This window comes from Miniopterus schreibersii, assembly GCF_964146895.1.
Source record: "Miniopterus schreibersii genome assembly, chromosome: 2".
Taxonomy (NCBI): Eukaryota; Metazoa; Chordata; class Mammalia; order Chiroptera; family Miniopteridae; genus Miniopterus; species Miniopterus schreibersii.
Window position 1 is genome coordinate 138,581,239 of NC_138102.1, and position 72,089 is coordinate 138,653,327.

At 35.2% G+C, this 72,089-nt stretch overlaps 4 protein-coding genes and 1 pseudogene across 5 annotated transcripts in view; all 5 read right to left on the minus strand.

Annotated features, from left to right (window-relative positions):
* Positions 1–355: 355 nt before the first annotated feature.
* On the minus strand, positions 356–1,291 carry LOC308552875 (olfactory receptor 6C2-like; the record flags this gene model as incomplete). The annotated part of the gene is made up of 1 exon (XM_081128262.1): positions 356–1,291. The coding sequence occupies one exon, from the start codon at positions 1,289–1,291 to the stop codon at positions 356–358; it is 936 nt and encodes a 311-aa protein (XP_080984388.1).
* Positions 1,292–16,864: 15,573 nt separating this feature from the next.
* On the minus strand, positions 16,865–28,784 carry LOC308552538 (uncharacterized protein; the record flags this gene model as incomplete). Its single annotated transcript, XM_081127772.1, has 2 exons — positions 16,865–17,825; positions 27,865–28,784. 2 exons carry the CDS (start codon positions 28,782–28,784, stop codon positions 16,865–16,867), a joined length of 1,881 nt encoding a protein of 626 aa, XP_080983898.1.
* Positions 28,785–50,485: 21,701 nt separating this feature from the next.
* Positions 50,486–51,421, minus strand: LOC308552874 (olfactory receptor 6C2-like; the record flags this gene model as incomplete). The annotated part of the gene is made up of 1 exon (XM_081128261.1): positions 50,486–51,421. One exon carries the CDS (start codon positions 51,419–51,421, stop codon positions 50,486–50,488), a length of 936 nt encoding a protein of 311 aa, XP_080984387.1.
* Positions 51,422–63,375: 11,954 nt separating this feature from the next.
* Positions 63,376–64,304, minus strand: LOC308552539 (olfactory receptor 6C2-like; annotated as a pseudogene). Its single transcript has one exon. The product of its transcript is annotated as an olfactory receptor 6C2-like (transcript).
* A 7,036-nt stretch (positions 64,305–71,340) lies between these two features.
* LOC308552540 (olfactory receptor 6C2-like) overlaps positions 71,341–72,089 on the minus strand; it is a gene marked incomplete at both ends in the record, with an annotated part of 970 nt that continues 221 nt past the window's right edge. Inside the window, 1 exon segment of the mRNA XM_081127773.1 lies at positions 71,341–72,089. This exon segment is cut by the window's right edge and continues 173 nt beyond it. Within this exon segment, the coding sequence (XP_080983899.1) occupies positions 71,341–72,089 (749 nt within the window).

Genomic DNA, 72,089 nt, shown 5'->3' on the forward strand with positions numbered 1-72,089 from the left:
GAATACTTTAAATCAATTATTTTCTTTCAAGCCCAAGAAAATATAAAAAAAACCTGTTTATTTCCTTGTTTGATTTGCATTTGTTTTATTTATTTAAACTTTATAGATTAGAAGTAAAATCAGGCTTCCATTTACTAGAAAATTATTATCATCTCTTCTGATTGGAATCTTACTCTGAAAGAGGTTTGCTTGCAGGGGGATTAAAGGAGTGAACTCACTTGGTACAGTGTTTATTCTGGGTACAATTAATGTTGGAGAAAGTTAATGTGAATAGAGATCAGATAAAAATGAGACAGTTTTTAGCTTAATGGTTTATGCTTAGCTTGATATTTTATTTCTTCACTTGAACATTCTCTTACTTGTTTGAGGCCAATGCAATTTTTTTGAATGAATCACTGAAGGCTTGTCTCACTTGTTTGTTTCTCAGAGTATAAATGAATGGGTTCAACATTGGAGCGATGGATGCCATTAGCAATGTCACACCCTTATTAATAGTCACTGATTCCTTTGCTGAAGGTTTGAGATAGATAAAAATACAGCTTCCATAAGTGATTGAAACCACAATCATGTGAGAAGAACAAGTGGAAAAGGCCCTTTTCCTTTGTTGGGCAGAGGGGAATCGTAGAATGGTCTTGATGATGTAAATGTAGGACAGAACAACACACACAAGGGTCAGAATGAAGGTCAGCACAGCACAGACAATAACCAACTGCTCGATGAGCCATGTGTCTGAGCATGAAATCTTCAAGATAGGAGATACATCACAGACAAAATAATCAATGACATTTGAGTCACAGAATTTCAAATTTAGGAGCAAAGTAAGTGGTGGGAGTATGATCAACAAGCCAGCCATCCAACAACAGAAGACAAGGCTCTTGCAGACTCTGTTGCTCATGATGGTCACATATTGCAGGGGTTTGCAGATGGCCACATAGCGGTCATAGGACATCACAGCCAAGAGAAAAAATTCTGTTACTCCAAAGACATCAGTAAAAAACACTTGAATAATACAAATATTATATGTAATTGACCTGTCACCTGTTGCTATGTTGTACAAATATCTAGGGATACAAGCAGATGTAAATGAAATTTCTAACAAGGCGAAATTCTGTAGGAAAAAGTACATGGGTGTTTTAAGGTGGGAGTCCACTAAAGTGAGGGATATGATGGTCAGATTCCCAGTTATACTCAACATGTAAGTGAGAAATAGAAACATAAAAATTGGAATCTGAAGTTGAGGGTCATCTGTCAATCCCAAGAGAATGAAAGTTGTTATTGTGTGGTTTTTCATCACTGAATTTTATTCAATTTTATGTAAAGTTTAGGGATATTCTATTTGAATAAAGTGGTATCAAAGCCAGATAAAGATAAACAGTGACCACTAGAGACAATAAACTAATTCACATGCAGTTTCTTCTATAAATTAGTAATTGATATTGCCAACACTCTGGTGGGCTTTGCTACTTAATTATTTTATTTTGTTTTATTGTTTTGGCAGTTTTGTGAGAGATTTTAAAACATATTTTAAGAAATTGTGAGAGATTTTAAAACATATTTTAAAAAATTGTTTTACCACTGCAGTTTCCTTTTGTATTTCAGTTTTAATCTGTGCCAAAGACTGAATTGTCTGATGTGGATAGATTTGCCCTATATAATGTTTTGTGATTCAACAAAATTTTGATTTCTTCTTATGTCTAAGATTTCTTATCTCAAAGGTGAATATTTAAATTTAATATTTTTTTCATGTCTTTCCATGAAGATTTTGTCATGGTAAAATGTAAATATGTAACAGCTAATATGGGCTCCATGCAAAGGCATTGTTGGTCCATCTGTAACTTGCATTTTACATTTTGCCAAATGTGTTTATGTTGTTTTATGTTTTAACATGTAGCTTAAACATTGTTGGATGACTGCTCTGACTCTCCTTATGTTTCTTTGCTAGTGTGTAATTTACACTCAGTGTCCACTGGATATACAATACAGAGAGTATTTTAATGTATGATTTATTTGCTACATGTGAAGAAATATTTGGCCCAATGATGGAGAGCTGGAGAAAAAATACATTTCTTTTATGCTTTCATTCTGTTTAGTTAAGCATGGAAAACATTCTAATACCTTTTAGTCACTATTACTAAGTCCAAAATAAAATTTAAATTACTAAGTATACTCTCCATGCACATGTTTTTATTGTCTCCCTCAGTCTTAGCCTTAGTGGCAGCACCGTCATGATTAAGAACAGATCTTCTGCAGGGAGATCTCCATCGTTCAATACCCGCTTTTCCGCCTATGTCTGTATGACCGTCAGCAAGTTTTCCAACTTCTCGGGCCTTCAGTTTTTTAATCTATAGGATGGAAATAATAATAGTATCTATCATATGCAACTAAAATGATTAGAAGAGGTAATACATTTATAGTAAAATCTGATGCATAGTATATACTTCATAGTTGGCAGCTGTTATTTGCTGGCCTCTTACAGATAATTCATGTGCTGTGAACTCAAAATCCCAGGTGGGACTTATGCTTTGTGTTACCCATATAGTCTTTTTTCTACTTCATGTTCCTTATAATAAAAAGAATGAATTCTATTTACTGAGAATTTATTATGTGGTAGTTCTCGTAAGCACTTCACATTGATTATCTGTCTGAAAAAAAAAAAATCCTCTCCTATCTCTCTCCTTTCACATTCCATCTTTACTTCCCAGACTCCCAAACTACCCAGATGCAACTATAGAAATGTGATTTTCACTTTGAGCATCATTTCTACTGGAAAGTCCTTTGAAACTCTATTGTCTGTTTTAAGTGGTCCTCATTTGTGCTTCCATACAATAATTGTTACTTCCATTTTAGCGCTTCCTCTGAGAAAGTGAGTTTGTTGAAATCAGGGCCTGTTGTCTTTTTTTACTGGGATAGCTACCAAAACTAACAACCCTAGATCTACAGTCAATGGTAAAACATACTGTTGTGTAAATACTTATACACACATATGTATGTGTATATATAATTTATTTGCCTACACATTCAAACTTATATTCTGCCCTATTGAGTTTCATCTTGAAACTCCTTTGCCACACTGATTTTACTTATAAATTTTATATCTACTTGTGTTTAACACTGAGGATATTTTTTTGCATTTGAGATAATAGTTTTGCTAGTGAATAAAGTCATACATATAATGAAATATCACCTTCTTTGCTTATGTTATTACTTTCCCTGCTGACCAAACTGTTAACTGGCATCTCTTCCTTGCTTTAGTTTTCAAGCAGATAAATATCTGTATCTTTCTTGGTGGCCATTTTTTTGTTTTTTAGAGGAAATCTGTAAGATATTTAAACTGAAGGTCAAGGAGTTTGCATATATGAATATGTAATTTTTTCACAGGCTAGTCATCTTAAAATATAAAATTTTTACATTTGTGTAAGATAAATGCAATTAATTTCATTTTATTTAATTCTATTTAATTTCAACCCAGGATATTTGTGTGACTCTAGTTTTTAAATCCCTCTTTATTTTTGTATTATTTTTATTTTTTAAATATATCTTTATTGATTTCAGAAAGAGGAAGAGGGAGAGAGAGAGATAGAAACATCAATGATGAGAGAGTCATTGGTCGAGCCCGCAACCCGGGCATGTGCCCTGACCGGGAATCGAACCCCGATCTCCTGGATCCTAGGTCAACACTCAACCGCTGAGCCACGCCCGGCTGGGCTTTTGTATTTTTGTTCTTATTATTTTATTTTATTTTTTTAAAAAATATATCTGTATTGATTTCAGAGAGAGGAAAGGAGATGGAGAGACAGAGATAGAAACATCAATGATGAGTCATTGATCGAGCCCACAACCCGGGCATGTGCCCTGACCGGGAATCGAACCCGATCTCCTGGATCCTAGGTCGACGCTTAACTGCTGAGCCACGCCCGGTTGGGCGTAGGTGAAATTTTAAAATAATAAGAACAGCCCGGCTGGGTATGGCTCAGTGGTTGAGCCTCGACCTAGGATCCAGGAGATCGGGGTTCGATTCCCGGTCAGAGCACATGCCCGGGTTGTGGGCTTGATCCCCAGTCGGGGGCGTGCAGGAGGCAGCTGATCAATGACTCTCTCATCATTGATGTTTCTATCTCTCTCTTTCTCTTCCTTCCTCTTTCTGAAATCAATAAAGATATATATTTAAAAAAATTTTTTTCACTTACATTGAAATAGATTTATGAATGTACCACAACTTTTAAATCAATTTCTGACACACTTTTATGTATCTCTTTGTTTTCTATAATTGTTACAATGTCTGCAAAAGTATCTTTTTATAAACATTATTGCATAATTTCATAATAATTCCTGGAAATAAAATATTAAGAAAAAAGGAGATAATTTAGAACTTTTGTAATCATTTATCAAGTTATGATTAATAAATTTTGTATCACCTTTTCCTTCAACTCACTGTGTGACTGTGTATTTGTATCTACACTGAAATTACTGCGATGTATCATGTGCCTTTTCCCAAGATTGTTGACACTTTTATTTGATACAGATTTTGGTGCCATTGAGCCTTAACAATATGGACTGTCAGATGGAATATTCATCTGATCAGTCTACATTTAAGGATTTCATCTTTTCTGCAGATTAAGACTTTTAGCTCCTTAGTTTTACATTTATGTCTCTTTAGTGCATATTTTAACAATACTTTAAAACCAGAATCCAAGAACTTTCTAATTCTTGCTTTGGCTTAATAGTTCTTCTATAGTTTTTCTTCAGCTATCACACTTAGTTTTACTAACATACTCAAATACATTTTTAGTTTTGAACTAGTATCTCCAGAATTCGAATGTCCTATAAAAATAAATAAAAAACAAGTTGCTTTTCAATTTCTTAGCTAAACTCTATTAAGTTGTTGTATGATTGGCTGCCATTTGTTCCTTTAAAATATTCAATTTCTCCAGAGATTAGAGCAAGGCCATCTCTCACTGTATGACTAGGTACTACAGTGAAACCCCAGCGTTTACTGTCACATCATTTGAAAGAAGAGATGGCAATGATTTTTTTGAAGAACTTTAACATTCCTAGGAATTGTGAGGACACAACATAATAGCTAGATAATTTTAACTAAACGAAAGGATATCTTTCAGTCTTCCTAGCCTCCTTAATCAATTACTTCATAACCCAGGAGTTTCTAGAGCTTTACCTGGTAACATTCCCTTTTCTCCACCCTCTGGGTGGTAGCCCTTGTTCCAAAATATTCCTTATTTATTCCACTCATCAGTGTTAGTTTTCAAGAAGCAAATTTTAAAAAGAATAGTTTGCCTCTTTTAAAGATATTTATATTTTTAAAAAGTACAAAGATAACTAATTTTGTGAATATTATGATATGAGTTGTCATATCAGGTGATTTTAATGTAAATATATATATATTTCTCTTTAAAGAGAAAAGTGAGGGTGTGGCAGAGATAAATTCTCACTGCATATAAATTCACGTTATCTTAAATTATAAAAAGCAGTGTTCAAAGATACAACTCAGAAAAACCTGTGGATCTTTATATGATAATTCAAATATTAATTACATCTGATTTTGGTAAATCAGTGTCAAATCTACTCAAAGAAAATCAACACATAGGTTTACCAAAAATGAAAGTAAATGAAATGGCCACTGTACTTGCTCTTCTGAAAGTTAATAATAGCTTTAGCTGATCTTGTAACAACCAGAACTCTAAGGGCTAATTTGAGGAAGAGAATCTATTAGAAAAGGTTTGTGTGAAATTTACTTTGCAAGTTTAAGACTCCACTTACCCTGACTGGTGCTCTGGGAGGAGCTAGAAGTCTTTGAATTTTTCATCTCCAACACATGAGAAGATTTTCAAACTAAGAACTTTATGCCTAGGAAATACTTTCTAGCTCTCTCTTGGTTGAAAGTAAAATATTGTTTAAATATTTCCCCCTCTTACTTTGAAATCATTGATATTACTTACGACTTTTCTGGATAGGATAAGAGGCTTTCACACTAGTAAGGTTTATATTTATTTCCTGAACCTCAAACTAAATATTAAACAACTAGGTCCTTGGTGATCCAGGTTGAAACATCGCTAATGAGTTTTCCTTTGTAATGAACTTGGGTAAACATCCTGAAAGACGCAGCAGTGGGGGCAGTGTCCCTAGAGACACAAAGATGTAACAATAGCAACAGGCACAGGTCAAGATAAAATAATAAAAAAACAGATGATCAAGAAGTAGTCTGCCTTTCCTGTACTTCTTCCCTACCATCTATGGAAGCTGAAAGATCACACAGCTCTATCTATCCCACCTGCTATTTTTTTTCTCAATCATTAAAAAAGATAACAAAATAAAAAAGAAAACTCAAAGCAAGTGATAACTCTTTTTTATATTTTAAAGAACTATATGAAAATATTTATGAATATTTAAAAAATAAAAATACTATTTCCATCTCCCCTTTCCAGCACTTCAAAGATATGGTCATATATGAATTCATGTAAAGATAGTATTTTTAAAAATCCTCACCCAGGGATATATTTTTATTGATTTTAGAGAGAGAAGAAAGCAGAGAGAGAGAGAAACATCAATGTTAGAGAGAAACATTGATCGGTTTCCTCCTGTAATGCCATGACTGGGACTATAACCCTCAGTCTGGATTGTACTGAATGCTTCTTTTGCATCTGTTGATATGATCATGAGATTTTTATTTTTCATTTTGTTTATGTGATGTGTCACATGTGTCACATTTATTGATTTGAGAATATTGTACCAACCTTGCATTTCCAGAAGAAATCCTACTTGATCATGGTGTATGATATTTTAATGTATTGCTGTATCCGGTTTGCTAATATATATATATATTTTAATATATCTTTATTGATTTCAGAGAGAGGAAAGGAGAGGGAGAGAAAGACAGAAACATCAATGATGAGAGAGTCATTGATCGAGCCCACAACCTGGGCATGTGCCCTGACCAGGAATCGAACCCCGATCGCCTGGATCCCAGGTCGACGCTCAACCGCTGAGCCACGCCCGGCCGGGCAGGTTTGCTAATATTTTATTAAGGACATTAGCGTCTATGTTCATCAGGGACATTGGTCTGTAATTTTCTTTTTTTATCATGTCTTTATCTGGTTTTGGAATTATGATAATGCTGGCCTTGTAAAAAAAAAGCTTGGAAGCCTTCCCTCTTCTTGAATTTTTTTGAATAGTTGAGAAGGATAGGTGCTACTTCTTTTTTGGATGTTTGGTAAAATTTATCTGTGAAGCCATGGGGTCCAGGAATTTTGTTTGTTGGGATTTTTTGGATTACTGCTTCAATTTCACTAGTTCTATCTGGTCTATTCAGGTTTCCTGATTATTTCTGATTCAGTTTTGGAAGACTTAAGTTTCCTAGAAATTTATCCATTTCATTCAGGCTGTCTTACTTGTTGGCATATAGTTGTTCATAGTATTTTCTTACAATCATTTGTATTTCTGGTTGTTACTTCTCCTCTTTTATTTTTGATTTTTATTTATTTGCATTCTCCCTCTTTTCTTCTTGATGAGTCTGGTCAAAGGTTTGTCAATCTTCTTTATCTTTTCAAAAACCAGCTCTTGGTTTCATTGATGTTTTGTATTTTTTTTGTAGTCTTTATGCCATTTATTTCCACTCTGGGCTTTGTTTGTTGTTATTATTCTAGCTATTTTAATTGTAGCAATAGATCATTTATTTGAGATTTTTCTTACTTCTTGAAGTAGGCTTGTAATACTGTGAACTTTTCTCTCAGGACTGCTTTCTTGGTGTCCCATAGATTTAGGATTGTTGGGTGTTCATTTTCATTTGTTTCCAGGTAATTTCTGATTTCTTCCTTGATCTCACTGTTAATCCATTTATTGTTTAATAACCTGCTATTTAACCTCCATGTGTTTGAATGTTTTTGAGTGTTTTTTTTTTTTTTTATTACAGTTGATTTCTAATATCATGCCATTTTGACCTGAGAATACGCTTGATATGATTTCAGTCTTCTTGAATTTGTTAAGACTGATTTTGCGTCCTAATCTGTGGTCTGTCTTTGAGAATGTTCTATGTGCACTTGAGAAGAATGTATATTCTGCTACTTTGGGATGATATGTTCTGTAAATACCAATTAAATCCATTTGATCTAATGTATCATTTAAGGTCCCCTTTGCCTCGTTGATTATTTTGTCTGGAAGATTTATTCATTGATAATAGTAGGGTGCTAAAATCTCCTACTATGACTGTAGTACTGTCAATCTCTCCCTTTAAGTCCACCAAGATTTTCTTTTTATATTTAGGTGCTCCTATATTGGGTGCATATATGTTTACAAGGGTTGTATCCTCTTGTTGGACCAATCCCTTTAATATTATGTAGTGGCTTTCTTTTTCTCCTGTTATAGCCTTTGTTTTGAAGTCTATTTTGTCAAATATAAGTATTGCTATGCCAGCTTTTTTCTTCTGTTTGTTTCCATTAGCATGGTATATTTTTTCCATCCCTTCACTTTCAACCTGTGTGAATCTTTTGTTCTGAGGCAGGTCTCTTGTAGACAGCATATATATGAGTCATGATTTCTTATTCATTCCACTACCCTATGTCTTTTTATTGGAGCATTTAATTTATTTACATTTAAGTTTATTGATAGGTACTTATTGCCATTTTTCTTTATACTTATGTTTCTTTCTTTCTCTATTTCTTCTTCTTAAAGCAGTTCCTTTAACATTTTTGGCAATACCTTTTGGTGGTAATGAACTCCTTTAGCTATTTTTTTTTTCTCCTGGGAAACTCTTAATTTTCCCTTCAATTTTTTAAAATCTTCACCTGAGGATATGTTTTTATTGATTTTAAAGAGGGAGAGGGAGAGAGAGAGAGAGTAAGAAACATTGATGTGAGAGGGAAACTGATTGGTTGCCTCCTTTAAACACCCCTACCAGGGTTTGAACCCGCAACCTATGTATGTGCCCTAACCAAGAATTGAACCCATAGTGTATGGGATGACATTCCAACTAACTGAGCCACCCAGCCAGGGCTCACCTTCAATTTTTAACAGTAGCTTTGCTGGCTAAAGTAGTTTTGGTGGCAGGTCCTTGCTTTTCATTACTTTGAATACTTCATGCCTTTCCCTTCTTGCCTGGAGTGGTTCTGTTAAGAAATCAGCTGACAGCCTTATGAGAACTTCCTTGGAGGTAATTAATTGTCTCTCTCTTGCTATCTTTAACATTCTCTCTTTGTCTTTAGCCTTTGCTATTTTAATTATGATGTGTCTTGGTGTGGGTCTTTTTGGGTTCATCATTATTGGGACTCTCTGTGCTTCCTGAAGTTATGTGACTTTTTCTTTCACCAGGTCAGGGAAGTTTTCAGCCATTAATTCTTCAAACAGGTTCTCTATCCCTTTCTTACTCTCTTCGCCTCTGGTACTCCTATGATATAGATGTAGTTATGTTTGATTTCCCTGGGGTCCCTTTGACTTTCCTCATTTTAAAAAATTCTTTTCTCTTTTTTATGCTCTGCTTGGGTGCTTACTGTTATCTTGTCCTCTAGTTCACTGACTTGGTCCTCTGCTTCATCTAACCTGCTGTTCATTCCTTCTAGTGGATTCTTCATTTCAGATATTGTATTTCTTATTTTTACTTTTTTTTTTTTTTTAAATTATGGTTTCTATGTTCTTTTTAATGCCTACTTTAATGTTACTATGTCCTTTTAATGCCAATTTTGGTTTCTGTGTCCTTTTAATGCCAATTTTAAAAAATTGAAGGGGAAATTAAGAGCTTCCCAGGAGAAAAGGTCCTTGAGCATCCTTATAACCATTATTTTAAACTCTGCATCTCATATTTTGGCTGCTTTCATTTCATCCATTTTATTTCATTTTTTTTTTTTCTGGGGATTTCTCTTGTTCTTTTGTTTGGGGAACTTTTCTTTGTCTCTCCATTCTGTCCCTGTGTATTAGATAGATCTTCTATGACTCCAAAGCTGGTTATGATGGTTTTATGATGAAGGTGTCTTGTTGGGCTCAGTGACACAATCTTCCAGATCACCTGAGCTTGGTGCTTCAGGAATGTTTGTTATGGGTTATTTGCACCCCCTGTTGAAGTTGAGTCTTGAATGCTGTTGGCCTTTTCATGAATGGAGTTAACCCTTCAGGCTGGGTGACTATAAGTGTAAACCTTGATCACCATGTATGAGACAGTGCACAGGCTTCCCCTAAGACTGAGTTGTTCTCAGCAGGGTCTGGTGCTTGCCAGAATCCCTCTTTGGGTGTGCTGCTTGTATGGTTAATTGGGTAGAGTTCTGGTGTGGTCTGAAGCCACCCACTGGTTGTGTTGGTTCTGGTTCCACTTGGGTGGGGTTCAGGTATAGGTCACTGCCAGACATTGTGTGTAAACCAGCTTTAGGCTGCCAATCTGGAGCCACCACGCTGTTCACTGTTTGTATCTGCATCTACTGGATCTGAGTGAGTGTGGGAGGGGCCAATCTGTGTAAAAGATTCTGCTTCCTCTGGTCTAGAGCTAGGGGCAGATCTTTAAAAGGACCTAGGCTCCATGAGGTCTGCATCCACCTGTCAGCTACTCTGCCTCCCCTGAGGTTGCCTGGTCTTCCAGAGTCTTCTGAAGAAAAACTGTAGAATGAGCCTTGACTAGCCACAATCTACAGCCCCTTTCACAGATTGTGGGCTCAGTAGGGTGAGACACTGGGCCAAGAGAACAGGGCTAGTGGGACCCCTAATTCAAGACTACACAGTCAGGCACTCACTGAGGGGAAAATGGCCCCTGCTTCAAAGCCAAACCCCTCAGTATTTGCTAGAGTCTCCATCTCTAGTTCCCCTTCAGGTTCAGATTGGGTGCAGCCAGTTATCCCCTCTGCAGGAGCAAGCTCAGCCAACCTGGAGTTAAGGGGATAGATCAAAAATGTCTTTGGTTGGGGATGATGCTGGCCCAGACTGCAGGAGGGAGCTAAGCACTTTGTCCTGGACCTAGACAATAGCTTCCAAGGGTCTCACTCTTTAATGTCCTCGCTCTTAGCTGCTCCCCTCCCCTCCCCCCAGAACTATATCCAGCAGGTATATACAGGACTTGTAAGACTGACCCAAACATTCTCCACTGGGGGTGGTGCCCACAAGCCTGTAGGATGGAGGTGGCATTTATTCCTTTTCCCAGGGTTGTGTGGGCTGAAGTCACTTGGAAGATTATATTTGCCTCCCCACAATGTAGCCACACAGTCCAGCACTCACCAATCTGGCTCCTGGACAGAAGCCTCCAGAAGGGACACAGTCTGAAAGTCCTAGCTCCACATGTCTCCCCCTTGCCATGGAACCCAGCAGTACTGGGCATGCTGAGTGGCTCAAAGGGTGCAGGGAGGGGTGCCAGATGTGCATTTGAGGTGGAGGAGACTGGCCCTCTTTCCCAAACCACAAAGTTTAGTCACTCTCCTGGGATCTGCCAAAAGCCTCCCCAGAAAATAGAAGACCCCTTAAAGTCACTGCTGGATGTAGCCCGCAAACCTCTCCATAGGACCTGAGCACAGCAACATAGCCTCACCTGCAGTTGGAGTACCGACTGTGAACTCCCTAGGCTGGTGCTGTAACAACAGGAGTGCTCTTCCCTGAAAGGGTGTGGCCTGAGTCTTTCAGCTGGACTGAAACCCCACTGATTTTCACTGACAGACGCTATTCTTCCTGTCTGTTACTCTGGGTTGGGGATCCCTCTGAGGGGTTGAGACCCTACACTTCTAGGGTGACAGAGTTTTGCGGCCCTCCAGCTTCTCAACTGCTGCTGCACCTGTGTGCTGGGGTAACGCTTTCCTCAGTTTCTGCCCTTCTTACCAGTCTCTGTGTGGCTTCTTCTGTATTTCTTGATTATAATATTTTAGATCAACCAGCCTTCAGTTGGTTGTTCAAGTTGAATGCTCTGTAATTTAACCTTAAATCGGTTTGGGGCCAGAAACAAGTGGCTGTATGTGCATGACGTAGTGATTTTACATTTGTATACCTTATTAATTTGTCAGCCTGATAAGTCTAGCAACCACTTGTCACTATACAAAGTTATAACAATATTATTGACTATATTCCCTATGCTGTACATTACCTTCCCATGACTTACATTTTTAATTAAATTTTTAAATTTATTAGGGTGACATTGGTTAAAAAGAAAATACAGGTTTCAAGTGTACAATTCTATGATATGCCATCTGTATTGAATGTCTGCCCACCAATCAAAGTCAAACCTTCTGTCACCATATATTTGACCCCCTTTACCTTTTACTACCTTTCCACCCCTCTTTCCCTCTGTTCACCACAATACTGTTGTCTGTGTCTATGAGTTTTTGTTTGTTCATTTGTCTTGTTTGTTCATTTATTGCTTTTAGTTTCATATCACACATATGAGTGAAATCATATGGTTCTTAACTTTTTCTGTCTGACTTATTTTGCTTAGCATGATGTCTCAAGATTCATCCATGTTGTCACAAATGGCAGTATTTCATCTTTCCTTATGGCTGAGTAGTATTATATTGTATATATGTACCACATCTTCTTTATCCAATCACCTTTCCAAGGAAACTTCAGTTTTTTTAAATTCTCACCCTAGGATATTTTTTCCATCGCTTTTCAGACAGAGTGGAAGGGAGGGGGGAGGGAGAGAGAGAAAGAAGCATCAGTGTGAGAGAGACACATTGATTGGTTGCCTCCTGCATGTGGAATTGAGCCTGCAACCTATCCCTTGTTTGGAATCAAACCCAGGACCCTTCAGTCCGAAGGCTGACCCTCTAACTCCTGAACCATATTGGCTAGGGCTCTTCAGCAATTTTTATAAAAGTTTTGGCCACTTTGAATAATGCTGCAGTGATCATAAGGGTGCATATATTTTTGCAAATAAATGTTTTCAAATTTTTTGGGTAAATACCCAGAAGTGGGGTTGCTGGGTCATATGGTTACTCTATTCTTAATTTTTTGAGGAAGTTTCATACTGTTTTCCATAGTGGCTGTACCAGTTTACATTGCCACCAGCAGTGAATGAGGGCTCTTTTTCTCTACAACCTCTCTGACACTTGTTATTACCTGTCTTGTTGATAACAGCCATTCTAACAGGTGAGAAGTGGTATCTCATTGTAGCTTTGATTTGAATTTCCCTAACACCTACTGAAGCTTAGCATAGTACCATTCATTTATTTTGCCTTTGCTTCTCTTGTCTTTGGGTTTTCATTCACAAAATCCTCTCTAAGACCAAGGTACATTAGTTTAGTACCTGTTTTTTTATGTAATTTATTGTTTCAGGTCTTATATTTAGTTCTTTGATCATTTTGAATTAATTTTTGTATATAGTGACTTTCACCATTGTTATTTAACATAGTACTGGAAGTCTTAGCTAGAGCAATCAGACAGGAGAAAGGAATTAAAAGCATCCAAATTGTGAAGAAGTAAAATTGTTACTCTTTGCAGATGACATAATTCTATATATAAAAACCCTAAAGACTCCACCAAAAAATCTATTAGAAATAAATATTTAGAGTAAAGTTGCAGGATACAAAATCAATGTATAGAAACCCACTGCTTTCCTTTATACTAATAATGAAATTTCAGAAAAAGAAAAGAACAACAGTTTGTTTTGCAGTTGCAACAAAAAGAATAAAATACCTAGGAATAAACTTAATGAAGGATGTGAAGGGCATATACAGGAAAACTATAAGACATTATTAAAGAGATCAAAAAAAGACAAAAATAAATGGAAAGATATTCTGTATTCATAGATTGGAAGAATCAATATAGTTAAAAATGTCCATATTAACCAAAGCAATATATAGATTTGATGAAATTCCTATTAAATCCCAATGGCATTTTAAAAAGAAAGTGAACAAAAGAATCATCACATTTTTATGGAACCACAAAAGACACCAGCTATCCAATGAAATTCTGAGAAAAAAGAATGAAGCCAGAGGTATCACACTCCCTGACTTCAAATTATATTATGAAGCATCAATAATCAAAACAGTATGGTATTGACAGAAAAATACACAGTCCAATGGAGCAGAATTGAGTGCCCAGAAAGAAATCCACATGTTTATGGGCAAATAATTTTTGACAAAGGAGCCAAAAACATGCAATAGAGAAAAAACACCTCTTCAATAAAAGGTGCTGGGAAAATTGGATAGCAACATACAAAAAAATAAAACTAGACTGCTGTTTGCCACCATATATTAATGACTTATTTTATAACTAGAAGTTTGTCAAATGCTTCATTTTCTGTTATAGTGATTCCACTAGTTTTGATGTTTTACAGTTAGGAAAGGCATCCTTTGAACATATTTGAAAGACCAAGCACTATTCAAACCCAAGGGAACAATACTAACCAAGTATCTGACTTCAATATTGACAATCTACTAAAGGATATGGACAGAAAAAAGGAAAATGTTGGGGAAACATATTTTGAATGGGGAAACGTAGGTTGTTGTTACTGCATGGTGATTCTTTTGTGTTTTGGGGGCATGTGAGATTTGGCAGGAAAAAATCCCAGTAGTAGTGACATTTCCCCCAAACCGATAGATATTTATTATTCATGAGAATAGTATTAATGCTGTAATTATGAGTAACATGCTGTCTGAGCTTATTCAGTTTTATACAAATATACACTAGATATTCTAATGATCTTTTCATTAATTTTCAAGTGTGAAACATAGACATGGACCACGTATGCTATAAGAATGGGAAACCTCACAGGAAGGGTTCTTTTTAGTAACAATAACCATTGGTAAATGATGAGTTGTAATCTAATGCAGGGATATTAACTAGCATCAAGCTAGATTTTGTATTCCCTTAAAATTGTATTTATATGGGCTTGTTTCTTTATTATTTTAAAAATGTGTGTGTGGTTTTGAAAAACAGTTATTGTGATAAGAACACTTAACATATGTTTCCTCTTAAAAAATTTACACTGAACATGACATCTCTCCTCTTAAAAATTATACAATTATACATTATTGTTGACCTAAGGTACAGTGTTATAAAGTAGACCTTTAGTGCTCATTCATCTTAACTGAAATGTATGCCTGTTTATTGATAATTCCCCATCCTTCAGTTCCTGGTAACCACCATCTTAGTCTTTAATTTTATAAATTTGGATACCTCATGTAAGTGGAATCATAAAACACTTGTCTTTTTTGTCTGGCTTATTTTACTGAGCATAACATCTTCAAGGTCTATCTATGTTTCTGCATGTTGCAAAATTTCCTTCTTTTTATTTTTATTCATTTATTAATTTATTTTTTAAATCTTCACCTGAGGATATTTATATTGATTTTTAGAGAGAGAGGGAGAAAACATCCTTGTGAGAGAGAATCATCAGTGCCTCCTGTATGTGCCCTAACCAGGGATAGAACCCACAACCTAGGTATGTGCCTTGACTGGGAATCAAACATGCCATCTTTTTGATATATGGGACTATGCTCCAACCAACTGAGCTGCCCAGCCAGAGCAAAATTTCCTTCTTTTTAAAGGATGCATAGTATTCTACTCTATGGCTTTACCACTTTTTTTTTTTTTTTTCTTAATCCATTAACCAGTCCATAGATATTCAGGTTGCTGCTATATCTTAGTTATTGTCAATAGTGCTGCAATGAACATGGTAGTGCGGATGTCTCTTTAATATCTTGACTTTAATTCTTTTGGATAAATACCCAAATGTGGGGTTGCTGGATCATATGGTAGTTTTATGTTTAATATTTGAATAACCTGAGGGACTTCTAAATTTAAAAAATTAAGGAAAAAACTGTGAGTCAACAAAGAATGAGGAAAATATTTTTGACAGAGAAATAGTGTATGGAAAAGACTAGACATGAAAGCAGAGAGAAAATTAGGTTCAAATCACTGGAGCCTCCAGTGTAGTGGGATGGGGGAGATAGTTAGAGATGATGAACTATGAACTTCTGTTTTTTTGGAGGAAATGTGGTGAAGAGTTTGTGTTCTTTCAAAGTATACCTTTTCATATCATAAAATATGTAATACCTTTATTATAGCTTTTCATATTCCTTTCAAAAACTGTTCTGTTTTAGTGACATTCTGTGTTGGCATTTCAGTATATGTGTCTATGACTGGTAGGGTTTTTGTAATAGTAAAATACTTAAATTCCTCAAAATAGTTATTATCTATTGTCACCATCTTTCCTTTAACTTTATGTATTTTTTGAGAAAAGCTTATAACATTTAAAAGTTTTGGTTGTTAGCAATTTGATATATGTAACACACATCTTATAATTTTTAAGTTTTAGCATTTTAGGTGTTTTTCCATCATTATGAGGTTTGTAATTCCCCTTCATGAAAAAAAAATTTATTTGAGTGCAAGTTAACCATTTTGCTTTATTTAACATAGAATAGATTTTGTTTATCCCTGAGGGTATATGGGGAATAAGTTTTTGCTGGTTTGTTGATCCTTCTCTATTTTTGGTACTTAAAACAGTACCTGTCTCAAAGAAAGTACCCAATACATATATGTTAAGTGAATCACTGAATAAATCATTTGAAAGTTTTCAATTAGACCAAACAATGGCCACGGATACTAATTCTTTTCCTGGGAAATGCAAAGATTTACTAACCTATTTATTTTTCTTTTGATAGTTCTAATTTGGAGATATACTTCTGTATTTTATTTTATTATTATTTATTTTATTTTATTATTTTATATTTTATTATTATATTTTATATTATTTTGGTGTTCCTAATTTGGAGGTGAAGCCAGGATTTAAATTTAAAAAGCTATTAATATGCCTGTATACAGAAGGATCTTAAAAGAGGTTTGTGAGGAGGTGTCATTAAATCAGGATGAATGAAAGTGTTCCGGAAAAGTTAACCTGACTATGGAATTTGGTAACTCCATTATATATATGTTTATTTGGCTTCACATTCTCTTATTTCTTGGAAAATATCACAATTCTTTTGACTGAGTTTCTGAAGGCTTGTTTTACTTGCTTGTTTCTCAAGGTGTAAATGAAAGGGTTCAGCACTGGAGCAATGGAAGTCGTGAGCACTGTCACACCCTTGTTAATAGCCACTGATTCCTTCGCCGAAGGTTTGATATAGATGAAGATGCAGCTGCCATAGGTGATGGAAACCACAATCATGTGGGAAGAGCAGGTGGAAAAAGCTTTTGTCCTTTGCTGAACAGAAGGGAATCTAAAAATTGTCTTGATGATATAAGTGTAGGATAGTACTACACACATAAGTGTCATAAGGAGGGTCAGCACAGCACAAATTATAACAGTCTGTTCCATGAACCAAGTATTTGAGCAAGAAATTTTCAGGAGGGGAGCTGCATCACAGATAAAATGATCAATGACATTAGAATCACAGAATTCCAGATTCAGGCCTAGACCAAGTGGGGGGATTATAATGAACAGACCAGCTACCCAACAACAAAAGACAAGTCTTCTGCAGACTGTGCTGCTCATGATGGTCACATAATGCAGGGGTTTGCAGATGGCCACATAGCGGTCATAGGACATGGCCGCTAGGAGAAAAAATTCAGTTACGCCAAAGAGGTCGGTAAAAAAGACTTGGCTGGCACAGGCATTGTAAGTAATGGTCTTGTCACCTGTTGCTATGTTATACAAGTACCTGGGAATGCAGGCAGATGTGAATGAGATCTCCAAGAAGGAGAAATTCTGTAGGAAATAGTACATGGCTGTTTTAAGGTGAGAATCCAGTAAGACGAGGGAGATGATGATTAGGTTCCCAGTAATGCTCAGCATATAGGCAAGAAAGAAAAAGACGAAAATCACGAACTGCAGCTGAAGGTCATCTGTCAGGCCCAGCAGAATGAATGTTGTTACAGTGCCGTTTCTCATTGCTGACTCTTGACTTCTGTTAAGTCTGCGTGTAACATTGAGACATTTTATTATAGATTATTTAAAAGTATGAAATCTATCATAGTCAGGTTGTAAAAATTCATTATTTAAAAATATCTACAATTTAAATGCATACTTTGTAAAGGACAACTTTTCACTCCTATGGGTCTGTCGTTTAAGAGGAGCAAAATATCTTGATTTTTCAAGAATTCTGTTTGATGTATTTGCTTGACACTTTGCTCCTTAAAGTGTTAACGTATGTCAGATAACTTGGGTTCTCACCCGGCCGGGAATGGCTCAGCGGTTGAGCGTCGACCTAGGATCCAGGTGATCGGGGTTCGATTCCCAGTTAGGGCACATGCCTGGGTTGTGGGCTCGATTATTGATGTTTCTATCTCTCTCTCTCCCCCTCTCCTTTCCTCTCTCTGAAATCAATAAAGATATATTTAAAACAAAACAAAACAAAAAAAACCACTTGGGTTCTCTGTGTACATTCTGTAGTCACTTAAAGTCACTGTTCCAGCTCTATGCTTAAATAATTTTGTTTATTTTATACTTGTGTGTGTCTCTCCTGAATACCTCTAAGCCCTATCGTGCCTGCACGTGCGTGCGCACACACAGACACTGACACACCGACACACGCTTTTTCAGCTCTCCTCCTGACACTGCCTCCTTCTACGGTTTCTCTGTCCCTAAGCAATCACTTAGAACTCACGGTGGTGCAGAATATAAACTATCTTAACGCACAATATACTTATGCTTAAGCACAGTGTACATTTACACTCTTAGGAAGTGCTCTGATAAACTTCAGAGACACTAACTACAGATATGTTTCCCTAACCCTTTTATCTGTCTGTTAGTGTTTTCTTCGTCTATTTTTACCTGTCACCATACTGATATTTCTTCTGTATTTTCATCCATTCCTATGTTTTGAAATATCATCTTTCAGGTGATTATTACTAAACCAATATCTTTACTTTGTAAGAGTCCTTCCTGATTTTTCAGATGCAACCTGACATATCTATTTGAATATTGCACGTGGCCTTCAAATCCATTATGTCACAAATAAAACTGATAATCTCTAACCCTCTTCCTCCTCCTCCTCTTAATATGTTCCTTTCAATAAAAATAATAGAATATATTTATTGAGTGCATTTTACGTGACAGATATTTTAGCAAGCATTTCTCACAGAGCATTTGTTCCATCTTCAACTCACCTGGATAACTTCTATTTTTTCATTGTTTTTTGACTTCATCCTTAAACCCTCTGGGAAGTTTCTTGCAAGTCTGATAACTGTGCTATCTTTAATCTTTGTCACTGTGTTCACATGGAAACTAATGCTTGCTACTTTTTTAACACATAAGAAGGAATACTAATTTGTGGGGATCATGAAATATGTGTCTTTTTCACTGTACACCTAACATAGCCCCAGGTATGTTGTCAACTGTCCAACAAATGTTTCTAAATTAATTTATCTATGTATGTTTTCCAGACATCTATAAAGCTATTTTTCTTTCTGTTTGGACTTATAGTTCAAAGCCCTTTGATATTAACTTTGGGACACACAATGCAATATACAGATGATGTGTCATAGACTTGTACACTTGAAACCTATATATAAAACTTTATTAACCAATGTCACTCTAATAAATGTGATTTTAAAAAGAGCTCATTTTGTCCTGAACTGGCTAAGGAACTTGAGAGTAGCTATGTAACCAGAATGTTCACTTTTTAAATTTTAAAAATGTGGAATTTGGATTAAATGATTATTGAACTTTTTAAAAAATTTCTAGGTTAGAATCTGTTGTTGAATTTTTTTCTTTTGCTTTCAAAGAAGATTAACTTTTCTGCTTTTCTTTATCACCTTCACAGCAGATAAAGAGAAGCTGCCTTCTCTGCTCTGTCTTCCAGTAAAATTCTGTTGATGCAGTTTTTGCGTTGAGAGCATCTATGTGGAAGACATTAAATCCAGAGGACACAGACTTTTTTGATTGTGAGTTTGTGTTACTAGCTTTTTCACAGATTGTTTTAAGTCATTGACAATTACATTAGTAGGGACTCAAATATTTTTATTTTAAAATTAGTGTCTCTAGGTTAGAATTTCCCTACAACAGTGAATTATGAAAAATTTCCCCTGGAGACCCCAATTTATATGTATGTGGACTCCCTTTATTGTGTAAACTAATATGTTGCTTTACTGATGTGAGACAGGCTCAGCTCTGATTATCCAGTAGAAAAGGCAGGGAAGGCCTCAGGGTTACAGCACCCAACATAAGGAAGAAGAATGAAAAAGGCTCCTGGTTTGCCGACAGCACAGACTGAGGGACTGGAGATACATTCAACTACTGCATTAGATGGAACTGAGATGGAGGAGAAAGATTTCTGCTGCCCATCTTCTATCTTTCTTCACCCTTCCTAATCTCTCAGGCAACACTGCATTACCTCACTGAGTAAGCTTACTCAGCCCTGTCACCATGGGCTATTATTCCATGCTTTAAAAATATTGGTTTGTTTTTCCTTCTAAGGCATCGCAAAATATAATAAAACAAAATTTAAAAGATAACTCACAGTGAAGGACATGTTTGAAATGAGGACAGGGATCTCTAACGAAGCGATGCAGTTCAGTCAGTGTGCCATTCTTTCAGGAGTCTAAGAAGCATGCCTACACAATCAGACAACTATAGATCGCATTTTTAAAGGTGAGGTTGATCATATAGGTAATACATTTCTGGATAGGTGTCCAATTTTAATACTTTAAAATGTCAATATATTTTTATGCATAAAAATCTCCAAGTAAATGACATTTATATATCCAAAGAAACTGCATTCTAAAAAAGTAAAAACATGTATGCTTCACCAATATAGAAGTTATTTACATTTCCAATTTTAAAACAACAGGTAAATTATGTTTTCCCAAGCATAATGAAACTCACAATAAAAACCACACAAAACTAAATATAATTAAAATGGTAAATTTTATCTCACTTACTATTGTGACTGTCAATCATAGTTTCCGTTGGTTGCTGAAACACGTAAAATCTTAAAACTCCTAAATTGAAAATGGTAGTTGGGGTGAAAATTTTCATATGAACTTCTGGTCACTTTTACATATGAATTTACAGTTATATTCACAGCAACTCTAAGATGCACAGACCTCTCGGAAGTATCCATCTTTAGCCAATTACATGGAAATCTTTGTATTATTTTAACCGTCCTAAAATATAAAAATATCAAATAATAATAATCTAATATGAGGGTTGTGGAATTTCAGGAATCTTCTCCAGTTTTAAGAAAGTTGTTATGATGGGCTCAGGGCTGTGAGCACATTTACTATATCTAGTGTGGCATTTGCTTTATTTGATAAAAACTCAACGAAATGAATAAACAAAGAGTCCCTGGTCACCCTAGAACAAAGCCACTAATGAATCTTCTGAGTAATAAAATGAGGGTTGAAAAGTATGCTAACCATGGCTTCTTCAGAGACAGCGTCCTTGGAGACTGCAGGAGGCAGCAGCAGATAGAGGCCAGCAGGGCAACTGAAGAATCTGCTTTAAAACCCAACTTCAGCTCCTTTTTACTATTACACAACATAAGCTGAGACACACCGCATGGAAGGATCATAAAGAATCCCACTTATCATTTACTGGTTTGTTATGTGAATAACATTTCATTTGGAAAATTTTACTTAGACAAGAAAAAGGAAAAATATGTAAAACATAACCCATACTGCTTAATTATCATATCAAACTTTCAGACTTTTCTCTTCAGATATATCAATATATTTATAGGTACTGTTTAAAAATAACAGCATAATTTATAAAACTGGATATATACATCAATATTTTTAAACTTTCAAACATGTCACCAAAATTATGTTCAATATCTTAATGTTCCAGCAGACCTAAAATTTAATGTACTATATATATTCATGTCGTTTAATAATTTCCATGTTCTTGTGGTGAATTAATTTGTGACAAAGGATCCAAAATATACAATAGGGAAAGGATAGTCTCTTCAATAAATGGTGTTGGTAAAACTGGATTGCCACAAGCAAAAAATGCAACTGGATCTCTATCTTACACCATACACAAAAACTTGAAATGGGTTAAAAATTTGAGTGTAACACCTGAAACCTTAAAACTCCCAGAATACATAGGGGGGTTTCCTTAATATAGGTCTTGGCAATGATATTTTGAATTTGACAACAAAGGGAAGGCAATAAAGCAAAAATAAAAAAGTGGGGCTACATTAAACTAAAAAGGTTCTGCCAGTAAAGTAAACCATTGACAAGATGAAAAGGCAACCTACCAAATGGGAAAAATATTTCCAATTAGATGTCTGATAAGGAGTTAATATCCAAAATACATAAAGAACTCAAACAACTCAATAGCAAAAAACTAAACAAATCCAATTAAAAAGTGGGCAGACAGCCTGAATAGATATTTTCCAAAAATGACGTACAAATGACCAGCAGGCATGTGAAAAAGTGTTCAACATCATTAATCACCAGGGAAATGCAAACCAAAACCGCAGTGAGACATCACCTCATATCTGGTAAACTGGTTATCATAAAAAAGACAAGAATAACTAGTGTTGGTGAGAATGTGGGGAAAAGTTAACCCTTGTGCACTGTTGGGAATGTAAATTGGTGCAGGTACTATAGAAAACAGTGTGGAGGTTCCTCAAGAATATAAAAATAGCACTACTGCATGACTCAGCAATCCTACTTTGAGGTATATATCCAAAGGAAATGAAAACAGGATATCAAAGAGTTATCTGTATTCCCATGTTCACTGTAGCATTATTCACAGCAGCCAAGGTATGGAAATAACCTAAATGGCCATCAACATGTGAATAAATAAAAAATGTGTTATATATATAATGAAATATTCAGCCACCAGAAAGAAATCCTGCCATTTGTGACAACATCGATGGAACTTGAGGGCATTATGCTAAGTAAAGTAAGTCAGGAAGAGAAAGAGAAATACCATATATCACTTATATGTGGAATATAAATAAAAAGTAAAAGTTAAAAACAATAGAAAACTGGTTTCCAGGAATGAGGGAGTGGGGGAAATAAGGAGAGGTTGGTGAAAGAGTACACACCTTCAGCTATAAGATGAATAATTTCTGAGAATCTAATGCATAACATGGTGACTATAGTTAATACTGTATAGTAAAATTAAAATTTGCTAAGACAGTAGAACTTTAATGTTCATATATATAGGGATGGGTGTATTAAGATGGAAGGAGTCATTTCACAATGTATACACATATCAAATCATCATGATGCACACTTTAAATATCTTACAATTTTTTTCAGTTATACCTCAATAAAGCTGAAAAGAATAATTTAAAATAAAAAATGTGTTACCATTGACTACCTAATGACTAAAACAAAGTTCTATTTATGTCCAGTTTTTTGGAGAAGGTCATTGAGAGGATGTGACTATCAGTTGATGACACCCTGGACCTGGGCAATTGGAGGCTCTTCATCTGTTCCCCTGTCCTTAGAATGTACATTTTTACCACCATCTTAAGGACACATATTTGAGAGAGCAATGTGTTGTTGAGACCATCTGGATGGTACATGTGACTGAGTCCCTCTATATAAACTTTTAAGATTCTGGTGGGCAAGTGTGAAGATCTCCTCTTGTGACCTCCCAAAATGAGCCTTGTATGTAAAGTCCCTTGCTTATTAAACCTGCAACCTATCAATCTAAGTGGTCTGCCTCTTTCTTAGGTCTCTCCTCTCCCTCCATGTATGGGGACATGTTTCAGATTTCACCCTGAAAGTTCCCAAGGTTGCAAACCAATAATTTTTTACAATTAAAAAATTCTTATATTTTGAATATTAATGCCTTGTCAGAGCTGTTGTTTGCAAACATCTTCTTGCATTTGGTCGGTTGCCCATTCGTTTTGTTGGTGGTTTCTTTTGTTGTGCAGAAGCTTTTTAGTTTGATATAGTTCCATTCATTTATTTTTACCCCTACTTGCCTTGCCTTAGGGGTCAAATTCATAAAATTCTAAGACCAAGGCCTATACGTTTAGTACCTATGTTTTCTTCTATGTAGGTTTTTGTTACAGGTCTTATGTTTAGGTCTTTGATCCATTTTGAGTTAATTTTTGTATATTGGGACAAATAGTAGTCTAGTTTTATTCATTTGTATGTCACTTTCCAATGTTCCCAGCACCAATTCTTGAAGAGGCTTTCTTTTCTCCATTCTATGTTTTTGGCTCCGATGTCGAAAATTATATGCCCATATACATGTGGGTTTACTTATGGTCTCTCAAGTCTGTTCCGTTGGTCTGAGTGTGTGTTTTTGTGCCAAACCATGTTGTTTTGATTATTGTCACTTTGTAGTATAATTTGAAGTCAGGGGGTGTGATACTTCCATCTTTGTTCTTTTTTTATCAGGATTTCTTTGACTATTCAAAGTCTTTTGTGGTTCCTTACAAATCTGGTGATTTTTGTGTGTGTAATACAATCCAATTAAAAAATGGGCAGAGGTCCTGAACAGACACTTTGCTCAAGAAGACGTATAAATGGCCAGCAGATATATGAAAAGATGTTCAACTTCACTAGCTATAAGGAAAACACAAATCAAAACTACAATGAAATACCACCTCTCACCTGTTAGAATGGCTATTGTCAACAAGATAAGTAATACGTTTTGAAAGGTTGTGGAGAAAAAGGAACCCTCATTCACTGCTGGTGGGAACGTAAACTCGTACAGCCACTATGGAAAACAATATTGGGGTTCCACAAAAAATTAAGAATAGAGCTACCATATGACCTAGCAACCTCTCTTCTGGGTATCTACTCCCCAAATTTGAAAACATTTACTCACAAAGATCTATGCACCCCTATATTCATTATAACGTTATTCATGGTGGCCAAGACATGGAAACAACTGAAGTGTCCTTCCATAGATGATTGGATAAAGAAGATGTGGTACATATATACTATGGAAACCTACTCAGCCATAAGAAAAGGGCAAATACTGCCATTTGGGACAACATGGATGGACCTTGAGAATATCATGCTAAACAAAACTGAGTCAGACAGACCATAAGATTTCACTCATCTGTGGGACATAAAACTGAAAGCAACAAATGAACCAACAAGACAAACAAACAAAAAATTATAGACAAAGACAACAAAGTATGGTGTCTACCAGAGGGAAGGAGGGGCTAGTGAAGGGAAAGGGGGTCAAATATATGGTGATGGAAGAAGGTTTGAATTTGGGTGGTAAGCACACAGTGCAATATACAGATGATGTATCATAGAATTGTATACTTGAAACTTATATAATTTTATTAACCAATGTTGCCCTAATAAATTTAATTAAATATAGCCAAAGTCAATCTGGATGTGTTTACGTAACTGCTTTGGAAGAAACTTAGTGGCTTAAAACAACACAAATGTGTTCTCTCTGGCAGTCAGAAGTCTAAAACCAAGTAATGGGCAGGGGTGCATTTATTCTGGAGGCTTTAGGAGAGAAACCATTTCTTTGCTTTTTTCAGCTTCTAGAGGCTGCGTGCATTCTTTGGCTCCTGGTCCCTTCCTTGTATTATTCCAACCTCTTGTTTTCATTGTCACATCTACTACGTCTGCTTCCTTGTGATTACATTGGGCATTCTTGGAAAATCCAGGATAAAATCACTTTAAGATCCATGACTTTATCACACCTATCAAGCCCCTTTTGCTATGTAAGGTAATATTCACAGGCTCAGGGAATTAGGCCATCCATCTTTGGGGTGGTGGCTATTCAGAAAGCTGCACCTGAGTAGAATTATTCAGGAGAGAAAGAGTCAAGTTCTACAGCTACTGGTCGGTAGAGCTTATTCTAGTCCAGGTTTTGGCTGGGCAGGTGGGAACAATTCACAGAGTATAGGACAGTTAACATTTGATCTCTAAATATTTTGCCTGATCAAATTTTTATTTTCAATAGAGACTAAATGGAATTCCTCAATTGGCCAATATATTTTTTTAGAGCTACCAGAAAGAGGTAATTTATTCAATGTAATGATATACATATTATAGTAATTGTTTCAAATAAACATGTTTTGAGGAATCATATCAGTACTTACTCAGTGTCTTGTCAGGTGGATTTAATGAGCTACTTATGGGAGGGAGAAGAACAGGACATGGCAGTAGCCTGGCACCAAGGTTATCCTTAGAAAAAGGCCTACATTTTTTCCAACTTTGAGTGGCTGAGTTCCCTACCCCATGGCATTACTTTCTCCTTTATTCGTAGTGTGTTAGTATTGCTTCTTTTATTCACTGCAGATTTGGGAAACTTTCAGGTATTTCATTGCTCAAGTCAGAGTGATCAGTGTAAATGCAGTCATCTGATAATTTAATTTCTAAATAATTAATCCCACTGAAATAGAACAGCTACTGCAATTGTGGGATGAATTGCAGTTACAAAGGTTATAATGTACGAATTTCTGCAAAGAGTTATGTGAGAAGCTGGAAAAATAATTTACAAAGAAACCCTAGGTGTATGAAAATCAAAATTAATTATCTTTTTAAAAAAATATATATCTTTATTGATTTCAGAGAGAGGAAAGGAGAGGGAGAGAGACAGAAACATCAATGATGAGAGAGCCATTGATTGAGCCCACAACCCGGGCATGTGCCCTGACCAGGAATTGAACCCCGATCGCCTGGATCCCAGGTAGACGCTCAACCTCTGAGCCACGCCCGGCTGGGCAAAATTAATGATCTTGATGAAAGGAAAGCTCATGTAATTTGGTAGAGAAGTTAGAATGAACCCAAAACCCAGAACCTATATCATATTGATCAAAGGAAACTAATTCATAGAATGACCTTGAGGAGCTATTAAAGTAGAACATATAAATAAGAATTGATTGAAGAAACATCTGTGGCTAGAGGTGGCCAAATATTTAATATGAGTTCCTGCATCTGTTACAGTAATTGGTCATGACTAGTGGCATTTTTAAGCTCATTGATCCAATTTCACTGGAACTTCCTGGGACATTCATAATTACTATATTTATGTATTCAGTTTTATATACCAATTTATAGACAATTTAACTTTCAGCTACCTTCTTAGAATGTACATATGCTACTGACTTCACTTTTTTGTTCAAATCTTTCTTCTCCTTATTGCTTTATGTTAAAGTATAAGTTTCTTTATAAATATTATATTAAATAGAAACTATTTTCAAATATAATAAATATTTTCAATTCCTTATACATTTTGGGTGCTTATATTCAAATGGCATGCTATATTTTAAATAAAATTTTCTCTTAAAATTATATAAAAAACTTCCACCTTTCATAAATTAATACATTAATTACATATTTGGTTATATGTAATTTCCCTAAGGCATCCCTCAAGGACATCCTAACATTAAAATATGCATCACTGGAGCATCACACTATAACAAACAGAGGTTTGGAGTCACATACAAATGGATTTACACCATGAAATTATCTCTTACTAGCAATAATTTTGCTGACCTTTGATTTACCAATCTTTGAAGTAAAGACAAGATAAAATAACTTTTAGTTTATCATTACATATAATAAAATTTAATAGGTCTCTAGTGATATTCTGTGTTTGCTGCTGCAATCATTGTCATCATGAAATAAAGATGAACATCTTTATCAGTATTATTATTTTAAGATTTAAATCTCATTTAAAATATTGAACCCATTTTCCCAAATCATTCTCTCTGGTTTATTATTTAAAGTAAGAAATAGAGTAACTCAGAATGGAGCCTGGAAAAAAAGTCACTCAAAAATTGGAGTTGGCACAGTTACTTGGTCCAAAATATTAAGATGAATTCCTTGTTTCTGTTTACTTTGTATTTTTTGTTGTTGTTTTATTAAGGCTTGGTTAAATGTGAAGTCATTCTTTTGTTTCTTGGAAATGTATTATGTTTTCTTATTGAGAAATGTAATACCAATAAAGCTTCCTTCCCAGGAAAGAAAGGATTAAAAGCATAAAGATACAGCTTAAGGATGTCTGATCTTTTTATAAAAACTTGATTCTTCCATATCAGCAAGTTCCTTTATTTTTTAAAGAACAATGTAATTCTTTTGACAGAGTCATTGACAGCTTGTATTACTTGCTTGTTTCTCAAGGTGTAGATGAAGGGGTTTAGCATAGGAGCGATGGAAGTCGTGAGAACTGCCACACCTTTATTAATAGTCACTGATTCCTTTGATGAAGGTTTAACATAGATGAAAATACAGCTTCCATAGCTGATGGAAATGACAATCATGTGGGAAGAACAGGTAGAAAATGCCTTTTTTCTTTGCTGGGCAGAAGGGAATTGTAAAATGGTCTTGATGATGTACATATAGGATAGAACTATACATACCAGAGTCATGATAAAGATCAACACAGCACAGATTATGACCATCTGCTCTATGAGCCATGTTTCTGAGCATGAGATCTTTAGGAGGGGGAATGCATCACATAAAAAATGATCAATAACATTAGACTCACAGAATTCCAGATTTAGGCCCAGGCTAAGCGGTGGAATTAGGATCAACAAGGCAGCTGTCCAGCACCAAAGGATGAATCTTCTACAGACCCTGTTGTTCATGATGGTCACGTAATGCAGGGGTTTGCAGATGGCCACATAGCGGTCATAGGACATGCTGGCAAGAAGGAAAAATTCTGTAGTGCCGAAGAGGTCTGTCAAAAACAGCTGAATGATACAATTGACATATGTGATTGTCTTGTTACCTGTTGCTATGTTGTACAAATATTTGGGAATACAAGCAGATGTAAATGAGATTTCTAAGAAGGAAAAATTTTGTAGAAAAAAGTACATGGCCGTTTTAAGGTGAGGATCTATGAAGGTGAGGGAGATGATTGTCAGATTCCCAGTTACACTCAGCACGTAGGTGAGAAATAGAAAGATGAAAACCACAGTCTTCAGGTGTGGGTTGTCAGTCAGTCCCAGCAGAATGAAAGTTGTTACTGTGTGGTTTCTCATCACAGAATCCTGACTTCTGTCAATCTGCATTTATAATTCAGAGATATTTGGAATGAGGAGAGTGATGTTAACATCACATAGCAAGAATGAGTTGCTCAACAACCTATTCAAAACCATCTGACATGCAATTTTTAAAATTTTGGTTATAAATATTATTTTTATTATCATTAGGTTCCACAGTACTATGTTTTGGTAATCTGAAGGCATATTTTAAAAAATCAGATTATATTATCTATACCACACTCCAAAATATTATGAATTATGAGCCCTTTTTTCATCGCTTTTTATTCCCAATTTATGTTTTCCTTTTGTCTGTACATTAGATGGGAATTGCTGATATAGTTAGTTATATTTTACTGCTAACTAAAGCTAAATCCTAAAGCCAAATCTTAAAACGTCAATGTTTTTCTTTGTAGTTGAGTACTGATAAGGTGCGGATGTGACACAAACAGTTTGGGGCTTACCGTACAGGCTTTCTAACCCATTGCTTAAATTTTGAGTTCTTGCATTATTTTAATTTTTTAAACTCATGTTTTATTCTCTAAGCAAGTTTTTCCTTGTTCATTTAGTCTTATCTCTCCCCTTTTCTTAGACTTTCTTTCTAAAATTTATAGTCATCTATCTGTAGGACATAGTATTCTGGTGAGAAATATGTTGTTTAGAATGTTAGGACATGTTGGGTGTGACATTCACAGGATTACGTGACATCATCACAACTGTTTTTTATCTTTCACCTGTCCAGCTAAGATTTATACATCCCAACATCTTGGTACCAATGTCATGAAGTACAAAAAAAATCAGATACCAGTACCTGTCACATTCCCCACTTTAAATGCTCTTTTAAAAAATTTAAATTTATATGTATCCAAAATCTAGAAAGGTGCCTAGCTCGTAATAACTAATAAATATATGCTCACTATTTCATTGCCCTGGCTCGCAGTGTTTTCCTTTTGTGACTCACTGACCATTCAGTTTTCACTGTATTGCAATCGCATTTTTGCTGCTATCTTTCTAATGAAATGATTTTTGCCAAAGTTAATCAGAGGTCTCTCTTTCTCTTTTTTTGGTATAAAATAGTTATAGGCTTCTATGTGGAATGAGTAATTTTGACCACACACTATTTGTAACATTCTCTCATAATTTATCTTTTTTTCCAGATTGTCAGAATGTTGACTTTTAAAAGTTTATTGTAGACACTATTACAGATGTCCTCCACCCCCCCCCATTTACCCACCTCCATCCAGACCCCAGACCCCTCCCTCAGGCCATCACCACACTGTTGTCTGTGAGCATGGGTTATGAATATGTGCTTTTTGGCTATAATTTATCTTAACATGCATTTTTTTTCTCCTACCTTTTTATTTCTAATTTCTGGGTGTTTCTCTTCTTTCTTGTCTCTGTTATGTTTATATTTTCAGTCCCCTCTTTTAGTTCCTTGAGCTTAACAGGTACATTCAGTGGATATTTTCTTGAATGCCTAATTGCTTAATAGCCAAAAACATTTGCTCTTCAGAATCTCAGGAATGTAGTCAAATACACATAAAAACATGAAAATGTCCATACTTCCCTTCTGTTTCTTTCCTTGTGTTTCTTATAATTAATAGATTTGGCTGCATATTGAATCAAACACTTTGCATGGATTGCCTGTCTGGAGTAATTTTTCCTTTGATACCTGTTTCTTCACTTATCTCTGTTCCCCAAACCCCAGTTCCATTTGGGATGCAAACACTTGGTCATTGGTTTTTAGTTTAAGTATCCATTCTTTCTGGAGTTTAATGCAACTCTGAAATAGAGGTTCAATGTCATCCAGAGCAATCAATTCCTACTCTACTTTAGTATTGCCCTGAGGATGTAATTGTTTTGATAATTAAGTGGTGCTTTTTAACTAGAACAGCACCTATAAGTAACACAGTTCCACATACATTCAAAGCCTAAAAAAATTACTGGCAAAAAATATAAGTAAAATTTTCCACCTGAAGCTATATTATTATTATTTGGGATGTATCTAGAAACTGCTGCAACATTGAATTACTTATGTAATTTGCTATATTCTGAGTCTAACATTTTGACTTTCTTGCAAGTTTTTTCCTGACTAGTACAGTAATTCTTATCATGAAGAACCATACTCAGATTACACTCATTACCTTTATTCCTGAAAAAAAGTGGTAATTGTCTTCTCCTTGCCTTTTCTGCCAATCACAGGAATAGTTGTATGTTCGTTGATACTGCTTTTGCTTTCCTGATGCATCTCTCAGTCGGGTGTTAAAACCAGAAGCCAAGGACTTTGACATTCTAAATTTGTGGCACTATGTTGCCTACAGACTTTTTTCTTGACTAGCACAAACTAAGTACCATACAGATTCTCAAACATTTAAAAAATTGAATCAAAAAGAAAAATTTCCTACAATCTGTGATGGAGCATCTGATTGGTTTATTATGTGAAAAGATTTGCTATATTACTTGATAACATTTCCTCTATATGGAGAAGGGGCAGTGTCAGCTCTGATTACGGGCATAAATTCCAGAGTTAAATCTCAGGAATGAAAGTCACTATCACAGAGAAGGGGCATGGACTTGCTCATGGTTTGCTTCAGCCCTGGGATGCTCCCATGGAACGTCGCTCCACACCTGAAATTTCCAACAGATCATCTTGAGAGGCACTGAGGGATCCTCCCTCCCTTTGCCTCTCTGTGGCAACTAAGGCAGCCCAACTGACTTTGAGTAATATTTGGTTATAAAATCATTTTTCTTCTAGTCATTAAAGCTGTTTTTCCATGAGAACTCTGATATTATAATGCAGGTGTTAAGCAATGTATTTATCTGGATTATTCACTGACTACTGTTTATATTATATTTAAAAGACTTAAAAATTTTGATTTCTAAATTTTTAAATGAGAAGATGCAATGTGAACCAATTTGTCAATTGTTTTTTTGCGGGGAGTATTGCTTCCCTCAAGTTATACTACCTTTAGATGACATCCTACTTATTGTTGTGTTAAAATGGTCACACCTTATGTGGAATCTAATGAACAAAATAGAAACAGAGGCATGGATGCTTGGAACAGACTGACAGCTGTCAGAGGAGATGGGGCAGTGGGACTGAATGAAGGTGAAGGGATTAGCCAAAGAACATATATGCGTAACCCATAGTGTGGGGATGGCGAGAGCGAAGGGACCCAGTGGGGACTGGGTGGAGGTGGGCAAAGGGGGAGAAAATGGGGACATCTGTAATAGTGGCAACAATAAAAATAAAGTTAAAAAGTGGTCACACCAATAAATACAAATTATCCAAGAATAATACTTCCTAAAAATAACATTTTGTTAATAGCCATATTAAAGCTCACATCTCTCAGTTTTATACAGTAAGAAAAAATCCATTTCTCAGAGACAAATATGACCCAATCTCATCCAGAGAGAATATAACTGAAAAGATTAAAAAAAACACATTTATACTTCTAGCAGTTAGTTATATATAGCCTCTTTTGATGAGGCAGTTAACTACCATTATTATTCTTACAGCTACAAATTTGAAAATGAATGCAATGTTGAAAACTTGCATGAGAGTTTCTGCTCACTCCTGATTGAATCCATGCCCACAGCTGCAGGAGCCTGGAATGACTTGAGTTCCTGTCTTCAATCAATTGCATAAATTTCTTCAAGACAGATGTGCTGCCATAAGCCCTGAAAATATTTTCTTTTAGTTTTGATCAATAAAAGGAAATGCTAGTACAGAGAAACCTCTGGGAGCTTTGGAGAGATGTTCTGAACTATCTTCTCTTAGAGGTTTTTCCAATTTCAAGCTGGATACTTGCTTCTTTGCCAAATCTGCAACCAAGTTGTTTATTAACAAAAGGGCCCTTGGTGACCAGATTCAGAAATTACTAATGAATCATTTGTGTAATAAACTTTTGGGGGAAAAAAATCAAACAACAGAGCAACAGTGCGGACACAGTCTTTGGAGACAGGGGAAAGAATCAGAATCATTTAAAAGAGACTGGTAGGAAAATAGTAAGAATCCAATTTAAAAAATTAGTTCTGTTTCTTTTAATTAATCTCTGTCATGTAAAGTAATGAAAAGGTCATAGATATTCCTTTTCTCCTTTACTAATATTTATGAAATGAGTATTCCTAAGACATTTGATAAAATAAGGAAATATAGGAAAATACTGGGCAAAAGAATAAGGAAAATAACAAAAAAAGATAACAAATGCTAATATTTTGGAGCATAACTTTCCATAAATTTTCTCCTCCAAATATGCCCATATTTATGACATGTCATATTGCAAATGTATGAACATTAATTAAAAACATAAAATTGAGATATATAACTTGCCATATGCTATTTTATTTGTTTTTAATTAAATTTATTGGTGTGACACTGGTTAATAAGATTATATAGGTTTTGAGTGTACAATTCTTTGATACACTGTATATTGCATTATACTTAGATATATATGAATCTGTTTTTAACCTAATAATTATTGACATGCATAATTTTAATTCCATTTAATTTCAGTGAGCTGTATTAGTGTAGCATCAGAATTTAAGCCAAACTATGTTGTTGTAAATGTTTTCCATTAAAAAAAATGTAGTTCTATGGTTATCCACTACTTAGTCCCTTCTAAACCATTTTAAATTCTTTTCCACTTTTCAAGATTATAAAAAGATCTAGAAGAAGGATACTTATACAAATTATTTTTTTGGAAAAAAAGTAGTCCCTTCTAAACCATTTTAAATTCTTTTCCACTTTTCAAGATTATAAAAAGATCTAGAAGAAGGATACTTATACAAATTACTTTTTTGGAACATTGTCAGAATAATCATTAGAAGCAAAATTTCTTCAATGAATTGGATGACTAATAAAGTAACTAAAATATTCTTTCAAATTAAGAATATCAGAGTGCGTTTGGAGATACAGTCATGCTATTAATTGGCATTTTTTTCCTTTATAGAATATGAGGATTATTACTTCAATTTAACCAAGGACTGATATAGATCAAGGTTCTGTTTCAGAATTTTTGAGGTATAATTTACATAGAATAAAATGTACCCATTTTAATTGTACAGTTTGATTAATTTTCACAAATGTATATACCTCTATAACCAGAACCACGTTAGGACAAATAATTCCATCTCCCCCCATCAATTTTTTTATGTCCTTTCTTATCATTCACCCCGTCTTCAGTCCCAGGCAACCAGCCACCTACTTTCTGTAATTACAGATTCAGTAATAAAAAATCTATTGTGTTTTCTAGAGTTTTATGTAAGTTGAATTATACTATATTTATATTTTTGAACCTGGTGTCTTTCATTTAGCATGAACTTTTTTTGAAATTCATCCTTGTTATTGCATGTATCAGTAACTCATTTTTAAAGTTAAAGCTTTATTTAAAAGGGTGACTTTCATAAGATGTAGCCTTTTAAAGTATACAATTAGGTGGGGTTTAGTATATTCATAGCATTTTGCTATTATCACCATTATTTAATTTTAGCATATTTTTATCTCCCCTAAAGAAAAGCATTAGCAGTCACATTTCTCCCTGTTTCCAGTTGCTGGTGAGCAATAATCTATGTTCTTTCTCTGTGGAATTGTCAATTCTGGATTTTTTCATATAAATGGAATAATAAGATATGTGATGTTTTGTAATTGGCTTTTTAAAAAAAATTTATCTTTATTGTTGAAAGTATTACAGATATTCCTCCTTTTCCCCCCATTGATCCCTTCCACCCTGCATCTGTCCCCACCCCAGGCCGTCACCACACTATGGTCTGTGTCCATGGGTTATGCATATATGCATATAAGTTCTTTGATTAATCTCTCCCCATCCACTCCCCCACCCCCACGTTCCCTCTGAGATTCTTTAGTCTGTTCCATGCTTCTGGATCTATTTTGTTCATCAGTCTATTTTGTTTATTAGATTCCACACGAGTGAGATCATGCAAAACTGAATCAGGAAGAATCAGAAAACCTGAATAGGCCAATAACAACTGATGAAATGGAAGCAGTAATAAAAAAGTTCCAGCAAACAAAAGCCCTGGCCTACATGGCTTCAGGGGGAGCTTTCTAATTGTCTAAGTTGTAGGGTTAGATAATTTACTAAATTTTTTTCTTGCTATTTTGCAGTAGGCTTGCAGTGCTATAAACTTCCCTCTTAGGACTGCTTTTCTGTGTCCCATAGATTTTGGGTTGTTGTGTGTTCATTTTCATTTGTTTCCAGCAAGTTTTTAGTTTCTTTCTTGATCTTATTGGTAACCCATTGGTTGTTTAATAACTTGTTATTTAGCCTCCATGTGTTTGAATGTTTTTGAGTGTTTTTACTGTAGTTGATTTCTAATTTCATGCCACTGTGATCTGAGATGCTTGATATGATTTCAGTCTTCTTTAACTTGTAGAGACTGGTTCTGTGTCCTAACATGTGGTCTGTCTTTGAGAATGACCCATATGCACTTGAGAGGAATGTACATTCTGCAGCTTTGGGGTGGAATATTCTGTAAATATCAGTTAAATCCATCTGATCTATTGTGCCATTCAGTCGCTGTTTCTGTGTTGACTTTTTGTCTGGAAGATCTATCCAGTGAAGTCAGTGGGGTGTTAAAGTCCATGACTATGATTGTATTATTGTTGATCTCTCCCTTAAAGTTTTTAAGGTTATTATTGATAGGTCCTTATTTATTTATTTTAATTCTTTATGCCTATGTTTCTCTCTCTATTTCTTCTTCTTATTACAGCAGTCCCTTTAACATTTCCTGCAATGTTGGTTTGGTGGTGATAAACTCCTTTAGCCTTTTTTTTTTTTTAATCTGGGAAGCTCTTTATTTCATCATCTATTTTGAATGATAGCCTTGCTGGATAGAATAGTCTTGGTCCTGGGAGAGTGTCAGTGTAGCTTCCACTCAGTCCATCGCTATCTTTAATCTCTGACTGGCTTCTTTTACTTTGCATAATGTTTTCAAGTTCATTCATGTTGTAGCATGTGTCAGTTCTTCATTCATTTTTTGCCAAATAATATTCCATTGTATTGATATATAACACTTTATTCATTTGTTAATGGACATTTGAGCTGTTTCCACTTTTGGCTATTTTGAACAATGCTATTATAAAATTCAGGTTCAAGTTTTTGTGTGTATATATATCTTTAGTTCTCTTTAGCATACACCAAAGAGTAGAATTGCTGGGTCATTTGGTACTGTGTTTAATTTTTGAGTAAATACAAAATTGTCCCAAAGTTACTGTACTATGTTATCAATATTCACCATAGAAATATTGTTCCAATATCTTCACATGTTTGTCAACATTTGCTTTGGCTTTTTTTATGTTAGCCATCCTGGTAGATACGAAATGTCATCTCATTGTGATTTTTGTTTTAGTTTTAGAATATTTCCATAACTTTTTTCTCTTTATTAAATCTAGTAGGGTGACATTGGTTAATCAAATAATATAGGTTTCAAGTGTACATTTATATGAAACATGATCTGTATATTGCATTGTGTGCCCACCACCCAAAATAAAAAAATCTTCTGTCACCATTTATTTGACCCCCTTTACCCTTTACTACCCACACCCCCTTCCCTTTGGTAACCACCATACTCTTTTCTGTGCCTATGAGTTTTGTTTGTTTTTCTTTTGTTGCTTTCAGTTTTATGTGGATATAAACATGAGTGAAATCATATAGCTCTTGACATTTTCTGTCTGACATTTTGCTTAGCATAATATTCTCAAGATTCAATGGCAGTATTTCATCCTTTCTTATGATTTAGTAGTATTACATTGTATATATGTACCACATCATTTTTTACTTTATTTATATTGTTTGCACTATTACAAATGTCCCCATGTCTCCCCACCTGTTTGCTCACCTTCCCCTTGCCCTAGCCCCCCCTTCCCTCCGGCCATCACCACACTGTTGTCTGTGTCTAAAGGTGATGTATATATGTTCTTTGGCTAATCTCTTCACCTCTTTCATCCAGTTCCCCCTCCTGCTTCTCCTCTGACAGCTCAGTCTGTTCCATGTGTCCATTCTTCTGGTCCTATTTTGTTCATCAGTTTTTTTCATTAAATTCCACATATAAATGAGGTCAGATGGTATTTGTTTTTCATCCTTTGCTTATTTCACTTAGCATAATAATCTCAAGGTCCATCCATTTTGTTGCAAAAAGTAAGAGTTCCTTCTTTTTTACTGCCTATAGTGTTCTATTGTGTAAATGTACCACAGCTTTTCTATCCATTCATTCACTGATGGGCACTTGGGCTATTTCCAGATCTTGGCTATTGTGAATAACCCTGCTATGAACACAGGGGTGCATATATTCTTTCTGATTGATGTTTCGGGGATGGTTAGGATATATTCTTTTGTTTCAGGATTGTTAGGATATATTCCCAGAAGTTGGATCGCTGGGTCAAATGAAAGTTCCATTTTAAATTTTTTGATGAAACCACAGTGGCAGCACCAGTTTACATTCCTATTATCAGTGCGTGAGGGCTCCCTTTTCTCCACATCCTCACTGGCGCTTGTTTGTTGAGCTATTGATGGTAGCCATTCTGGCAGGTATGAGGAGATATCTCATTGAGGTTTTAATTTTCATCTCTCTGATGATTAGTGATGAGAATTTTTTCATATGACTATTGGCCATCTGTATGTCCTCTTTGCCCCTTTTTCAATCAGATTGCTTGTCTTCCTGGTGTAGAGTTGTGTAAATTCCTTATATATTCTGGATATCAACCCCTTATCAGATGTATCATTGGCAAATATGGTCTCCCATACAGTGGGTTCCCTTTTCACTTTGTTGATAGTTCCTTTGCTGTGCAGAAGCTTTTTAAGTTGATGTAGTCCCACTTGTTTATTTTTTTCTTTCTTTCCTTTACCCTAGGAGATATATCAGCAAAACTATTGCTACGAATGATGTCTGAGATTTTATTGCCTGTTTTCTTCTAGAATTTTTATGGTTTCATGACCCTAAAAATTTAAGTCTTTTATTTATTTTGAGTTTATTCTTTTAAGCCTTGTATTTATTTTGAATTTGTTCTTGTGTATGGTGTAACTTGGTGGTCTAGTTTCATTTTTTTGCATGTACCTGTCCAATTTTCCCATCACCATTCATTGAAGAGACTGTCTTTACTTCACTGTGTGCTCTTGCCTCCTTTGTCAAATATTAATTGACCTTAAAGGCATGGGTTTATTTCTGGGGTCTCTGTTCTGTTCCATTGATCTATATGCCTGTTATTATGCCAGTAGCAGGCTGTTTTGATTACAGTGGCCTTGTAGTATAGTTTGATATCCAGTATTGTGATCCTTCCAACCTTGTTTTTCTTTCTCAAGGTTGCTGAGGGCTATTCAGGGTCATTTTTTGTTTCATATAAATTTTTAGAATATTTGTTCTACATCTGTGAAATATGCCATTGGTATTTTAATAGTAATTGCATTGAATCTATAGATTGCTTTGGGTAATCTGGATATTTTAATGATATTAATTCTTCTAATCCATGAACATGATGCTTCCACCTAATTTTATCTTCCTCAATTTCTTTCTTCAATATTTTATAATTATCCAAGTACAGGTCTTTTAACCCCTTGATTAAATTTATTCCTAGGTACCTTATTTTTTCTTGTTGCAATAGTAAATGGAATCATTTTCTTCATTTCTCTCTTTGTTTTAAAAAATATATCTTTATTGACTTCAGAGAGAGGAAAGGAGAGGGAGAGAGAGAGATAGAAACATCAATGATGAGAGTCATTGATCGGCTGCAGCCCACAACCCGGGCATGTGCCCTGACCGGGAATTGAACCGCCTGGATCCTAGGTCGACTCTCAACCGCTGAGCCACTCCCAACCGGGCTTCATTTCTCTTTCTTATAGTTCACTAATTGTGTATAAAAATGCCACTGATTTGTGCATATTAATTTTGTATCTTACTACTTTGCCAAATTCATTCAGGAGATCTAGTAGTTTTTTGGTGGAGTCTTTAAGATTTTCTATGTAAAATATCATGCCATCTGAAATAATAACAGTTTGACTTTCACCTTTCCAATTTGGATGCCTTTTATTTTTTCTTCTTGTCTGTTTGCTGTGGCTAGGACTTCCAGTACTATGTTAAATAAGTGATGAAACCAGCTCTTGGTTTCATTGATTATTTGTATTCCTTTTAGTCTCTATGTCATTTATTTATGCTCTGATCTTTATTATTTCCTTCTTTCTACTTACTTTGGGCTTTGTTTGTTGTTATTTTTTTCTAGTTCTTTTAGGTGTAGGGTAAGATTGTTTATTTGTGATTTTTTTTTTGCTTCTAGGCCTTAATGCTATGAACCTCCCTCTCAGGACTGCTTTCACCGTGTCCCATAAATTTGGAGTTGTATGTTTATTATTATTATTATTATTTTGAAATTTATCTTTATTGTTGAGAGTATTACAGGTGTCCCATTTTCCCCCCCAATTGACTCCCTCCACTTCACTCCCACCCCCTCCCCAAGCCTTCACCCTGTCATTGTCTGTGTCCATGGGTTATGCATATATGCATATAACTTCTTTGGTTAATTTCTTCCCTCCCTCCACCCCCCTTCCCTCTTCCCTCTGAAATATGATGGTCTGTTACATGCGTCAATGTCTCTGGATCTATTTAGTTCATCAGATTCTCTTGTTCATTAGCTTCTTGTTAAAGAAGACCCTTTAACATTTCCTGTAGCCCGGCTGGGCGTGGCTCAGTGGTTGAGAGTCGACCTAGGATCCAGGCGATCAGGGTTCGATTCCCGGTCAGGGCACATGCCCGTGTTGCGGGCTGCAGCCGATCAATGACTCTCTCATCATTGATGTTTCTATCTCTCTCTCTCCCTCTCCCTTCCTCTCTCTAAAGTCAATAAAGATATATTGAAAAAAAACACAAAACACATTTCCTGTGGTGATGAGCTCCTTTAGATTTTCCTTGTCTGAGAAGCTCTTTATCTGCCCTTCAATTATAAATGAGAGCCTTGCTGAGTAGAGCAATCTTGGTTGTAGTTCCATGTTTTTCATCACTTTGAATATTTCTTGCCACTCCCTTCTGGCTGCAAAGTTTCTGTTGAGAAATCAGCTGACAGTCATATGGGTGCTCCCTTGTAGGTAACTAAGTGCTTTTCTCTTGCTGCTTTTAAGATTCTCTCTTTGTCTTTAACCTTTGGCAATTTAATGATGATGTGTCTTGCTGTGAGCCTCTTTGGGTTCCTCTTGTTTGGGACTCTCAGTGCTTCCTGGACTTCTAAGTCTATTTCTTTCCCCAGGTAGGGGAAGTTTTCTGTAATTATTTTTTCAAATAGGTTTTCAATTCCTTGCTCTCTTTCCTCTCATGGCACCCCAATAATATGAATGTTGGGTCTCTTGAAGTTGTCCCAGAGGCTCCTTATAGTATCTTTATATTTCTGGATTCTTTTTTTCTTTTTTCTTTTGGTCTTCTGGTTGGGTGTTTTTTGTTTCCTCATGTTCCAAATTCCTGATTTGATTCTCAGCGTCCTCTGCTCTACTGTTGATTCCCTGTAAATTATTCTTCATTTCAGTTCGTGTAGCCTTCATTTCAAATTGGTACTTTATTATGTCATCGATTTTCTCGGTTATTTCCCTAATAGTATGCTTAAACATTCTTATAAACAAAATTCAGAACTCTGTATCTGTTAGCTTGCTTGGATCTATTTCATTTAGTTCCTCTTCTAGAGATTTCTTCTGCTCTTTTCTTTGTGACATGTTTCTTTGCCTCTGCATTTTGACTGCTTCCAGGTGTTTGTTTCTATGTATTAAGTAGAGCTGTTATGTCTTCTGGAATTTGTGGAGTGGCTTTGTGTAGTAGGTGTCCTGTAGGGTCCAGTGGCTCAGCCTCCCCAGTCACCTGAGCTGGGCCTTCTAGGTGCTCCCCTGTGTGGGCTGTGTGCACTGTCCTGTTGTAGCTGAGCCTTGGTTGCTGTTGGTGTCACTGGGAGGAATTGACCCCCAGGCCAATCAGCTGTGAGGCCCAGCTGCAACTATGGCCAAAGAGCTGCTGTGCTGGAGACACCTCTATGGAGCAGGATTTACTTCAGTGGAGCTTTGGTGTTCACCAAGTGTGCCCCTTGAGTGTGTCACTCGTGAATGTGGCAGGGTTTTAATCCAGCGTGGTTGAGTCTGACTGCCAGGTGCACTGTCTCTGGGGTCTCCTGGGAGGTGCAAAGTTAGCCTGTGCCAGTGCCTTGCCCAGTGCCACCCAGCATGAGCTGCATAGCAAATTGCAGATGGATGCTACTTGTGCTGGACTTGGAGGTGTCCAGGAGAGGCCAAGCTATGAACCGATGCAGGCTGCTGCTAGTGCCAGGCCTGGGGCCACATATCAAGTTGTATGGGGCCTGCTGCTGCTTGTTTGAGAGATTTTAGGAAAGTCCTAAGCATGAGGCTCCAGAGGCCACTTGCACAGAAAAGCCACTGGAAATGGCTTGGATGAGCTTCCAGGTGGGGAGGGGCGGGGCCTCTGGGAATCACCGAGGTGGGGCCAAAGGTGTGAGTCAGGTGCTGGCGATTCAAATATTCTGCCTGCCTGCCAGCCATTTGCAGGGAGGGCTCACCAAAGGAGCAATGGCCTCTGCCAGATCTTCTGCTTGGGAGAAAGCTGCCCCTCCACCCCTTGCCCTGACTTCAGGCAGGTTAGTTCCTCCCCAAGTGTCCCAGGTTCCTTTCAAGCTGCTGCCCGGCACTGGGGCTCAAAGGGAGCGGGTCTGAGTGAGTCCGTGCGTAGGCCCTTTAAGAGGAGCTGTCTGGATCTCCTGCAGCCTCTGTGACCCTAAGCAACAGTGCCTGCTGGTTTCACAGCCTGAAGTTGGGGGTCCTCTCTACCCATCCCTGGAGCCCTGGGCTGGGGACTTGCTGGGGGACTGGGACCTTTCCCTCCTCTGGGAAACCTCCACCACTGGGATGTCCTCCTGGGTTAAACTGTTGCACTGTGTGTGGGCCCGAGGCCACGTCTCCATGATCCAGTCCTGATCCACCCGCGCCTCCGCCCCTCCTACAGATCTCAATGCTTCTTCAGTTCCCTGGTTGTAGGACTTCCGTTCAGCTAGATTTCAGGAGGTTCTGAGTGATGGTTGTTCTGTATTTTAGTTGTAATTTTGATGTGGTTGTGGGAGGCGGCGGGTACAGTTGTTAGCTACGCTGCCATCTTGTTCCCCTCAACTTCAGTTTTAAATGGTAGCCTTGCTAGGTAGAGTAGTCTTGATTGCATATCCTTGTTTTTCATTTCTTTGAATACTTCGTGCCAATCCCTTCTGGCCTGAAGTGTTTCCATTGAGCGATCTGCTGACAGCCTTATGGGATATCCCTTGTGGATAACTGACTGTCTCTGTCTTGCTGCCTTTAAAATTCTCTCTTTGTCTTTAATCTTTACCATTTTAATTTTGATTTGTCTTGGTGGGGGCCTCTGGGTTCATCTTGATTGGAACTCTCTGTCTGCCTGAACTTGTGTGACTTTTTTCTTTCACCAAAGGAAAATTTTCTGCCATTATTTCTTCAAACAGGTTCTCTATCCCTTGCTCACTTTCTTCTCCTTTTGGTACCAGTATGATGCAGATGTTATTACACTTGATATTAACCCAGAGATTCCTTATATTTTTATCATTTCTCATAATTCACTTTTCTTTTTTATGCTTTGCTTGGGCGCTTACTCTTGTCTTGTCCTCTAATTCACTGATTTGATTCTCTGCTTCATTAACCTGCTGTTGATTCCTTCTAGTGTATTCTTCATTTCAGATATTGTATTCTTTACTTCTGACTCATTCTTTTTTATGGTTTCTATGTCTCTTTAATGCTTACTATCTCTTTGCTTAAGTTCTCACTGAGATCATCAGTTCTTCCCCTAATGTCCTTCAGTATCCTTAAAATCATTATTTTAAACTCTGCATCTGGTATTTTGGTTTCTTTCATTTCATTTAATTTTTTTATGGAGATTTCTCTTTTTCTTTTTGGGTGGCGTTTTTCTTTCTTTGTCTCCCAATTTTGTTTCTGTGAATTAGGTAGATCTGCTATGACTCACCAATTTGTTGTGATGGTTTTATGATGAAAGTGTCTGATTGGGCTCAGTGGCTCAATCATTTATGTCACCTGAGCTCAGTGCTCTAGGAATGTTTCTTGTGGGTTATTTGCATCCCCTTGTGTAGATGAGGTTTGAATACTCTATATTTTTATGGGTGGAGTTAACCCTTCAGGTTGGGTGACTATAAGGATATACCTCAATAACTGTGTATGAGACACTCTGCAGGGTTTTCCCCCTGAGTCAGGGTTGATTCCAGCAGGTTCTGGTTCTTACCAGAATCCCCCTTTGAGTATGCCACTTGTGTGACTAGGTGGGTCGAGCTCTGGTGTGGTCTGAAGCCCACTAATGGTTGTGTTGGTTCTGGGTCCACTTGAGTGGGATTCAGGTACAGGTTGCTGTTAGATGTTGTGTATAACTGCTTTTGGGTTTCTTGTCTGTAGCTCTTATGCTGTTCACTGTTTGTGTCTGCATCTACTCAAACTGAGTGTGCATGCAAAGTGCCAATCTATATAAAAGGGTTGGCTTTTTCCAGCTTAGAGCTGGGGGCAGATTTGTAAAAGAACTGAGACTCACTGAAGGTCACCTCCACCTGTAAGCTATGCTGCCTTCCTCTCAGGTTGCCTGGTCTTCCTCCAGAGCCTTCTGAAGAAGGAATATAGGATGAGCCCAAGCTAGCTGAGATAAAGCTAGTTGAGTTGGTTCCCTACTTGGGCATCATGCAGTCAGGTACTCAATGAGGGGAAAGTAGCCCCTGCTTCAAAGTCAAATCCCTCAATCTCTGCCAGAATCTCCAATTCTGGTTTCCCCTAGGGGTCTCGAGGAAGCTTCAGATTGTGTACAGCCAACTGTCCCCTCTGAAGGAGCAGGCTCAGAAGCCTGGGGCTCAGGGGGCTAGATCAAAAGAGTGTCCCATTAGTGAGTATGCCAGCCCAGCCCCCAGGAAGGAGATAAACACTTAATCACAATCCCAGACAATAGCCTTTGAGGATCTCACACTTTGAATGTTCTGCTCTGAGCCACTCTCTCTTCCCCTCATGGAACTGCACCCAGCAGAGGTTTCCAGGACTTGAGTGGAATGATCCAAACAGTTAGTCATTGGAGGTGATGCCCTCAAGTCTGTAGGAGGGGCAGGCACTCCTACTTCCTGAGTTAGTGCATGCTGAACTCACAGAAGAGCTTGGATCTACCTCCCCACAATGTAGTCACACAGCCTAGCACTCACTTGTCTGGCTCCCAGACAGAAGCCTCCTTGGGAGACACAATCCAAAAATCTCAGCTCTGTCTCCCCTGCACCTTCCCCTGCATCACATTTCTAACCTAAGCTGGCTGAGCACTTGAGATGAGGGAGACCAGTCCTCTTTCCCAAGTGACACAATTTAATCCCTGTCTGGGTCTTTGCCAAAAGCCACCCCAGAAAATAGAGGACCCCTTTAAGTCACTGCTGCGTGTAGTCAGCAAACCCCTCTGAAGGACCTGAGTATGGCAGCATGGCCTTGCCAGCAGTCAGAGTCCAGAGTGAACTCCCCAGGCTGGTGCTGTAATTTCAGGAGTGTTCTTTTCCCTGGAAGGGTGTGGTCCGAGTCTCCTAGGCAGTCTGAATCCCCACTGATTCCCACCACCAGATGCTACACAGGCTCTTCTCCCCATTTTTGTTGCTCTTGGTTGAGGATCCCTGTGAGGGGTTGAGACCCCATACTCCTTGAGGGAGGGAGTTCTGTAGTTATCATATCTCTCTGGCTTCTCAGCCACCACCTTACCTGTGTGAGGGAGCTATGTTTTTCCTTGTCTCTGTCCTTTTTACCAGTTTCTATGTGGCTCCTTCTGTACTCCTTAGTTATCATATTTCAGATTATCTAGCTTTCAATTGTTTTTTTCTGGTTGATTGCTCTGTAAGTTATCTATAAATCCGGTTTGGTACTGGGAGCAAGAGAGTGCAGCTTCCAGCTACTCTGTAGTCATCTTAAAATCTCCTATGTACCAAATCTTCTTTATCCAGTCATCCATCAAAAAACACTGGTTGTTTCTACATCTTGGCCACCATGAATAATGCTGCAATGAACATAGGGGTGCATATATCTTTGCAAATTATGGTTTCAATGTTTTTGAGTAGATACCCAGAAGAGTGGTTGCTTGTTCATATGGTCACTCTATTATTAATTTTCTGAGGAATTGCCATACTGTTTTCCATAATGGTTGTACCAGTTTACATTCCCACCATTAGTGAATGAAGGTTCCCTTTTCTCCACAATTTCTCCAACACTTGTTATTACTGTCCTGTTGACATAATATTTTCAAGGTCCACCCGTGTTGTCACAAATGGTAGCATTTCATATTTTCTTATAGTTGAGTATTATTCCATTGTATATATGTACCACATCTTATTATCCAATCATCTATCCAAGGACACTTTGATTGTGATTTTTCATTTCCTTACTGGCTATTGATGCTGACTATTTTTTCATGTATTAGCCATTTATATATTTTTATTGTAGAAATATCTATTCAAATTCTTTGCCTATTTATTTTATTTGTTTAATCTTTATTGTTGAAAGTATTACATATGTCCTCTTTTTTTCCCATTGACTCCCTTTACCCTGCTCCCGCTCCCTCACCAGGCCTTCCCTGCACTATTGTTTGTTAATGGGCTATGCATATATGCATATAAATTCTTTAGTTAATCTCTACTCGCCCCCTCCCCTTCCCTCTAAAATATGCTAGTCTGTTGCATGTTTCAGTGTCACTGGATCTGTTTTGTTCATCAGGTTATTTTGTTCATTAGATTCCACATATAAGTGAGGTCATGTGATATTTCAAAGGTATTTTTTTGACTGGCTTTTTTAGCTTAGCATAATTTTGCCTATTTAAAAGTGGGTTGTCTTTTTATATCTAGTCATTAAGGTTATATATATGTATGTAACGTTATATATAGTTGTTTATATAAGTAGCATCTTTTATATATACAAGTTCTTTATCAGATAGATGATTTGTAAGCATTTCTCCCATTCTATGCATTTTTTGTGTGTGTGTATGTCTTTTTAGTGGTGTCCTTTGAAGCATAACAATTGTAATTTTGATAAAGCCAATTAATGCATTTGTTTCTTTTGTCATTTGTACTTTTGGTATCATATCTAAGAAACTAATGCTTAATTTATGGCCACAAATATTTAACATATTTTTCTAAGAGTTTTAAAATTTTAGCACTTACATTTAGGCCATTGATCCAATATTAGTTAATTTTTAGATATGTTGTGAGTAGGGGTCGATATTCATAATTTGTATGTGGATATATAGTTGTCTCGGCACAATTTTTTTTTTTTTAAATATATCTTTATTGATTTCAGAGAGAGGAAAGGAGAGGGAGAGAGAGAGATAGAAACATCAATGACGAGAGAGTCATTGATCGAGCCCGCAACCGGGTATGTGCCCTGACCGGGAAGCAAACCCCAATCGCCTGGATCCTAGGTCGACGCTCAACCACTGAGCCATGCCCGGCCGGGCATCAGCACAATTTTTTGAAAGCTATTCTTTCCTCATTGGCTTATCTTGGCATTCTTGTTGAAAATCAATTGACCATAATATAAGGTTTTATTTCAGGATCCTCTACTCTAATTTATTGGTCTACATGTCTATCCTTATTAAGGATACTGTTTTGATTATTATGGCTTCATTGTAAGGTTTGAAATCAAGAAGTAGGAGTATTTTTTATTTTCCAAGATTGTTTGGCTTATTTTATTTTGGTTCCCTTGCATTTCCATATGAATTGTGTCAGTTTATCACTTTCTGCAAAGTAGGCAGCTGATATTTTGATAGGGATTGCAGTAAATCTGTAAATTCATTGTTATCTTAACAATATTAAGTCCTCCAGTCCACAAATATAGGTATCTTTCCATTTATTAAGGTCTTTAATTTCTTTCAATAATGCATTGTAACTAGTTTTTAGTGTATAAATCTTATACTTATTTTGTTAAATTTATTTCTGAATACATTTATTTATTTATTTATTTATTTATTTATTTATTTATTTATTTATTTATTTATTTTACTTTTTGTTTATCCTCACCTGAGAATATTTTTTCCACTGATTTTCAGAGAAAGTGGAAGGGAGGGAAGGAGGAGGAGAGAAAGAGAGAGAGAGAGAGAGATGTGAGAGAGACACATTGATTGGTTGCTTCCCACATGTGCCCTGACCAGAGCTGGGGATCAAACTCCGAACCCAAGTACATGCCCTTGACCCGGAATTGAACTAGATATCTTTTGGTGCATGAGCCGACATTCTTATCACTGAGCCACACTGGCCAGGGCTGAATATTTATTTTTTTAATGCTGCTGTGTATAGAATTTCATTTCTTTCTTTCCTTCCTTCCTTTCTTTCTTTCTTTCTTTCTTTCTTTCTTTCTTTCTTTCTTTCTTTCTTTCTTTCTTTCTTTCTTTCTTTCTTTCTTTCTTTCTTTCTTTCTTTCTTTCTTTCTTTCTTTCTTTCTTTCTTTCTTTCTTTCTTTCTTTCTTTCTTTCTTTCTTTTTCTTTCTCTCTTTCTCTCTTTCTCTCTTTCTCTCTTTCTCTCCTTCTCTCCTTCTCTCCTTCTCTCCTTCTCTCCTTCTCTCCTTCTCTCCTTCTCTCTCTCTCTCTCTCTCTCTCTCTCTCTCCCCTCCCTCCCTCCCTCCCTCCCTCCCTCCCTCCCTCCCTCCCTCCTTCCTTCCTTCCTTCCTTCCTTCCTTCCTTCCTTTCTCTTTCCTTTCTTTTTTAAAATTAAATGTATTGGGATGACATAGGTTAATAAGATTACAAGTATATAATTCTATGATACATCATTTGTATATTGCATTGTGTGCCCACCACCCAAAGTCAAATTTTCTTTCAGTTTTAGATCCCACATATGAATGAAATCATGTGATTTGTAACTTTTTCTGTATACTGTGTAACATTTACATATTCAAAGGTATTTTTTTTTGCACTTTAAATTTATTAATACTGAATTAGTGTTAACAAAATAAATTGTAACCTATCTTTTTTACTTGGTAACAGATGTTTGATATTATGTCATTTTGTAGATAGAAACCTATTTTTTAAAAAGTGTATACATGTATATTTATACATATATGTATATCCAAACCTTTACATATAAGTGGGATTGTATGATCAATGTTTCTTTTTGCATTTATTTTCTAAAAATTAAATTTATTGGGGCGGCATTGGTTAATAAGGTTATAGAGGTTTCAAGTGTACATTTATTTCTATGATACATCATCTGTATATTGCATTGTGTCCACCACCCAAAGTTAAATCATGTTCCATCACCATATATTTGTTCCCTTTACACTTAATTGCCCCCGTCTCCCTTCCCTTTGGTAACTACCAAACTGCTGTTTCTGTCTATGAGTTTATGTCTTATATCTCACATATGAGGGAAATCGTATGGTTCTCAGCTTTTCCTGATTGACTTATTTCGCTTAGCATAATATTCTCAAAGTCCATCCATGTTATTGCAAATGGAAGTATTTCTTTTTCTCTAATGACTGAGTAGTATTCCATTGTATAGATGTACCACAGCATCTTTATCCAATCATCTATTGAAGGACACTGGTTATTTCCATGTCTTGGTCACCATGAATAATGCTTGACTTTTTTCCTTTGTTTTATTCTATTAATCCTTTTCTGATTGTATCTCTTAGTTTCTGTTTCAGATAACCTGCATTAAAATTTGTCTTCCATTAATATTCTACATGCTTAGTGACTACATACAAATAAATAAATATTTCTACCATACATAAACAATATGTACATACACACATAAACATGCTCATATTAAAATTTCCAGCCAAGAATATTGATTGCCTTTTTTTGTTTTAATCCTATTTTATTTTAATAGATATTATACTTTGTTTATGTGTACACTGTACTTTTATGTTAAATTTAGTCTCTGGGTAATTAAATTTTTATGATTCTTGTGACTAAAATAATATTTTCTTATTGACTTCTTGTTTATTGTTATTGCAGACTACTGATTTTTAAGTATTTTTCATTTTTTTTTCAATTAGAACATCAAATTGCCTTATTAATTCTTCTAGTTTCCTATTAGAGTTTCTTGAGTTTTCTGGATACGTCCTCAGGATAAAAAAAAAGATATTCCAAATTTCATCAATTTTAAGATATCATCAATTGTAAGACATACAATTAAACTGTGTATCACTATTAGAAAGACAATGTTGTCAATTGAACTATACCAATAGTAGATGCCATCCATTGTATGACAAATCTCCATTTCAGAAATGCAAAATACGAATAAAACAAGACTTTAAAATCAATAAAATACAATAGTTTTAGTCATTCTTTTCTATATGTATCCTGCTTTTTCTTATTATTGTATATTCAAGATTTTTCAATAAAATATCAAGCATTTTTGTTTTTTAATTATATTCATTTGGGTGAGGCTTATTTATGCTATTGGACTTTTCAAAAAACTGGCTTTTAAACTTCTTCAACTTACATGATTGATTTCATTTTCTACCCATAGTAAGTTACATTTTCCATTTATATGTTCATTTTTTATCTTTTAAAATTTATTAGGATAAATATAAGTTCCTGTCTTTTATCTTGTCTACATTTTTGTAATTAATGGATAGATTTAGAATTCCTTTTGACTATGGCTTTTCAGTGCCTCAAATAATTTGCGACGATGTCTGCATTTAATTGCTTTCCAGATAGTGATTAGTTAATTTTATGTATCTTAATCTCCAAAGAATTATATTTGTGTAAAATTTTCAGTTCTTTAAATCTAATATTTTAGATTATTTTAACAGAATTTGTACTATAAAAGCTTAATTTGTGTTAGAAGCAGGCACAAATTATTAAATACACTGGGGAATGTTTTCCCTTGACTCAAAGCTCTATCAACAGCAGACAATACTTTTCAGAAAAAAATGTGATCTTCTGTGCAAATGAGCATGGTTTTCTAATTCAAACTTTCATTGAATGTGCAGCTATTGTGTCATTTTAAGTGCTCTACTAATCCTGAGACTTTAAACCTAAACCTATGTGATCCATAATGCAATCTCCTATTTCTACCCCCAGCCTATAATCTCCTGAGCATCCACAAGTCATTTTATAGATTGTTGCTCTACTAACAGTTGAATAATTCTGACATCTTTTATTTACAACTTTGTAATGACTTCAGCTATAGATTCAAATGCAAATTTACTAAATTTTGTAAAGTATTTCTGTGTGTTCATAGTGGTAATATTTTCCTGTTTTCTCAATATTAGAAGTGTTATAATTCTCTCACATGTATTTTCACTTGTGATTATTCATCTGTTTTAGACAGTATACACAAAATTACTCTTGTTAAATGTGTTTAGGTATCACTATTGTGTGCATTTTGAGTAGAGCTGCAAAGCATTTTACCCTATATTTTCCTGAGGAATGACTTTTCTATATATTAAAATAGTATTCTGAGGTTAATTTTTCCCCCCAAAATAGTTTTTAAATAAACTAACATTCAAAATAATCAGATATTAGTTTGCAAAATGCAGATACAAAAATAGCTTGAGTAGGGCTCAATGGAAGATAGGTTGAAGAAATGTCCAGAGAATTAATGTAACTCAAGTATATATTGTAAAAAACAAATGAGATTATAAACTTCAAAACTAAAATGTATCCTTGTTTTTGGGATGTTTGAAAATATTATTTTCTTTTACTTAGCTGAGAGCAAAGCAATTCTTTTGAATGAGTCCTTGAAGGCTTTCTTAACTTGATTGTTTCTCAAGGTATAAATAAATGGGTTCAATGTAGGTGAAATAGAAGAAATGAGCAGTGAAACCACTTTATTAATGGCTACTTGTTCCTTTGCTGTAGGATTCATATAGATAAAAATGCATGTACCATAGGTGATGGAAACCACAATCATGTGGGAAGAACAGGTAGAAAAGGCCTTTTTCCTTTGCTCAACAGAAGGGAATCTCAAAATTGTCTTGATAATGTAAGCATATGACAAAACTACACAAGTAAGAGTCATATTCAGGGTCAGCACAGCACAGATTATTACTGTCTGTTCTATGAGCCATGTGTCTGAGCATGATATTTTCACTAAGGGAAATGCATCACAGGTAAAATGATCAATTATGTTAGAGTCACAAAATTTTAGAGTTAAACCCAGGCTAAGTGGTGAGATTAATATACATAAACCAGCTATCCAACAACAGAGGATAAGAATCCGGCAGACCCTGCTGCTCATGATGGTCACATAATGCAGGGGTTTGCAGATGGCCACATAGCGGTCATAGGACATGGCAGCCAGAAGAAAAAATTCTGTTACTGCACAGAGATCAGTAAAAAACACTTGGATGAAACAAGCATTATAGGTAATGACCTTGTCACCTGTTGCAATACTATACATGTATCTGGGAATACAAGCAGATGTAAATGAGATCTCCAAAAAGGAGAAATTTTTTAAGAAAAAGTACATGGGTGTTTTAAGGTGAGAATCCACAAAGATGAGTGTGATGATGGTTAGGTTTCCAGTTACACTCAGTGTGTAGGTGAGAAATAGAAAGATAAAAATCAGAACCTGCAGCTGAGGGTCATCTGTCAGTCCCAGCAGAATGAATGTTGTCGCTGTACAGTTTCTCATCACTGACTTCCGACGTCTTTCCAATCTGCGTGTGATATTCAGAGAAATTTTCTTATAGAGTAGAGATTATTTCAACTGTTCTAAAATTTAATGTACTCAAGTTTTATGTGTGTGTGTGTGTGTGTGTGTGTGTGTGTGTGTATAGAGAGAGACCTTTTATGTCTATTTTATATCCTGTGCTGCTTAGGATTTTCCCATGTGACAGTAGATTGCTGAGTAGGTGTAATTTTATGGATAATAATAATGTGTTTTGGCTTTCAAGAATTTTTTTCTATTCAGGCACAAAATAAAAAAATTTTATCTTTGATTTCATGTCTTTCCTTGACACTTTGGTTTTTTTAAAAATGTGCTAATATACCTTAGGTACTATGCAGACTTTAGAGCAAAACCGGAGATCTTTGTTCAAAATAAAATTTTTGTTGGTGTATTTTGAGGTTAAGTGTGCTTAATTCCTACGACCAACCTTAAGCACTGTGGCTTGTCCCACCCCCTGTTACACACTCATTGTTCCCCCTGAATATGTGCATTGCCTTTACTGACTATGTGTGTTACCTTTACTGCCTGCACAAGTCATGACTGTCTTCTCTTTCCTTCCTCATCTTCCAGTCAATGAATTATCTTAATTGATGCTAAACTTAGCAGGGACTCAAATGTTTCTAATATACAATCAGTATGTCAAATATCGATATTTTCTGACACCAATTAATAAAAATATGTATCCCTTGTGTATCTAGTTTATTTGCTTTATGAGAACATCTACTTTATTGTTGAACTTATTGTGTTCTGTTCTTATGGAGGTTGGGGCAGAATTATAGCGAAAACCCCACTTGCAAATCTTCCAACAGAGAGAAAAATCACTCACTGAGGATCCTGGCTTACTCAAAAGTCAGAATCCTTTTGGGAAATTTAGTCACTCATTCAACAACTGTCAAGTATTTATATCAAATTGAGACACAGACAAGATATATATATATATATTTAATTTTACAGCCCATCTACACTCTCAGATAGATATATATATCACTGTGAAATCTTACTCAGTCCTTCAGTTTTGAACATTATTCACTGCTAAAATTGTATCTATTTTCTGCATGATATTGCAACTTATTTTATTATAGAAGCCAATAAACAGACTGACCAGAACATGTAACTGATTTCTATTTATTCTATCTTTCAAACAAATGTTCAAAATGAACACAGGAATCTGTAATGAGATGCTGTCACTTCAGTCACTTAGTCATTCTTTTGGGGGATGGGAAGAGGAATGCAAGGGCATGCTTGTATAGGTCTATATATACAAAGATACTTATTTTTAATTTGAGGTTGAATAGTCTATACAAAGTTACTCTAAATATTTCTCACATTAAGTAAGATACAGATTTGTTTATGTATCTTATGCATAAAACCTCCCAGACAATGGCATTTATCTACATGAGGGAAATTCATTCTCAAAAATGAATTTCATAAATATATCTTACACACATTAAAAATATATAAACTATGACAGAAATCCATTTTCTTTACAGAGGAAAATATAATCTAGGTCCTACACAGGGAATTCCAATTAAAGAGACAAACTTTATCATACTTACTCTTCTGTTAGTAAATCAGAACTTCAGCTGGTTGTTTAAACATAGCAATATTAAGACAACAATGTTAAAAATAATATTTTTGTAAAGATATTTATGTCTTCACATTCACTGGGATGTCTGGGAATGCATCAAGTTCCTTTTGCACATACTTAAAATTTTTCCACTTTGGACATACTTAGACTTGCTTATGATCAGCTTAGTGCTACTATAAACCTCTAAATATTTTCCTACTATCTCCATCATTGAAAAAAAATTACTCTAAAGGCTGAGAACTTTCTCCACTGGTGGGAGAGATAGTATTTTAAATCATCAGGACAGAGAGGAATGCTTTTATGATGTTAAGTGCGATTTTTCTTTTTAATTTGCAGAGAATGCCACTAAGTGAAAACAGCAAATGGTCCTTGGTGACCTGCAATCGAGAATTGTTAGTTCATTTTCTGAGTAATGAAGTTTGGTAAATACACAAGGAAAACAGGCTTCAGTGAGGACTGTCTCCTTGGAGATATGAGGACGTTGCAGCAGCATTTGACACGGGTCAGGAAGACAACTGTGTCATTTAAATGACATAGGTCAATTTTTTTAAACTTTGATACCTAGTAAGGCATTTGTAAGATTGTAATCCTTTATTACATGAATAAAATCTTGTATTACATTAATTTTTAATTATTGTTGAAAAGTTTTAATCACAGAAGCCAAATGAAAAGTTATGTGATTACAAAGGTGGGGCAAAAGTATGTTTACATTTGTAAATACGTGAAAGAATTTATTCTTGTATCATTATTTATTAATTATTGTATTATTTTCCATAAGAACTGTAGAAATACTCTTGCCCCACCCTGTATAAAGTTAATGCTTACATATAGATCTTATCCTTCCAGATTTTTCTTTCTCCAAATACATTCACAAATGCATAAACATTTTTAACCATGTTTTAATTGGAGACAAAACATGTACTTTTATAGTTGCACAACATAAATGTACTAAATGCCACTGAATTTTGCTTAAAAAAAAGTCAAAATAATAAATTCTGTGTTTTACATATTTCATTACAATAAAAAACATACACTTTTATGTATTTAACCATATCTTAATTTATCACATAATGTAAATTTTATCTAAGTTGTCAACTTATGATATACACTTTTAATAATATTCCCTTATATCTTTTTAAACATCTATAAAATATGTAGTTACATCACCTCTCCCACTCCTTATGTAGTTTACCCTTGAATAATGGGAAGGTTAGGGGGTCCTGACATCCCACCCCTCACAGTTAAAATTCCACCTGTAATTTTAGACTCTCCCAAAATTTAACAACGGTCATTCTTCAGTATCCCCGAGGGATTGGTTTTAGGACCCCATGGGTTCTAAAATTGCTCAAGTCCCCTACATAAAGTGGTGTAGATCAATGCATAGAGTTGGCCTTCCCAAATTCAAGGACTCCCAAACACAGACTAAGAGCAGTAAAGGCATTTTTTGAAAACCAAAACCAAAACCAAATAAAACAAAACAAAAACAATACCCCCTGTGCAACATGTATAAGTGGACTTATACGGTTCAAACCCATGTTGTTTAAGGCTTAAATCTTTTTGTATTCTGTGGCTTCTCCTTTCTTTTCTGATTTTCTCTAAGAAATAACTTTTATCTATTGTGTTCCTCTTCCATTTCAATTAATTTCTATAATAATTATTACCTTTTTTTGTTTACTTAGGTTTGATTGATTTTTCTTTTTTTCCCTTGTGAGGGAAAACATGAGAAAATATATGAGATATTTTTCTTTTTTACATAATCATTTTAGTGCTATAAAATTTCCTCTAAATACTGTTTTAGCTGCTTCCAACGTATTTTGATATGCTGTGCTTTAATTATCACTTATTTAAACATACTTTAAATACCTATTTTGATTTCATGCTTTATTTAGATTTGTGTTAGTGTCCATATATTTGGAGATTTTCCTCATGTCTTCCTGTTATTTTAATTCTATTGTGGCTAGAGTTCATGCTTTGTATGAATTATTTGAATTATTTTATGTCCCAGAATATGGTCTATTTTATTATACATATTTTACGTAGTGTTTCATCTCAGACTTTTAAGCTTTCATTTCTAGAAGTGCAATTAAAAAAAAAAAATCTTTATTGATTTCAGAGAGAGGAAAGGAGAGGGAGAGAGAGAGAGAAACATCAATGATGAGAGAGTCATTGATCGAGCCCTCAACCCGGGCATGTGCCCTGACCGGGAATCAAACCCCAATCGCCTGGATCCTAGGTCGACGCTCAACCGCTGAGCCATGTCTGGCCGGGCTAGAAGTGCAATTTGAGGCTTTATAATTATTTCATGCATAGTGGGCAGAATCTAAGAAGGTCCCTCTAGAAGTCAGGGTTCTCCAGAGGGACAGAACCAATAAGATACATATTATAAAGAATTGGCAATTGACTCATGTGATTATGGAAGCTGGCAAGTCCAAAATCAGCAGACTGGAGACCCAGAGACAACAGTAGTTTGAAGGTAAGGAAAGTTTGCTGAAGAAGTAGGAAGAGCCAGTTTTGCAGATGAAGGTCAAAGGCTGTCTGCTGTGGAATCAGAAAAAGCGGATGTTGCAGATGAAGGCTGAAGGTATCTGCCGTAGAATTCTGTTTCTAGTGGTGGTTGAATGAAGCCCACCCACACTATGGAGGATAATCTACTTTATTCATGTCCACCAATTTAAATATTAATCTCATCCAAAATACCCTTACAGAACCACCCAGAATAATGTTTGACCAACTTTTGGGGCATCCTTGACAAGTTGATCATCTCAGGCCCCAAGACACCTATGATACAACACTTTCTGCCAGTTATTCAATTCATACAAGAAAGAGTATATGTGTTACTGTAAAGGGACTTTACATACATAATAAGGTCCTAAATAGTTGACTTTAAGATAAATAAATTATCCTTGGTGGGTCTTACCTAATCAAATGAGCCCTTCCAAAGGATGGAAGCTCTTACTCTTGAAAGAGATTTGAAGCATGTGAGATTTGACATAAAGAAAATTCTCTATTTCTGTTTTTGAAGTTCGAGTGGGTTCTGTGGCTACTATTAGAAGTGGAAAGCAGCCCCTGGCTTACAACAATCTAGGAAATGGGAACCTCCATCTAAGGAGCAATGTCCAGAGAAACCAGGCGCAAATTCTGGGTGTCCCCTCCCACTGGAGTCACACAGGGATGAGCTTAATTCTTCCAGCAATAATGTGTGACTTTCTGTGCAAAGTATTGCTAAGCAGGGAAGCTCACCTGAGCCTTTGTGTTCACGGTTTTTACTGGGTGTCAGTCACGGAGGCAAGCAGGGCCCACAGGACTAAACTTAACTACTAAAGTACTTAGTCTCCAGGCTTCCCCCCCACCAAGGTCAACTTGAGGTGGTATGGCCAGGACTTCAAGCATTGAAAACCCCATGCTTATCAGGCAAGGCATTCCAAGAGTTCATAGGTTATTTCCCAGGAGCTAATCAAGGACCAGTCTTAAGGTAGGCCTTTCTCAAGGCTTGAACCACCTGAGCCTGCTGAATTAACACTGTATTCTCGTACAGTAAGATATCCCAGGCTCCTCCTGTGCTTTCCTTCTTTTTACCCTCCCAGTAACTATTTTTCTAGAAAGGTATATTTTTGTTTTGTTTTGCTTTTTTCTGATTTTAAAAATTTAGTTTCCCAAGTAAATATTAATTCTATGCATGCTTAAAAACTTGATATAACTATATATGTAAAAATTAATGTGTGTTTACATGTACAGTACATGTATTTTACACACACATCTATATATACGCATGTACATATAAATACATACACATAGTGATGGGTTTTGGCCTATGTTTCCAGTACAAAAATTCAATTATATTAGACATATTCCCCCCCTTTTCTCTCTTCCCCCTCCAAAAAATATTCACAAGAGTTACTCCAGATCAAATGGTGTAACTTTAATAGATTTATGTTTAATAACTTCATGACATTCCATTTATTGATAGTTTGTCATTTCGTGTTGAGCTTTTTTGGCCATCAGAAATACTATATTTCATATTATGCCTTTTTATGCTGTATATTCTTTCAAACAGTACTTAAATTTTTGTGAGACAGAGTCACAGTATGGAATTGCCATATCAAAATAAGTGTATTTTTAAATAGATTTTCTGATTGCTTGTCAAAAAGCTTTAGCAATTTAAATAGGCACATGTACTGTAGTACATGTACATGTACTTTTCCCTGTGATCTAATTCAGCAACAGATGAGAAGTTTTTATTTTTATTTTTTAATTTTTTATTTATTTATTTTTTTAATATGTCTTTATTTATTTCAGATAGAGGAAAGGAGAGGGAGAGAGAGAGATAGAAACATCAATGATGAGAGAGTCATTGATCGGCCGCAGCCCACAACCCGGGCATGTTCCCTAACCGGGAATCGAACCCCGATCGCCTGGATCCTAGGTCGATGCTCACCCGCTGAGCCACGCCCGGCTAGGCCCAGATGAGAAGTTCTTTTAAAAATTTTATCTTTATTAAAAAATTTACAGCTGTCCCCCTCCCTCCCCCCGTTGACCCCCTCTACCCTCCTCCTACCCCCTCTCCAGGCTTTCACCACACTATTGCCTGTGTCCAAGGGTTATGCATATATACATGTAAGTTCTTTGGATAATCTCTTCCTTGCCCCCCACCCCTGCCCCTTTCCCTCTGCTCTACGTCTGTCTGTTGCATGCTTTAATGTCTCTAGGCCTATTTTGTCTGTTTGTTTTTGTTGATTAGATTCTGAATAAAAGTGAGATCATGTGATATTTATCTTTCTCTGCCTGGCTTATTTCACTTGGCATAATACTCTCCAGGTCCTTCCATGTCGTCTCAAAGGGTAAGAGATCCTTGTTTTTGACAGCTGCATAGTATCCATGGTGTAAATGTCCCACAGCTTTTTTATCCACTCATCTACTGATGGGCACTTGGGCTGTTTCCAGATCTTACCTATTGACAATTGTCCTGCTATGAACATAGGGGTGTATATATTTTTTCTGATTTGTGTTTCAGGATTTTTAGTATCTATACTTAGAAGTGGCATCACTGGGCCAAGTAGGAATTCCATTTCTAATTTTTTAATTTTAATTTAATTTAATCTTTTTTTAATTTCTAATTTTTTGAGGACACTCCACACTGTTTTCCATGGTGGCTGCCCCAGTCTGCATTCCCACCAGCAGTGTACCAGGGTTCCCCTTTCTCCACACACCCTCGTCAGCACTTGTTGTTTGCTGATTTGTTGATGGTAGGCATTCTGGCAGGTGTGAAGTGATACCTCATTGTGGTTTTAATTTTCATCTCTCTGATGATTAGTGACCTTGAGCATTTTTTCATATGTCTCTTGGCCATTTGTATGTCCTCTTTGGAGTTCTTTGGAAAATTGACTGTTAAATAGTGTAAAGTTCTCCCACAATATGAATTTTTTGGCATAAGACAGTATTAGAGCAGTTGACAACAGTGTTGTTTACTAAATGGGTTTTAACATTCTCCAAATAGACTATTTTTATTTTTTTGCTTATTTAGTTTTTTCATTTGTATTGTTCATTCATTCTGTTATCAGTGTTATGTACTTAATTTTCACATTATTATTTGATTTATGAAATTTTCAGTGGTATCTTTTGCCAGCCAAAATGGTTAACACTATGTGATTGAATAGGTGCCTGTTCTTTTGTTCCTTTCTGCCTTTAAAGTCATAAGTACAAATTTCTGACTCCTTGATATTATTTTGGCCTTATGTATTTTCTAATAAGGTTTTATTGTTTATTTTTATACTTAAAATTAAAAACCATTTAGAATGTAACTTGTTGGTTGTGTGAATAAAAAGTAAAATTTTTGCCTTTGAGATTTTTGTGTGTGACTGAACACTTGTTAAATAAACCATGGTTTTCCTATTGCACTGGAATATCCCCACTTTTATATAAGAAGCAAAAAAAATGTTTATATAAAAATAAAGACTGTTTGTATACTTTCATAATCTTATCTGTTCTCCTGAACATTTATCTTCTCTTGTGCCAGCATCATATTAAATTGATTTCCATAATGTTTCCCTATGATATAAATCAAGTTTCTATTAATTAATATTTGTTTTTAATTTATGTATTGTTGTACCTTTATGAGATTTAATTCTTAACTACCTTAGAGATAGTTAGAGATACTAAGCTAATTCCATACTAACTTAGAGATAGTTTGTGCAAATAGAAAAAGTTAAAAGATGAATAATTAAATTTGTGTTAAATTTATATATTTAGTGCACACATTGATATTTTATGGTATAATAATTTATTGACTCCATGATATAATTTATTTCTTGACAGTCATATTATTATCTTTGATTTGTAGGGGCTTATTGCTACTATAAGTATTGTCAACTGACTTGTTTGAATATATCCTTTATTCATCCGAGTTACTAAATATTTTATTAAGTCTAATAATTTCCTACTAGATTTTATTGTTTTCTAGGTACATAATAATGTTATCAGGAAGAAAAAAATTACCTTATTTCATTGACTCTATTTGAATGCATGTTATTGTTTTATGTGTTTTTATGAAAAATGTTAGATTAAAATATACACAATTTTAAGATACCAATCATTGTGAGTCACATCTACCTTTCATAGATGTAAGAACTTGAAGAATATGGCATTCATAATTGCTAAATAAAGTAGTTTTATAACTTCATTCTGATTATAATCCAAACTATTTTATTATTTATCTCGTGGAACTTTCAAGATGGCAATGGAATGTTGAATATCAATGATAAAAGTGAATGTTCTTATTTATTTTAGTTAAGATGAGTAAAGGTGTTTTAGCGTTTGATATTGTATTGTCTATTGCTTTTCTTTAGATATTTTATTCTTATTTTAGTAGTTTATCACATTTTCATTTTACTTAAAAATTTTTAAGAGCAAATACTGTTTTTCATCCAGTGGTAGTGTGATCTATTAATTGAAACCTATATACAATGTTTTTAAAAATTTGTTGTTACAATAAAATTAGGCTATATTTTACATATATATCTTTCTATTTCTGTTTGCATCTATCTATTACCTATCTAAATATCATCTATTTATTTATTTTTATTTTTATTTTTTTAAAATATATCTTTATTGATTTCAGAGAGAGGAAAGGAGAGGGAGAGAAAGAGATAGAAATATCAATGATGAGAGATTCATTGATCAAGCCTGCAACCTGGGCATGTGCCCTGACCGGGAATCGAACCCCCAATCGCCTGGATCCTAGGTCGATGCTCAACCGCTGAGCCACGCCCGGCCGGGCCATCTATTTATTATCTATCCATCTTCTATCTATGTATCATCTATCTATCATCTATTTATCATCTATCTATCTATCTATCTATCTATCTATCTATCTATCTATCTATCTATCATCTATCTATCTATCTATCTATCATCTATCATCATCTATCTATCTATCTATCTATCATCTATCTATCTATCTATCTATCTATCTATCTATCTATCTATCATCATCTATCTATCTATCTATCTATCTATCTATCTATCTATCTATCTATATCTATCTATCTATCTATCTATCTATCATCATCTATCTATCTATCATCTATCTATCTATCATCTATCTATCTATCTATCTATCTATCTATCTATCTATCTATCTATCTATCATCTATCTATCTATCTATCTATCTATCATCTATCTATCTATCTATCTATCATCTATCTATCTATCTATCTATCTATCTATCTATCTATCTATCTATCTATCATCTATCTATCATCTATCTATCTATCATCTATCTATCTATCATCTATCTATCTATCTATCTATCTATCTATCTATCTATCTATCTATCTATCTATATCTATCATCATCTATCTATCATCTATCTATCTATCTATCATCATTATCTATCTATCTATCTATCTATCTATCTATCTATCTATCTATCTATCTATCTATCTATCATCTATCTATCATCTATCTATCATCTATCTATCATCATCTATCTATCTATCTATCATCTATCTATCTATCTATCTATCATCATCTATCTATCTATCATCTATCTATCATCTATCTATCTATCATCTATCTATCTATCTATCTATCTATCTATCTATCTATCTATCTATCTATCTATCTATCATCTATCATCTATCTAATCTATCATCTATCTATCATCTATCTATCTATCATCTATCTATCTATCTATCTATCTATCTATCTATCTATCTATCATCTATCTATCTATCTATCTATCTATCTATCTATCTATCTATCATCTATCTATCTATCATCTATCTATCTATCTATCTATCTATCTATCTATCTATCTATCATCTATCTATCATCTATCTATCTATCTATCTATCTATCTATCTATCTATCTATCTATCTATCTATCTATCTATGTATCTATCATCTATCTATCTACCAGTCTATCATCTCTCATCTATCTATTCTGTATCTTTACCACTGTGTAATTGAAATAAGTCTTGATTGATAGCAGTATAATTTTGGCTATTCTGTTGGGTTCTATTTGAAATACTTTACCTATATTTATTGGTGAATTTGTTTAATAATTTGTCATATAATGTCTTAATTAGATGTTTGTCAAATATTAAGATATCGTCATTAAATTCATCAGGGAGAGTTTTTTATCATTTAGATAATTGAAATCATAATGAGATTATCTATTTCTTTACCATGTTAGCTGTAAAGTATCTGTTCCTTTCCCTGTTTAATGTTAATTCTTATTTGTCTTCCAAAGGTTATAATTGGATTAATATATTTAAGTTTTCCACGTCTTGAATTAATTTTTAAAATTTTGTTTTGCTAAAACCTTGTTAATGAGCCCTGGTCTTCACAATTTTGTTGTTGTGTGGAATTGCAATGGCACATCCATAAAGCTGTTCTAATTTGTACTGCACTAGTATTTATACCCATTATCTGATTTGTAAGGTTATGTATTTTGCCCTTAGTTTTGTATTCCTTCATATTTCTGAAAAATTTATCAATTTTCTTGATTTAAAAAAGAAAAATAAACTCTTGGATTTATTTACCTTTTAAGGTTTATTAAATTTTCTATCCTTAGTAAAATTTATGCTCTACATACTTTGAATTAATTTTATGGGTTTTAAAAATTATATAATGAGCAAGCGTTTCTTTATTTTTATTCCATTGATTTTAAAAAATAATGAATATATTTATGGATGACTTATTCTTTGATTTCTTCTGAGTACAGTTTTTTTATGCTTAATATGAATTGTTACACAGTGTCTCTATTTCATTGCATATGTATCTCTAAGCTTCCAAAGAGTTACATTTGTATTCACTATTTAATGATATATAATACTAGTAAATTTTAAAAATGGAATTTGGACTATAAAATATCTCTTTTAGATGGGCAGAGGAACATAATAACTGTCCTCAAGCCCCCTACCCATAGCTCATAACTCAAGAAGAGGTAGAAAAGTTTCTTAGAGAACATTGTTGTCTTTTCTCAAGAGTGGGCAATGTTTTCCCCCTAAGTCGACACTTTCAAAGTCTTGACTTTATTCTATTCTGTTCGTTTCACGTGCTTTCACCACTTGGATTCTGACACTTCGTCTCTCATCTTCATATGGACATTTAACCCAGTTCCCCGTATCCCATAATTCAACGACTGTCTCCCCCTCTCCATGCTCTATTCTCTGCTTTCCTGGCAACCCATGGGTCACAGATGGGATTTTTCATATTCATTTCTGATAAATCTGTATCTGATACCTGGTGATCCCCCACATTTTAAACTTTACTCTCAGTTATAAAGTCAAAAGAATATTTGTGAGGCTATAGCTAGCATGTTTTTTTGTTTGTTTTTAGTGTATTTCCTAAGAGTATTAGAAATGCTGTTATCTTTTCTTTCAGTTGTTCCTTGTAATAATGCCTGCACTCATTCTATTCAGTATTTTATCATAATATTTTAATTCTTATTTGAAATTTTGTAGCATTTTAATGTGAGTACAGTAATCAGTAGTCTTATGCTACAAGTTAATGGAAGACTAAAGAATGATTTTTATTGTACGATAACACTGAATTATATGGGGTTATATTTACCTCCAAATAAATGTATAAGAAGTATACTTTTTTTTTTTTTTTTTTTTTACTGAGACAAATCTACAGGAAGTTGATTAAAAACCAAAGGAAAGAAATGAGTTAAGGTACAATGTTAGCAAATCTAAAGAGGACTGAGAAATGTAATGTATCTGAAATACAGGTTATTAAAAGGTAAACAAATTATGAATTATAATGGAAAGGTTTAGCAGCCATTCACCCCTTATTCTAACTTTATTTATTGACAGCTGGTTTATTTTACTTCCTTAAGAATGATGCAATTCTTTTTATGGAGTTAGTGAATGCTTTCTCACTTGCTTATTTCTCAGTATATAAATAAATGGATTTAACGTAGGTGAAATAGAAGATATGAGCAGTGAAACTATTTTATTAATAGTCACCTCTTCCTTTGCTGTAGGATTCATATAGATGAACATGCATGTACCATAGGTGATGGAAACCACAATCATGTGGGAAGAACAGGTGGAAAATGCTTTTTTTCTTTGCTGGGCAGAGGGAATCTCAAAATTGTCTTGATGTAAGTATAGGATCGAACTACACACACATAAGGGTCAAAATGAGGATTAGTACAGCACAGATTAAAACAGTTTGTTCCATGAACCATGTGTCTGAACATGATATCTTCAGAAGGGGAGAAGCATCACAGAGAAAGTGATCAATGACATTCAAATCACAGACTTTCAAATTTAGCCCCTGACTAAGTGGGGAGGTTTTGACCAGCAATCTAGCCAACCAACAGCAAAATATGTCTCCTGCAAACTTTGCTGCTCATGATGTCACGTAATGCAAGGGTATGCAGATGGCCACATAGCGGTCACAGGGCTTGGCAGCCAGAAGAAAAATTCTGTTATTCCTCAGAAGTCAGTAAAAAACACTTGGATGACACAAGCCTTATAGGTAATGGTCTTGTCACTGGTTACTATGTTATACAAGTATCTGGGAATGCAGGCAGATGTAAATGAGATCTCCAAGAAAGAGAAATTTTTAAAGAAAACATACATGGGTGTTTTAAGGTGAGAATCCACAAAGGTGAGTGTGACGATGGTCGGGTTTCCACTGACACTCAGCATGTATGTGAAAAATGGAAAGATAAAAATTAGAACCTGCAGCTGAGGGTCGTCTGTCAGTCCCAGCAGAATGAATGTTGTCACTGCACCATTTCTCATCACTGACGACTTCTGTCAATCTGCATGCCCAGTAATGAAGACAGATTAATATATAGATCACATATCTGTATTAAATGTAATTTTAGTTAACTTAATCAGCTCTATTAACCTTTACTATATTTCATATTATATTTTGAATCATGCTATGGATATTAGATTTATCTGCCAATATGGTGTGATATCATGGGTAGCCAAAATGTCATTTGGTTCCTCCCCCAATTTTTCCCTTGTCAGAGCGAAGTGAAAATAAAACAATACAAAAAAGCCCCCACCTACATCATTTAAGTTATATTTTTGGTCAACAATTTGGTCTTTGTTCAAATGCTGATAATATGTAATATATAATTTGAACTCACTCTAGAAAGTCTTGTCAGAACTTGAGGTCTCTGCTCCACCTTTATAATAATATTTTTTTCTTTTTTGTAAGTGTATTTTCTCCTTACACAAGACTGCATATATCCACCCTCCCTTGTTTTCCTTCTACATTTCTCTATCAATGTGTAAGCTGTTATGCAGGATGTAATATTTTATTTTGTTTACCATTTTATGTGGTTTGCATATTTGTGCAGTATATAGTATTTTAAACACAACTTTCTTGCATTTATATTTATGAAATGCTTTGATAAGTTAACTTAAAAATTACACATGATTTTTTTGTTATCTTTTTGCCTGTTTTATTATTGGACTTATTATTTCCTCTTTACTTCTAAGTGTATTCTCTCACAGTTTTCCCCACAGTTCCTACAATTTTATATAACATCTGTCACTTTATAAATACTAAATTTCTCTCTGTAGTAATGGATTGTTTCTGACTTACATTTTGAATTGACTTACCAAACATATCTACTTATATGTTGAACCTTCTACCAAACGTATCTGCTTGCACAAAGCACATGCATGTGCATTTCAGTGTGCCTAAAACAGAAGTCATGATCTTCCACATGGTATGCCACCTTCCCTTCTTTTTCTGTGTGCTAACGGGTTCCACCTGTGAACCATGCATTCTGTGCCAGGTATTATAATAAGCAGTTTTCTTGTATATTTTGTTCCACATTCCCCAACTCTACTGAGTAAATCTAATCATCACTGATTTTCAGCTGAAGTACCTCTTCGTTTTCTGCAATTCTGATGACTATTGTAGCCTACACACTCAACTCTGTCCCATAACAAATACAACTAGCCACAATGTTAGTGTTTAGCCAGAGAATATGTTTGCTGGGATCACGTTTTCCTCACTGTTACAGCAATGACAGCTAACACATTTCCATGTACATTGTCAATGTCTAAAAATATTTTCTGAATAAATTTACATAATTCAAATTTACCAAGCACACACAGACTAAGCTATTTCTTGATATTTGGACTTAACTTCATATTGCTTTGATACTGAATATGCTTATTAAATTTTCTATATCTCCAACTTTATTACTAGAAGATCTTGTGGGTTGTTTGGTCCTTACCTTTTTTTTAAGAAGAGCTATTTTTATTGTCACTTTGTGAAGTGATCTTTACAGTTGTGACAAAAGTTATAACTCCCTCCTCTTCCTTCCTTGGTTTGTCAAAAAAGTAATTGGATTTTTACTGATATTGTGTTTCCTTCCTCTTTGTTATCCATTAATACAATGTTAAATCCAGAGATCATGGGTTTTTGATGCTGAGTTTATGTGAAAAGCTGCTCCACAGTAATTTCCTCATGCATCAGAATTAATCACCACAGTGGGGGCTCGAATGTTCTTAACTTTCAATCAGTGTTTCAATGTTTGTAATTGTACAGCAGTGAGTGAACAAAATTTCTTTCAAAACTACAATTTATTTGTAAGAAGTTTTTCTGTATTGCTTTTAAACCATATTTTATTCATACGGAGGTAGGGGAAGAGCCATGTCTTAAGATTTGCCTGATTTGCACCGTCAAATCCACAGGGTGGCAGTCGCTCACCCAGGGGAGAAGGGCTGACTTCTGCTCATGCTTTGCCTGAAAAGCAGACCCCTACCAGGGAATTCTGGAGCATAGTCAACATAGGTACAAGATTAAATTCAGAGGTAGGGAAGAGTGATTGCTGCAGTCGAACAACTTTCCTGTCATCCTTCCTCCTTGTTCCTCAGGCCACAAGTGCATCACTGTGTAGCCTTATTCAGCTTAACATTCTATGGGCATTACTCAATGTGCAAAATTTTTTTCTTAGAAGATATTACACAGTATTATATGACAGAATTCAATAAACTAACTGAAAATGACTTATAACCAGCTGATTTCTGTTTATATTTCAATAAATGTTTGAAAAGAGGCAGAGGTTTCTAATGAGTGATGTTACTGAAGCCAGTCTTTTGCAGCGACGAAGAAATGCACACACACACACACACACACACACACACACACTGGGCGCTTTAATTTCACAATTTGAGGTCAATAATATAGATGATGTAACATAGATATTTATTATATTAGGATTTCTATTTATATATCCATCTATTTACTCTTAAGACATATCATATATTTTTGAAGGATTTATAAAACATACCTTATAACTCATATATCTGATTTAATATGGACAGGTGAAATCTTTTTTTCTCAGAGAAAAATGTGGCCAAGAGTAATGAAGTCGATCTAGTTTCATTATTGTGCATATATCTGTTCAATTTTCCCCAAGCTATTTGTTGGTGTATTTACATCATTGTTTGTTTGTGCCTCTTTTGTTACATGTTAATTGATCGTATAGGCCTGGGTTTTTCTGGGCTTTCTATTCTGTTCCATTGATCTATGTGTCTGTTTTTATGCCAGTACCATGCTGTTTTATAGCTTTGTAGTATAGTTTGATATCAACTAGCATGATACCTCCAGCTTTATTCTTCTTTCTCAAGATTGCTGAGGCTATTTGGGGTCTTTTGTGGTTCCATTTAAATTTTTGGATTATTTTTTCTAGTTCTGTGAGAACTGCCATTGGTATTTTGATAAGAATTGTGTTGAATCTATAGATTGCTTTGGGTAGTATGAGCATTTTAATGATGTTAATTCTTCCTATCTGCTTCCATTTATTTGTATCTTCTTAAATTTCTTTCTTTAATGTCTTATAATTCTCTGAGTACAGGTCTTTTACCTCCATGTTGTATGTGTAACTTTTAAAAAATCTGTCAAAATATTTTCCAACATACAATTAGCATTTTACATGTCCATTTTCAGTGTATGAACATTTTGGTTGCTCTATCTACATCAGTGCCAACTCTTAGCACGATCAATCTTTAATTTTAGCCATTCTAGTAGGTGTGTAGTAGTATCTAATTGTTGTTTTAATTTACAATTCCCTAATGACATATGATATTCTGCATCTTTTCATATGCTTATTTAACATTTACATATCTTTTTGGGTGTGGTATCTACATAGATATTTTGCCTAGTCCTTAATTGGACTGTTTTCCTTTTGTTGAGTTGTAAGAATTCTTCATGTATTGTGGATACAAGTCTTTTACCAGATAATGATTTTGAATATTTTCTCCTATTGTGTGGGTTTCCCAGTTTCTGAATAGTGTTTTTTGAGCAAAAAAATTTTTTAGATGAAGTCAAATTGATTTTTGCTTATCTTTTACCAGTTGTACTTTAAGTATCATCTCTAAGAAACCATCGTCTAACCCAAGGTCACAAAGATTTATGCTTATGTTTTCTTCTAACAGTTTTTTAGAGTTTCAGTGTTTACCCTGAGTTCTATGACTTATTTTGAGTAAATTTTTGTATGGCATGAGAAATATGACTAAATTCTTTTGCATATGGATATCCAGTTTTCTAACACCATTTGTTGAAAAGACAATTCTAATGAATTGTCTTGGCACCTCTGTTATAAACCAGCTGACCATTTAAGTGGGTTGAGTAGTGTCCCTCAAAAAGGTATGTCCAAGTTCTAACATGCAGAACTTGCAATTGTGACCTTTTTGGAAATAGGTCTTTGCAAATGTAATTAAGCTCAGAAATTTAAGAGGCCCTAACTTCAATGACTAGTGACCTTATAATTTTTTATTTTTAAATATATCTTTATTGATTTCAGAGAGAGGAAAGGAGAGGGAGAGAGAGAGATAGAAACATCAATGATGAGAGAGTCATTGATTGAGCCCACAACCCAGGCATGTGCCCTGACCGGGAATCGAACGCGATCGCCTCAACCGCTGAGCCACGCCCGCCCGGGCTACTTTTCATATAATTGTAAATTTCCCAAATTTTCTTTTCCTCCCTCCCTCCCTCCCTCCCTCCCTCCCTCCCTCCCTCCCTCCCTCCCTCCCTCCCTCCCTCCCTCCCTCCCTCCCTCCCTCCCTCCCTCCCTCCCTCCCTCCCTCCCTCCCTCCCTCCTTCCTTCCTTCCTTCCTTCCTTCCTTCCTTCTTTCTTTCTTTCTTTCTTTTTCTTTCTTTCCTTTATAGTTTTATTACATTGTGGTTGGAGAACATAATTTGTGTGATTTAAATACTTTTTAATATAGTGATTGTTATATGGCCTAGTATATGATCTGTCTAGAAAATTTACATATGTGTTTGAGAAAAATGTGTATCTTGATATTGTTTGGTGGAATGTTAAATTGATGTCTGTTAGCTCTAATTGTATTATAGTGTTGCTCATACCTTTTATTTACTTAATAATCTTCTGCATAGTTATTTTATCCATTATTGAAAGTGAAGCATTGAAGTTTTCCACTATTATTTTTAAATTATCTACTTCTTCCTTCATTTTTGTCAGATTTTGATTTATGGGTTTTTGGGCTCTACTCCTAGTTGAATATCTGTTTATAATGACTATATCCTTTTGATAGTGTTTTATTATTATAAAATGTCTCTTTTTGCTTCTAGTAACAATTTTTGTCAGTCTCTTTTGTCTGATATTAATATAGCCACTCCAGCTCTCTTTTGAGTGGTATATATATTTTTATCTTTTTACTTAAAAACTACTTAGATTTTGAACCTAAAGTTTGTAAAGTGTAGATAGTGTAGGGTACATTATTTAGAAATGCATCATACTATGCAGCTGTAAAGAAGAAGGATCTCATACCCTTTGGGACAGTATGGATGAACCTGGAGAAAATTATGCTAAGCTAAATAAGCCAGGCAGAGAAAGACAAGTATCACATGATCTCACTTAATGTGGAATTTAAAGAACATAATAAACTGATGAACAAAATAGATTCAGTGACATAGAAGCATGGAACAGACTGATGAATCTCAGAGGGAAGATGGGGGTGGGTGGGTGGGGAGAGATTAACCAAAGAATTTATATGTATATATGCATAACCCACGGACACAGGCAATAGTGTGGCAGAGGCCTGGGGTGGGGAGTGGATGCAGGATGGAAGGGGTCAATGGGGAAAAAAGGGGATATTTGTAATATTTTGAACAATAAAACAAATAAATAAATGCATTCTGTCAAGCTATGCTTTTTTATTGGAGAGTTTATTCCATTTGTATTTAATATAATTACTGATAAGGTAGGATGTATGTCTTCCTTTTTGCTACTATGTTTGTGTGTGTCTGCTGTCTTGTTTGTTTCTTCATTACTTCTTTTTTGCAGTAAATAAAATATTTTTCTAGTATTCCATTTTAATTCTTTTGTTTCTTTAACTATATGTTTTTGAATTATTTTCTTAGTTTTTTTCCTGGGGATTACAATGAATACTTAACTTTTAATAATCTAGTTCTGAATAAACCAAATTAATTTTAATAGAGTCCAAATTGATCAAATACAACTCTGTTCCCTCCTCCTGCCTTGGTACTATTATTGTCATACCAATTATGTCTTTATGCATTATAAGTTTAGCAATACAATTTTATTATTACTTTAAATGTAGTTAGTATACAATCTTGTATTGGTTATATTGGTTTTAGATGTGCAATATAGTGATTTGACTTTTTAAAAAATATGCTTTTGTTGATTTCAGAGAGAGGAAGGGGAAGGGAGAGATAGATAAAACATCAATGATGAGAGAATGTCATTGATCAATTGCCTCCTGCATGCCCCCTAATGGGGATCGAGCCCTCAAATCAGGAATGTGCCCTGATGAGGAATCAAACTGTGACATCCTGGTTCATAGGTTGATGCTCAACCACTGAGCCCTGCTGGCCAGCTCAATATTTTTATACCTAATTCTAATAATCATCTGTCACTGTGCAAACTTATTTCTAATTTTTAAATTTTACATCTGATTTGTAGACTTTAAAAACTTTACTTGTGTGAGTCTACCTTCAGGATTTTAAGTTATGTTAGGGAAACTTTTATGTTCTTTTCTTAAGTTGATAGCCAAAAATATATAAACTTAGCATGTGAATTTGTAGACAGGCAGATGGTTTTTAAAATTTTTCCTTTCATCAAATGTACATCAAGATGGTAATCTTAATTTCATCTTGTTGTGCTATTTCATTTTTTTAATCATGAGCCTGTTGAAATCTCATATTCCATCTTCATGTGGTATTTAAATTCACTCTGCTTGGCACATTTTGACATATCTTTATTTACTCTTCTGTAATCTATGCCATACTTATGTCAGTTTATATATAGGCTTTGGCCTATGTCTGTTTTCAGTATCTTCTTTATCTCTGCCACCTAGAGATTTTCCTTATTTGCTATAAAATAAGCTAACATTAAAATAACAGTTATTGAATTGTATTGACAATTTTCTAGGTGTTTGCATTGATAGCACTTTTATATTATTTTTAGTCTACCATATTTTCCTAATTCTGGTATTATAATATATTTTTATAAAAACGTGTAGAAACCCACACCTGAAACCTATATGATCATATTAACCATGGTCACCCCAATAAATTTAATTTAAAAACTTGTGTTTTTTATTACTGCATTACACCTTATTTGTAACTTTTAACCCAAATTTTATTACAGAATTATATCCATGTGAATAAAATTGTTAAATAGATTTGAAATAGAGGAATTAATTTGTAATAGTACCCCATCAGTAAAGTAAAAGAAGTTGTAAAATGTCAATAAAACTGAAAGAGGAATTATGAAGACAAAATATGGTTAGAATTTTACCAGAAAAGTTGAGGGAATATTCATCCTTCATTTTTATTAATCAACTTCTTTTTCCTTTTCTTTAGGAAGAATGCAATCCTTTTGATGGAGTCATTTAAGGCTTTCTTCACTTGCTTGTTTCTAAGGGTATAAATAAATGGGTTCAACATAGGTGAAATAGAAGAAATGAGCAGGGAAACTCCTTTGTTAAGAGCCACCTCTTCCTTTGCTGAAGGTTTGATATAGATGAAGATGCAGCTGCCATAGGTGATAGAAACCACAATCATGTGGGAAGAACAGGTGGAAAAAGCTTTTGTCCTTTGTTGGGCAGAAGAGAGACTTAGAATTGTCATGATGATATAAGTGTAGGACAGAACAACACATACAAGGGTCATGATAAAAGTCAACACAGCACACACTAAAATCATTTTCTCTATGAGCCATGTGTCTGAGCATGATATCTTTAGCAGAGGAGTGGCATCACAGAAAAAGTGATCAATGACATTGGAGTCACAGAATTCCAGATCAAGACCCAGACTAAGTGGGGGGATTATTATTATTAAACCAGCGACCCAACAGCTGATGATAAGTCTATTGCAGACTCTGTTATTCATGATGGTCACATAGTGCAAGGGTTTGCAGATGGCCACATAGCGGTCAAAGGACATAGTAGCTAGAAGAAAAAATTCTGTTATCCCAAAAAGATAAGTAAAAAATATTTGAACAGCACAAGCATCATAACTAATGATTTTGTTACCAGTTGATATGTTGTACAAAAATCTGGGAATAC